The sequence below is a fragment of the Triturus cristatus genome, chromosome 11, assembly GCF_964204655.1.
Source record: "Triturus cristatus chromosome 11, aTriCri1.1, whole genome shotgun sequence".
NCBI lineage: Eukaryota > Metazoa > Chordata > Amphibia > Caudata > Salamandridae > Triturus > Triturus cristatus.
This window is the reverse complement of record NC_140594.1, coordinates 192,422,928-192,495,016: the sequence shown is the minus strand read 5'-3', so window position 1 is coordinate 192,495,016 and position 72,089 is coordinate 192,422,928.

Below are 72,089 nucleotides of genomic sequence, written 5' to 3'. Positions count from 1 at the left end.
AACCTTTAGTTTCAGGAAGATATTGATTTTCTATTTTTGACATGGAGAAAAAGAAGATCCTTTGTGCAATAGGTTTTATGCTCACAGTAGCTATTGTTGGGATAACCACATGGTTTGTGGAGAATGTGACTCCTGCCCGAGAGTTGCTTGTGTTGACCACTCCAGTGCCTGCGGAGCACTATTTCTATACCCTTCCATATCAAGAATTGAAGCATCGTCAGTCCTATTTGAATAACACTTTCATCCAGATGTTACATCATACCCATGTTGCCACCAATGCTACGAACTGTTGGATATGTGGTATGATGCCAGCTCATCAGAAGAAGGGAGGAACGCCATTCATACCTCTACCTTTCTCTCATAATGGCTCTTGTAGAGCATGGTACACTTTGCTTTTTGCCACTCGGAAACCCACAGTGGGACGATTACTCTTCAGACTCAATAAAGAATGTCATCAGGATAAAGATGGATATCCGCAAGCGAATGGGACAATTTGGGAATGGGAAGAGTATCGACCAGACAATGAATCGATTCCATATGTTTTCACGAACACCAGAGACACTGTGGGAAAAGACAGATTTGTGATTCAAGTGGCACAAGCTCAAGCGGATCTGTGTGTCCAAAGTGTGGGTTATATTCCTGTTGGTGTTAGCGATTGTATTACCATATTAAACATCGATGGATTGAATAACAGTACTTTCTTAGCATCCCATAATACGTATTTTGTGTGTGGAACTAAAGGTTATTACCGTTTGCCAGCCGGTTGCTCTGGAGTATGCTATGTATCATTTTTGTTACCTCCTGTATTTCTGGCACCTGCATCCTATCATAAGGATTTGAAGTTATTAAATAATGTGACTGTAAATAGGTATAAACGTACTTTATCAATTGATGATGTGGATCAGACTGACACCAGCTTACAGCAGTATATCGACTTCAATCTAGGATTGTTCTTCTTCGTTGGAGCTGCCCTAAATAGTGGGAAAGTTCGAAGATTAACACGAGTGGTAGAGGCTGTGACAAACCAAACCGCTGCTGCTCTTGGGAATCTTACGGAAGAATTACAGATTACCAGAATTGTTGCATTGCAGAATCGTATGGTGTTAGATGTTATGTTAGCTGATCGAGGTGGAGCTTGTAAAATTATCGGAAGTAGTTGCTGTGTGTTTATTCCTGATCACACACCTTCAGTCTATAATGCAATCAATAGGTTGCATAAAATTGCAGCTGAAATCCATACAGAAAACGGCACTTGGTCCTTTTCTGGATGGTTTTGGGCATTGATCACTGCTTGGGGTTGGAAGGTTTTGACTGGCCTCTGCATAATTATAGCAGTTCTGTTTTCTTGCTGTATCTGTGTTCAATGTGGTCCCTTGCTCTGTTCCGTATGTGTATCATTTTGTATCCCCGATAAGAAAGCTATTGCCAATGTCACTTATCAGAAACGTTTAGCTAAGGAAGTAGAAGAAATGATGATAATCGATATATATGATGATTATTCTAACAAGCCGGATGTCTTCAGTAAATGCTGAAAGGGTCGTCTGTTGTAACTTGCAACTTCGATGTGATTAAGCATTTACTAAAGACATGAATTCTCCTCCCTTACACATGTTCCTTTTGTTATGTTGACTGAAGTCTGGACTCCATTTTGTATTGTCATGTCTCCACGTGCTCAGCACGAGAAGAGTCTTATCTTTGTGTTAGTTGCTCTTGTAATCTGCCTAGTAACAGTCTATAAATAGTTTCTTTGTCCGTCTGGCGCATGCCCAGACTTGACCACATCTGTTATCAGTTAGTCCTTGCTTGACCATGTTTTTGCGGGCTTAAGGAGTATGTCAGCTCCGCCCACATATCGATCTTGTATTGCAAATGTCCATAAAAGGTAACATTCCTCGTCTCATGTTGTATCCTCCCACTTATGAGCCCCTCTGTTGTGTATAAAAAGGGACCATGTATGCAAGTTCTTTGTGCTACTCTATGCAATACTGAAGGGTATTGTATGGATTGTAGGACCACCCTTAAGGGTTAATAAACCGTGTCTTTGTACTTTGCAGTTTCCGTGCCAACTTCCTTATAGGCTTCTTTACAGGAGAGCGAACCCTTGTGTCCTGCGGGCCTAGCTGGGGCCTGTACTCATCAACCGGGGCTTGCACTGGTTTAACTGTGTATGGCAATGTTGGTACAAGGAGGCCGGATGTGGGGGGGATTGGGCCGGAATCGGATTGCATTAGAAATGGGTTCGGGGCGGGGGGCGGGCAAGGGAGGAGGAGGGCATACCTGACCATCGACTGCACAGGGAGTGGGCTCATCTGCGTTCCCTAGAGTTGTATATGGGGGGGCGACAGGCACTCTGCAGGTTGGGGGGGCGGGCAGTTTTAGGTCCGCAATGCAGGGAAGCAGGGAGGGGGGCTTGTTTTTATGGTTTGCATTACAGGGGAGTTTGTTTGGTTGGGGGGGAAGGGGTGTGGAGGTGGGTCGGAGGTGGGTCGGAGGAAAGTATTGACGGTAACATTCGACTTGATACAAGTTGTGGTTTTTGAAACCATTCAATGTCTACGAGTCACTAGGAGATGTCCGGTTGACATGCAGTTCACTTCACAGACAGAGATCAGCCACCAAATGCCCCCGGGACGGGCAGACCAGTCGCGACTAGACAAGTATGGCAGTAGGGAAAGGACTTAGATTAGTAACCTGGAACGTTAATGTGTTGTGGGATAGGAGAAAAAAAGGGGTGGTGTTGCAGTATGTCCATCGCCAGGGACTAGATATGGTGCTCCTACAGGAGACCCATTTGCATGGCAATTCATGTAGGGCCTTGGATAGGAGGGGGTACCGCATGTTGGCACACTCGGGCTTCACCTCTGGCTCTAGAGGGGTGGGCATACTCCTGAGAAAATCCTGTCCCTACATACACCACAGAACCTGGACGGATCACTTAGGGAGATTTGTAGCCTGCACAGGCAGTTGGGAGGGTAGAGTTCTTAACTTAGTATCGGTTTATGCTCCACCTGGACTGCAGTGCACGACATTGTCAGACATACCGAAGCTGCTTCTGGACCTCCCAAATGGGACACTAGTGGTAGGGGGCGACTTCAACTTGACTATGGACGGCTTAGTGGACAGAGATCCCCCCAGATCCGATCCGGCACGTGGTTCCCGGTTGCGTGGCTTTGCTGAGGCCCTGGAGTTGGTGGATATCTGGAGGTGGAAACATGTTAGGGACACACACTTCACATTTCAATCGGGGGTCCACGGGTGTCAATCAAGACTGGATTACCTATTTACACATGCACAACACGCCCAGGACTTTTCGGACACAAGGTGACTGGCGCGGGGCATCTCGGACCACTCCCCGGTGGGTGCGGTCCTGGGGTTGCGGCACCCGGCGCAGCCGGGCCCCATTCGGATACCACCTTGGGCATTTAAGGTCCCTGAGATTAGGGAGACTCTACGGGCAGATACGGAATACTATTTCGCAGAAAATACCGGTTCGGTTACATCAGCGGTTACATTATGGGGAGCATATGGAGCGGTAATCAAGGGAAGGGCGCTGTCGGCAATGGCTGGCCTCAGGGATGAGCGCCGTAGGAAAGCACGGGAGTTAGAGGCAGACATCCTACGGCTCGAAGGAGGGAACTCCCTAGAACCAGGGGAGGACACGCACCACCTACTGAACATAAAACGGCAGGAATACAAACAGCTGTTATTTGAGGACGCAAGCAGGAGGCTGTTGGCCAGCCGACACAGAATCTATGAGCAAGGGGAGCGCACTGGGAAGCTATTGGCCTGGCTGGAGCGGAGGGAACAGGCATCACGTTGGGTGCGTGCACTCCAAGGGGCTGGTGGTACCCAGATTACAGATCCGCGAGAGATCGTGGAAACATTTGCTCAACATTATACAACAGTCTATGCAGCGCCGGAGGCCTCCCAGGCAGCCTGGGCGGCTGACCTCCTGGCCACTATCGAAGTCAGGGGCCTGTCCGAACAGGACGGTAGGGCACTAGAGGCTGAGTTGTCCAAGGAGGAGGTCCATAAGGCCATATTAGATGTCCGGTCCGGGAAAGCGGCTAGCCCTAACGGCATCCCGGTGGAATGACTTAAGCCGATGGCCTCATTACTGGCGCCCCACCTGCTCGGCCTCTATAATGAAAGTTGCGAGCTTGCCCTGCTACCAGAAGATGTCAGAGAGGCCGCTATTGTGGTTATCCACAAACCCGGTAAGCCGGTGGACGAGTGCCAGTCATATAGGCCTATCTCTCTGATTGCCATTGAGGCAAAGATTTTGGCCAAGTTATTGGCGAACCGACTGCTCCCCTTTTTGCCGGACTTGATCCATCCGGACCAGTCTGGATTCATGCCTGGGCGGAATACTGCACGTAATCTGCGTCGGGTCAACGGAGTCATAGGGCGGGTACATACCCTTGAGGAAGAGGCCATACTGCTGGCACTTGATGCGAGTATGGCATTTGACACCGTGGCATGGGAATACCTTTTTGCTGTCCTTGACCGGATGGGATTCGGCACCAAATTTAAGGGATGGATTCGGCTGTTATATGCGCAACCTAGGGCACACGTCGTGGTGAACAACTATCGATCCTCCTCCTTCCCCCTCGGGCGTGGCACCAGGCAGGGCTGCCCACTGTCGCCCCTACTCTTCGCTATGGTTCTCGAGCCACTGGCGGTGTGGATAAGGAGGGACCCCGAGATCAGAGGCTTGAGGTGGACGGACGAGCACAAGGACCGTATATCACTGTATGCCGACGATATCTTGCTATATCTAGCTTCCCCCGCTCGGTCGCTCCGTCGGGTACTTCATATCTTCCACATTTTTGGGGCGCACTCAGGGTACCAAATAAACTGGTCTAAATCCCAAATGTATTCCCTCTGGGGTGAAGCTCCCCTAAGTCCTAGAGGCTACACCATCCCGATGGCCAGTCAGGGGTTCCTTTATCTAGGGATATTCATCACCACAGATGTTGGGTTGTTCTTGGAGAGGAATCTCCAGGGGGTATTACGGCGATTTTGCGCGGATGTGGCACACTGGAAAACCATTCCTCTCACATTGTTGGGGAGGGCATCCTTATATAAGATGCTCACTCTACCCCGCTTTTTGTACGCATTACAGAATACGCCCCATCCGGTTCCCAACTCCTATTTTTCACAGATCGAGGCCGTGGTGCGTGAATTGCTATGGGACAATAAGCCGCCACGTATTGCAATGGCTAAGCTAACTATGGGATGGTACGATGGGGGAATAGGACTGCCGGACCTACGCCGGTATTATCAGGCCACGCAACTGACGGCCATAAACAGTTGGGTGTTTGGGAGACACGATGATCTGAGCTTCCGCACGGACCACTGGCTGTTGGGAAAACGGGGTTACAACAGAGCCCTATACACCAATCACAGGAAGTTGGGACTGACAGGCCCAACGGCGCGCACAGTGGAAGTTTGGCATGCGGTACAGAATCAGATGGGATGGAGGGGTCGCCTGACGAAGGCAACCCCACTATGGGAGCCGGACATACTGGGGAGACTCAGTTCCTACGCAGGATTCGATAAGTGGGACTTGATCGGAATCTCTAGGGTGGGCGACGTGTGGGTGAAAGGGAGAAATGCATCTTTCCCGGAGCTTCGGGCCAAGTATCAGTTAGCCCCAACAGAGGGATTTCGCTACCTACAGATTAGCCATGCTATAGAATCGGCTCGGTCCAAATACGCACCCCTTCCGGACTCCTCTCCCCTGGAGGATAGACTCCTGTTGGACCCTATGACCCGCAAGTCCATATCGCTCACATAAAAGAAGCTGATCAATAATAGAGGAGACCCTATGACTAAGCTTAGAGCGGCCTGGGAGGCCGACCTCGGGGCCTTACCCGACGAAGACTGGAGGGAGGCATTGTCCTCGCCCAGAGAAGTGGCTATCCCTATGCGTCTTCGGCTGGTGCAACTCAAAGTCCTCCACAGGGTATATTTCGACGCCATATTGTTGCGCAGACTCAATAGGCGGCCAGACTCGCAATGCCTCCGGCAGTGTGCATTGACTGGCACATTCTTCCACATCCTATGGGAATGCCCCCGCATAGAGGAATACTGCGTCAACATCACCAGGCAAATGGCTAGGGCTTGCGATAAGACAATACACCCGACACCCACGCCATGCCTGCTAAGCATCTGGGTAGCGACGGACCTCACGCAAATTGAGCAAGAATGGGCCTCAGGGGGTTGGGGTGTAGCCAAGAGGAACATTGCACAGCGATGGGGAGCTGGCACCTCACCAACAACAGTGGATTGGGCCAAGGATATGGATCATGCCATGCTAGCGGAGAAAACGGTGTTCAAGGAGAGGGGGTGCCCGCGAAAATGGGATCACAAATGGGGAAAATGGAACAAGTATAGAGGTAATATCTGTATCTCTCCGACGATTGAACTCAGGAATGAGCGAAAAAGGATACAGGGAGGGGCAGCACCTGATCAGCATAATACTGAGTAAAGGGTCCCGAGAGGAAGCTAGACAGGAGGACTCCTGGTTAAATGGATGGTACAATAAAACTAGTCACGGGGGGCGACCTCTATACACGGATTTGCAATGATGTTGGTCGGCTGTGGGGTGAAGGGGGCGGAGGAATGGTGGTAATGGTAAAGGTAGACATCTTCGCTTTGTCAATGTATTTGTTATTTCCGCTGTCTTGGTTATCAATAAAAAGTGGTTTTTTTTTTTTTTAAAACTGTTTATGTATCTATCACCGTGTATTTAAACGTGTATTGAGGTGCTTGCCATGTTAACTTGACCAAAGTCCTTAGCATTTGAACTTTACATTTAATCTTCAATGTGAACTTTTCCTTGGGTTGCAATGGTTCTCTCTCCTCTGCAGGTGCATTTGTATGATCTCATGGATAGAGAAAGGCACTTTGTGTATGAGAGACAGTGAGGCTCGGGAGGAGCACTTTTGGTAAGGACGAGAGGTGCTAATGAACAAAAGGATGACTATTGTCCTTGCTGAAGTGGGAGACGGGAGGAATACAAGGACGTTCTTGGTGTGGACCAAAGAAAAGGAGTTTAAAGTGTAGTTGCCAAGTTTTACTGGGTGTAGGTAGAAAGTAATGAGACGTGCTATGGGATTCTTGAAGTTTCTTTTGTGGGTTTAATTGGTGATCACATTTCAGCTTTAGTCATATTTTCCTTTAAACTAGAGGGGTAAAGACCTCTTTGCTCTTTTTGTCTGTTATGTGGCTTTAAGATATTCAATACTACTGATTTTGGAGAACTTCTACAGAATTCTCTGCAATGCTGACACCTTCCTTCCTTACTGGATCTAATTAGGGTTTGCCCAATTAGTGCTACCTGGAGTAGGCTCAGCTCAGGTAACTTAGATGTACTCGTCCCTAAGCAAGAGGAACGAAAATCATATTCTGATCATCAAATCCTGGTCCTCATTTTCTGCATTGCAATTACTGAATTTCTTGTATGTTCCCTGTTTCGGAGACTTAACTTTGTTAGACGATTTATTCTGCCACTAGTAATTCTGTGTTATTACAATATAGTTTTGAGATTAATGTACATCAACTTGGTTTTGAATTTATATAAATCTACACTTAATCCCATTTACCGACTTTTGGGTCCTCACTATGTGGCCAAATTGATTACACTGTAATATGAATTTGTGGATGATGTTAACTCCCTTTTATTTCTTAGGCTCCTAAAAAGGTCTGATGCAAGGAAAATCTGAACAAAGGTCTCGATGCTCTAGCAGTGGCATTTGATTGCTTTCCTTTGTGTTTAAATTGTTAAGCACCAGTTGTATGAATTATCCTTCTTTCTTAATTCATCGACTTGAAAATGACAATCATGAGAATCCAGATATACTTCAATACATTTATAACTAATTTGTATTTGTATTTACAAACTGTACTTTATATTACTTATCTCCAAGACCCCAGAGAGAAGTTTTATAAGCAAGCACAGAATGAATCCTCCGATGTCCTGAAGCTAAAACGAGCATATAGCCCATCTTTGAATAGCAAAATATAATACTGGGGATCAAAGTGAGCCAGAACCGAACACTAACCAAAACAGACATGGCTTCAAGACATATGTAGACAAATCTAAGACATAAAACTCAGCAGACAATTTCTAGGGACTACTTACCAGTTAAGAGAAAACAAGGGTAAAAGGAGTGTTTTCTCGCGAGACATCTGATCGGACAGACTTCTGCTGAGCATGTATTGGTTTCACTGTGCTCAGCCATAGTTTGTAGGGGTTGGCATGTTCTCCATGCAGGCTGTAATGCATTGCATGCAGGCATGATAGTCATTGAACACAGGAGTGTTCTACCACTCCTCCCCTGCAGCTCAGACCCACCCCCTTATGCACTGCCGTAGCTGGAGGAAAAAATAAAATGATAATAACATTCCGTTATTATCATTTTATTTTTTCCTTTCTTTGCTGATCCTGGCATTGGGGCGACGTCCCTCCACCTTAGCGGAGGAGCCGCCACTACATAAACCTACAACGAAAACCGTAACCAGAGCACTGGCAGTTCCCTAATCAACCAATACCCAGCAGCATGAGCTAGCAATAAAGACTGTTCTGATTGACATTACATTAAGTGCTGTTTCATCAAATGGCATCAACAATGTTCCCACTGCTGTACACTAAAGTAACACAGGTGGTTTTACTAAATCGTGCAGGGGAAGTGTTAATGAGTAAATTAAACTTTGCAACGGATTCACGATGGAATGACAACAGTTCCTCTTTGAGGTCTAGGGGGCATATTAACAAGGCAGTGATAAAAAATTATCACAGTTTTTGCGGCCGTTTTCGGACGAAAAGCGGCGATAATTTTTCAGCAAGGTCACGCTATCGCGTGAATCCTTGCCTTAGCGCCCTTTCCCGTAACCCCCACCTTTGAATCTCTAATGAGATGCAAAGTAGGCATTCCACCCCAAGATAACAAGAGAAATGTCGCTAACCGACATTTCTCCAATTATCAATGGGCACGCTAACAAGCATAGCGATAAGAAAAGTAGCACTAACCTTGGTTATCGCTACTTTCCTTACGCCTGCTTTTTGTTTGACTTAGCCATGATATCCAATGGAAGGTGGATATCATGGCTGAGTCTGCCCTGCCCTATCAGCAAGCTATCGCCAAATGTTGTGCGATAATCGCACAATTGGCAGCTTGCGCCTGGAATTTTAGCGCTTTTGAGATAAGCGTTGCTAATAGCACGCTATCTCGGCGATAATTATTCTAGTGGTAAGTGCGCTTAGCGATAATTATCACTGGTTGTTGCTGATATGCCCCTAGCTTGGTTTCCCCTTCACTGACAAACTTATAAATACGTTTTTAACGGTTTTCTCTATAAGCTTCCTTTTGATAATGAAATGTAATTTTTTAAATAGTCACTTCCCGACCTTCATGTACAATAGCGAATGAGGCACTGTTGGAAACTGCAGGTCCAGAAACACAGGACTACTCGGACCAGCACTCCCCCAAATCCCCACCGCCCCGGGTGTACTGCTCCAGGAAACTCATAATGGGGCCCACAAAGGCAATACCGCCACTATGTGAAGATTATCGTGACTATTACATGTTTTTATGTTTTCGTCCACAGAACTTTGTGCACCGAAATGAACGATATATATGTAAAATATTGACACCACAATCACATTTAGCTTGGGACATCCGAGGAGCAGCGTGTGTTCATTTTTGGTTTCTAAATCTTCAAAACAATGTATTTATTTAAGTTTCATTTGGCTAATAATAAACTAAAAAAGCTGAAAAAGTATTTAAAAAAAACAACTTTCACATCAAATCTTCTAAACATCTCAGCCTAATTATTCAAACAAAAATCTATCATTAAATTAAAAAAACAATTATCACATCAATTAACTGATGGATTCCAAGCAACGAACGACTGCACATGAAGTTATCTTATAACTCATAATTTCATCCCATCGGGTCATGTCATCTTTCACCTAATGATTGCTGTCTTCAGGCACTATTGATCAAGAATTCTCCCCAAGTGTCAAATTCAATAATGTGCTGATGGGGGTGATTTGTTTTCCAGCATCAGGAAATAAAATAATCATAATTCAAATATATTTAAAGCAAAACGAAAAGGATGATTGATTTTTTGTCATGACAATGTTTTGTTTTACAGTTGATGCTAATTAACCTTAGATTTAATCTTATCAGTCCCAAACATTTCACACCATTCTTTAAAGTCTGAAGCCTTGATTTTTAAAGTACTCTTACAGTGAGGCAAATATAATTTATATTTAATGTTCAGTGTTATTCTTCATGTCTGTTTGATGTTGAAAACGTGGCTTTCAGAAGGTTCATAGCTGTCAGAACAGAAATATTTATGGTGACAGTATGAATGCAACTGCTTTCCTATGCTTCCATGCAAGGCAGTATAATGGAGAATGACATTTTGAATCATATCAGCTAAATCTGCCTAGCTTTCTCTTTTGGGTTTTCTAAAGCATTAGAATCAATATTGTATTAAAATATTTGAATCAGAAAATGTCATATTTGCTAGACAATGATGCTTGAAAATGCACATAATTGTGCATAATTGAATACAATGTCAGTAACTTTGCTGTTAATCGACCTACATAGTGTGGCAACAATATTTCAGTGCTGCTAAATATGCCCACACTTTATTTAAAAGAATATGGCGTATTCCTGCCTTTGTTCCTGCACTGGAGCCGTTTTGGCTGCCTATCGTGACCGCAACAACCTTTGCACCATGGTGCAACAGGGCCTGCGTTTTAAGGTGGATTGTTTTGTGCAGGAAGGGGAATCTTCCTGCAAAAAAGCAATCCCCTGAAGCATTTTCTTTTTTGTATGTCTACTGCACAATGCCGGTCCTAGGAAGCTTGTTTCCGGTCCAGGGAAGACATGGCTTGGCAGTTTGGGCTGGACTGTTCCCATGAGGCACAGGGTCAGACTGATTTGCATATGGCCATGTCTGAACTGGGGTGGCAGAGTGGGCTAAAGAATGGTGATGGATTAAGCCCAGATCAGTTGACTGGGGGTGAGTGCTTACAATGTTCAACACTCCGTCCATCATTTCCTTTGGTTTTTGCTTTGTTCGCCATAAGTTGGCAGGGTATGCTCAGACGTGAGTCCCTTGCTCACTTTGCCACTGGATTCAAGCAAGCCTGGCTGAAGACGGCTGAAATGCCAGAAACCGGTCCTAGGAAGCTTGTTTCCGGTCCAGGGAAGACATGGCTTGGCAGTTTGGGCTGGACAGTTCCCATGAGGCACAGGGTCAGACTAATTTGCATATGGCCATGTCTGAACTGGGGTGGCAGAGTGGGCTAAAGAACGGTGATGGATTAAACCCAGATCAGTTGACTGGGGGTGAGTGCTTGCAATGTTCAACACTCCGTCCATCATTTCCTTTGGTTTTTACTGCACAATGCAGCACACATAGGAAGAGGAAGTAACAAGGAGAAATAAGGATATTTCTCCTTGTTATGCCTCACCTAGAAAGGTGTATCATTTTGGTACATTCCCAGGTCTACCAGCAATGGTAAATCTGTGAATACGTCAAACTTCATGGGAGATGCGTGGGAACACCCACGCAATGCTCATGGAATGCCTTCTAGGGCAGACTAATGCAAAGAGGAAATTTGCGCAGCGTTGCATTACTCTGAATTTATGAAGCCACTCAGGGCCACGCAAGGTGGCTTTGCGTGGCTACATAAATCACATTTTGGGCTTGATTCGCACATGTGATGCAGCGTGGCTCTTATAAAAACCTTTCCTTACGCCACCAACCCAGAAAAACCCTTACACCATTTGTTCATCGGTGAAGCCCATAACACCGAAACACACATTCATTCAGTTTTTCTGGATCAGTGATAAGTAGCTGCAAGACATACGGGGTACCTTGTTAATATTTTTACCTAAATAATAACTATATACATCATATACATTTGATTCTGGAATTGTCGGTTCTAAACATCAAGGTACTCTGCTATGTTGGTCGATGGACCAACTAGTAGGAATCAGTTGATGGCGATTAAGTCCAGCTCAATCATAATTTAAACCTTTTAACAATTATTGATCATACATTTAATTTTAATAACCACAGACTCAGTTTGAGTTAGCATGAAATTTTATCTAGATTCATTGAATAAATTGAATAAGAAAAATGTTATTAGACAAATATTCTAGACATTACTTTCATAAGCATTTAAGTAAAGATTGAAATAGAAACGGAAAATATTCATTACCCTTGGTGTTAGGGCGATGACGAGAATGGTTCACCAGAACATGTACCAAAGATCACAGGATAGGTTCCCAATACTGACTGACTGTTCCTCTAACCTCCTTGGACGTATTCCCTCCCAGGATAGAATCCCGCGATGGTCTTGTTCCTTTTCCCCATCAATGTTTGAAGTCCAAAATTGACAAAGTCTTTTTCAGCATCAGAAGGAAAAATCGTCTCAACAGACAGCATGTCGTGTTAAATAGATCGATGTAGAATAAGCGCTCCGAACCGACCAACATATCATTGTAAGCACAAGCTCTTTTCTACCGTTTACACTAACTTGCTACACTCAAAATTGAAACCTTTTAGGGGCTACATTCGGGCTACATTCATTCTGATTGGTCCATTGGAGGGGTGATGATGGTCACCTCTCTGTCCTCCTTGCTCGAACCGATTCTGCAAACAATTAATAAATTCAATAGTTCTTTTGATTCATCAAGTCCAAATGTATTTTAACTTTGTTAATATATTTGCAACATTATACGACAGTCATGAATTAGTTCATCTTCTGGAGTTCGAGTCTCCCATCTGTTCCCATGCATTCATGCTGAACTCTTGGCACAAATCTTGTGTTAGGTCAGACTGGCCTTGACATCTCTCACTCCGGGGATAGGCCACACACTTGTGACTGGAACTTCCACTCTGCTCATGCGCGGGGGCCATCTTTATTCAGTGCACGCAATCACGTCTCTCTGCAGCAGCCATTTTCAGGCGAGGCCTAGCAGGCCCGAACGGAACTAATATGAAAACAACATAGCAGAAATTAGACATAGAAAATAAGCCCTTCTGTTTACCACCCACCATTTTAATGACCTGTGTTAGGTGTTACCTAGCATAAGCAACATTTAAAGCCATTACCATCTGCATTCTTTGCCACAATATAATTTTACTACAAACGAAATACATGCAATTTACGTCTACTTTCTACACGAATCACAAACATATGTTAATTTAATTTCACATTTGTAAATAAATTAGAATTTTTCAATGCCAGTTAGTTTCCCGCGTGTACCGTCTAATTAAAGGTGCATTTGTTGATTAATACACGCATTCAAACAGTTATTATTTTTAAAGTTATGAGGTCATTAACTTCGAAGGGGTACAAAGAATTTTGTATTTCCCCTGCTCCATCAATTGCTCCACATTGTGTAGTGCAAGCGTGACACAACCCCACTCATAAATATGCCCCAAAGTTTCAACTATAAATGTATCTGCGGGGCAAGTCCGTCTGAACTGTGAACTACATCCAGTACAATCTCTAAGCAACATTGTTTGAGCATGACTGTCTCAACAAATTTCTATGACATAGAAATGTCAGATGAAAGGTATCATGATAAAACTGTGGCCCTAATATTGGTTGCTTGGAGCATGGCCCTCAAAAGGCATCCTACCACAATAGATTCTCACTGGCTGTATGTGGAATTATTGCATACAGAAATTATAGGGGTGGGTTTATGGGATGCACTTTTACAACCAGTAAAACCACATTTAGGTCCGCAGAAATTTTTCATCTGCTCACAGTAAGTGGAAATGATTAGTAGAAAAGGCCCTAGAGCCACATGTTAGTTTTGATCTGGGTGGTTTTAAATCATAATGCTGAGATTCAGGGGTTGAGTTACTGGCAGGGATCATTAATTCTGGCCCCAATATCTCCCCCTTTGATTTCTGAGAAACGTGTACTGGGGCATCAAATATGCTCTATTTCAAAAGCATTGGCGAAGCGAGTGGGTGTGTCCTTTCACATAGCTGCAGTACCTCAAGTCATTATTAGATGTCTCTCTGCAGTCCGCCAAGACTTTACTAGATGTCCCTCTCATGTCAGAAGGCTTAATGAGCCATCACAGAGTTGCAGTAGCTAAAGTCACGGGCGCAGGGGCAATATGAGCAACTAAAATATCAGTGGCTGCTTTTATGACAATTGTGTTTTTTTCTTTTTTTTTGCATGAAATGCATCCTCGCATCAAAAATTGACATGAGGATGTATGTTGAGCTAAACTATAGTGCTAACTGATAACATAATTACATATAATTTCATGTTCATTTCCCTGAAATGCGGTAAAAGTAAATTTGACAAATTTAACAAATTTCGCAAACCCCTAAATATAAGTGCTTTCAAATGTTTACATTTAGTGGGTTATTTTATAGGTGGATCTATACATGTGCATAGGAAAAAAAGCAGTCACAGAAAGTGAAGCTAAATACACAAAACCATGGACAGTGGACCAAACACAAACACTTGCGGCACCAATCACAAAAAATCACCAAAGAAATCAAAAAGTTGAAATATCGTGTGTGCAGACTTCCAAATGTGCTCCCTGTCCAAAAGCACCCCCCAACGAAAGGGGAATTTAAACCAACACAAAATCAGAACTGCACCACTATAAAACACGTATGTCCATATGAGTAATCACAGCTCAATAAGGCGTAGAATGAGAAATTTGTCTTCTTTATGTTTTCTTTTCAAAACAAGCAACAGCCAACGCTTTTCGTCCTATAACATAGGACTTCTTCACTGACTGAAAGTAACGCTATCCAATGGCTGGAGGTGAGCTGACCCATATTTCTATACTTTGTGCTGTGGTGGGAGGAAACATAATTTGACTAACATTTGTACAGCCCAATAGATAAAGAGATAGATCCCCTGTATATTTTGTATTTTTACATTTCAATAAGATTTTATTGAGATTTTATCATACACAACAAAACAGAAAAACACAAAAGCTAAACATATAGACATAGAGAAACATAGAACATGCACATTGTCTCGCGTGCAGCTATCTGGCAAAGCCTGTAAGGTATAAAGTCTGAGGTACATTTCGATTCCTTCTGTTACTCTATAGGCTGCCCTGCCCCCTATATTCTAGTAATGGGTCACGTATGAGAGGGGAGAAAGGACCTGAGCGGAGGCAAGGGGTCAGAGCGGAGAGAGAGAGAGAGAGAAAAAACTTGCTCGCGATTGTTCAGAGAGGTAGGAGCCAAGTGTTTTAAAAAAAAACATAAAGCTGGCAAAAAAACTAAAGCACTCTAGGCTGGGCTTAAAAATGTAAGTGGTTGGATCTGTTTTGACAATTACGAATAATATGGGACGCTGTGGTAACAAAGCAAAAATAAAGTTTATCTTATGTTTACAGAAGAGATCAAACACCATGCAATCTCTCAAAGGTCATGCTTTTCTTACACTGACTTATGTTTAGCTTTCAAACTTACACTAATATCGTCCTTGCACAGTTACAGTGCAATGAAATGCAATAGCAGAAATATGAGAAAGTTAAAGCTTTCTATTAAAGCTTATGTTATTATTTAATGTAGTGCACATCAGACCCTCACAGGTCACCAGTCAAAATCCCTTTAGAACCAATCTCCAGTCATTAAAGCACTATGATGACACCACATCAGTTTGCGAGTGGTATAATTAGAAAGTATATAAATAAATCTAAGGTAGTAAACGATTTATACAATTAACAGACCAGAAGTGGATGGTAAATGGAAGATGTAAATGGCCCAATATTTGGCCCAACAAGAGAAATTTATGCAGAAAATTATCTGTATTCTGCTTTTTATTTCCCATTCTGAGTGAAAAAACTTGCAATACCAAATATTTGGTGTGGAAAAAACCTACTCCAAATTTCAGTCTGCATGTAAGAGGCAATTATTGGGGATCACTTTAAGTAACATAAACCCATCAGGGTACACAATATCCCTTTAAGCAACTTGTTTTTTAAATTGGAATGCGTGTTGTGACACGTAGGTTGCTTCTAAAACAGTGTTATGGTATTCCTTTTTGTATGTTTCAAAGAACAGACTAGTAAGAATTTGCTAACACATTGCTCCCCATTATGAGATTTATATGAAATCCTATTCAGTTGCAAAGAATAGTTTGTGCCCAATTCAGAATTCCGAGTTTTGGTAGTTACTAGCAAATCTTCTTTTTTCCCTGGACACATTTTGCCAGGATAGCTTGCTTCAACTCAACATCAGACCATATGCAGTTGGGAAATCAGGAGTGGAAGAGACAGGGTATGGAAGGCAGTCCAAAGATCCAGAAGTATCACAACAGCCTCACTAATGCTGTATCAGCCTTAGCTCATCCAAAACAAATACCGGTGGCACCTCAGTGTCATGGTGAGCCTGAAAAATTATCTTGTCAGGATCAAGCACAGAAACAGAAGCAATAAATGTGGAAATCACATTGTTAATTTCAATTCTTCATCATTAGCAACAAGAAGAAGCAGAGAAATTGGTCAAGAAAGGGCTTTTTTTTATAGGATGGACTACCCAACGTTTTATTCCCAAATAGAAGAAACTGAGTCTGTGCCAAAAGGGCTGTTAAGAAGGGTGCATAACTGGAGTGCTATAACATCAATCACAAGATGTAGAATGCATGCAGGGCAAGGGTCAAAATAGAAAATTACTTCACTGTCACAATGGTAGTCTGAGGTCTGAGGGCCTGAATTAGAGTTTGGTGGACTGAGTATGAGGTATCACATTGTAAAACCCTCATTCCACCTGCCTCATTTAGAGATGGATGGAGATTACGTTTTCAGTGGAGAAAGCCCAAGTTGGCTCCATTGACGGCCCGATGGAGTAGGAGCTTTTGGTGAAAGGACATTACACCACCTGCCATATTTAAGGTGGACGGTGTAATGTCTTTTAATTTCCTGTCTGTCACTACCAAGAACAACCTGGCGGTGAGGGACAGGAAAAAGAATGATGAACCCACTAAGCCCTTGGAAAAAACTCCCAGGGTATGGGGGGTCTTTCGTGTTTTGCTTTTCAGAAGCAAGCTCAGGCTTTTGAAATTTGCTACTTTAAAAATGTTTGGTGAATGTTCATCAAAACTAACAGAAGTTGTCCACCAACCTTTTTATACATTGAAAGGAACCACCACGATGGCATTTTGTTTCAATGGGCAGAGATGACTGCTGGGCATGTGGTCATCACTATATTTGATGGACGGTAGTCTGTCAGGGGGGCAGAAGTAATGTCCTTCGCCACTCTGATGGACAAAAATTATAAATCAGGCCCATAGTCTTTTCAATAGATATAAAAAAAAGTATGCCAAAATGTCTGCACACATGGTAGAGATAGAAGTGTAAATTTTGTCAGATGTTTTTCCCATGCTCCTGGAGAAAGATTCCTGAATTATTTAATTTGTAGTGATGAGTGCAAATACAGCAAACAGGCTGTGAGAATTATTTTATTATCATAAAGATTTTCCTAGCCCACCATCTTACGGATCTTGCACAGGAACCTGCTGGAGTGCGACCCGCCCAAGTAAGTTACTGAGTAGTGACTGTAAGGGATGAAATAACTGTGCTGTAAGGGGGTATGGGTAGTTTAGAGTACAATAAGAAGGGTAGAGTGACCATTTTAAAAAGTACTCCTCTCCCCTTTGTGGTCATTGGCAGAGTCGACAACCCCTCAAGTTCTTGCTTTATTAGTAGGGATCAATGTTCAGGTTCCAGCACCCCATCATCCCTAGGTATTTAGAGTGGTCGTCCACTATGTTTAGACAGGCACCTTCCAATCCTGCCAGTGGTCCTCCACTAGCATATAAACTGACTTTTTACAGTTCATTCTGAAACCTGAGGCATTTCCATAGACCGTTAGTCTTTCATTTTATGCGGCACTCAGTGACATCCTGTCTTAAAACCGGCTGCTCCACTGGAAACTCAGCACACCCGCTCGGGATCTTTCAAAAGGAGAATAAATGGAGGGACAGGACTGGTCATGAAGCACTAGATGCGTTTGCCTTTAAATTGAAACATTTTCTTACATTAGTCGATATAACTGATCAGAGTATTCTTTTTTTATGATACCCAGAAACGAACTGGTCTAAGACAACGTTGAGCAGCACCACATCCGGCACCTCCACCACAGTCGAGTCATGTTTGCTTCTGGCAAGTCTTATTTATTTCTTTATATTTGATTTAACAATAACTGATCTCACTTTTTTCGTATACAGAATGGCCTTTTATATTTTATGTTTTGCCTTTTCTGATCTTCTCCTTTTAGCTATTTTGGTGTCTGTCAACCCCTCATACTTCATTTTGCTTCCTTTGACATTTCTTTCGTTATCCACCTCCTATTTCCTCCTGTCTCCTTTCACTTTTTCCTTTGGCAGCAAGCAAACTCTCCCTTCTCTTGTTTTAGTTTTCTGCTATCATTTTCCTTCTTCTCTTTCTCTATTCATTGTTTTTCTGTTCTTATCCTACCAATTTTCTAACAATTTCCACCATGTTTATAGCATTAAATGTTAAATGTTTGACTTTTGAGTTTTTTAAATGTAGAAGTAAACCTTTCAAATTAGTTTTGGCTGGCAATACTTTGAAATTCTTTCTTTCTTTTTAGGTCGAGCCTATAGCAGCAGCTTGCATGCACTGCTCGCTTTGCGAGGCATGCACTAATGGAGTATGGAGTGGAAGCTCTGTGGATGCGCCGCCCATGTTTTTAATTGGCTCCTGTCATTGTCTTTTGTAAATGCTGCCATCTGATTGATTATGAGGCTTGTTAGTCCCTCCTTATTATGGCCATGTCGTCATTTGTACCCTCCCATGGCTACTGGCCCCTTTACTTCGAGTGTTACACAGTACGGTACGTGTTAAATGTATTTAAACGAACGATATTTGCATTGGGGGGATTGACTTTCAACAACGATGCTTCTTTTCGGAGGAGATGTGGTCATGGGGAAAGGGGCACATGTGACGTTTTGGATTTTGTTACTGCCATTAACCAACAGCGCGGAGACATGGCAATGTTGAACCATTAACGAGAACAAATTAAAACTGGAGAAAAAACACTCACTTCAAAAGCAATTAATTATTTCGTACAAAACATTGTTACAATGAATTCTTCCAAAACAATTATTTCAAATATAATGTGTTTTTTGACAGAATGAAGTGTTTAAACATTTCGGTTGACTTTCCCGAACTCCTTGCAGCATTATGGAGGCTTGACAGCGATGCGTTTACCTCTAAAAGATGGCCGTCAGAGCTGCAAGTGAACCAGAAGCGCGATGCCTGACAACATGGCTGCCTCCGTAGCGTGAGGTCAGGGCGGAAAAGGCTCGTACACGGTGCCCTCGGCATCAGGCTGATTGCGGACTCGGAGCCAGGGATGGCTTTACTGCGAGCTACAAAGAAGTTCCTGACAACACCCAGGGGTAACGAACGTTTAGGCTATTTTGTGGTGGGAACACTGGAATACAATTGAGACGGGGAGGGGTGGCGGGAGGTTTAGGTATGAGTTGGAGGACTAGGTTACTAAATGTGTTAACTATGCAGTCTGTATATGTTTGTTTGAGGTGATGTGACAAAACAGGAGGAATGTGTGGATAAAAAGTACCGAAGGGAAGTGCAGAGGTAGTAGAAGCGTGTGTCGCTGCTGGCATGTGGCCTGCCAGTTTGCCACCTGGAATTTTAATGTTTATACAAACAAATGTGTATATGAAGCTCGTGCTATAGTGAAGCATTAAAGACAGGTAAATGCTGGTCAATTTTGAGGAGCCGCCACTAGGGATTAAGGTAAACCCGCTGCAGCCTGGCCCAGCTGGCTGTGTCAGTGTCCACCTGTCACTCCTCTGTTACCTCCACCAGGGATGTTGGGGAGAGAGAGCAGCTAGTCCTGCATGGAAACATAACCAACATCTTGCTTTGCCCTGCTGTGTAGCAATGTACTGTGGGGGATATTTATTCAACTTAAAGCTGATAGTCCCACTTTATGTTTAAAGGGGAAAGGGATCGGGGAGGGGCAGGGGGTTATCAGTAGTGCTTTCGACTCCGCACACCATAAAAGTGCGGAGTGGGGGGCTACTGCCCATGCATGCAGCAGGTGAGCGGAACCCTGTGCCCTTCTGCAGCTGGGGGTCCAAATGGTATGCGTTGCTCATGAGGTGAACAGATCGGGATACTGTGAGTGCATGAACTGCCGACGTCAGTGGGCGTGGGGGAGCCACAGGGGTGGACAGCGGCTGGCGAAACAACATTCTACCCCTGGGTGTTAAGTATTTTTGCAGATGGACCAGCAGGGCGGGTTGGAGCCCCCCGTGTTAACATGCTGGGGCTGAATTCTAATCAATGTGTGTGTTCGGACCCTTAAGTGGTAGCAGGTGAATGGAACCTTCTTAAAAGTGGAATTAATTCTAATCTTTCTTTGAATATACTTGTTTTTGGGATTCTGTCAGTGTCGCCACTGGTTTGGACAAAATATTGTCCCATCTTTGAAAGAAAAACGTGTTTTGAAGTTCACTGTTGAGTTTAATCCATTGCTGCCTTGGTATCGGTTTGCACTACTGCCGCAGTACCACAAACTAAACACCCTCTGCTACTGGTGAACTGGAACTTCCATGCGGAAAACTGCAAGTCCCAGAATGCAGTGGACGTGAGCTATTCACACCTGATGGGGGGCATCTTGGTATCTCTGGCAATGTAATTCCAGCTTTATAAAGCAACAAAGAAGTATCCCGCGGAGCTTGTGAAGGAAACAACTTTCAAATTAGCCTAATTAAAACTCTCTTCAATATGTATATATTTGTATTTTTTCCACAGAGACTCACATTTTTGGGTACAAATAAGCTCTAGTTAATGACGCTGCAGCACCGCTAGTGCTGCCCTCTCGAGACCTGAGATTCGTGTTGTTAAAGTTGTCAGTTTATTTCCACATTTTTAGCATCATTGCTGTTAAAGGTTTCCAGCAAAATTGGCATTATCCCCTTGCCTTAAAAAAAATTCAGAACCATGTTCGATTCTATGCATGTGTTTTTGTGGTGGGCGTGCTTTTGCACTGTGACACTTGCACAAAGCGATGAGTTATTTATGTACACTATAAATGGAATTGTCTGCGAGCACACGCTAGGGTGTAGAGGACAAGTTTCAGCATGGTGGCGGGTGGCAGAGTAAAAGACGGTGTAGGCATTCTTGCTTAGGAGTCCCTGGAGAGGCACGGCCCTAGGAGTTGAGGAGATGCCATGGGGCCGAGTAGGTACTTGATAGCATTTTGCAGAGAAACACTGTGTTTGTTTCATGCAACATGCATAAAAAAATGTATCTTTTACATCAAAACAGGACCTTACATGAGAAATCGGAGGGTGTAAAAGATTATATCCAGTAATATTAGTGACCTGCTGCTGTTATTGAAAACACAGCACTATCCCTGAATCCACAACATGCCACATGATTCCACTGTTCAAAATTATACACCACACCATGCCAAATAATTCTACGTGGCACACAATTCAGCCCCACACAATTCACCACACAGCAGAATTTCACTCCACATAATACCACACAATTCCACATAATTCACCTCCACATAATTGCACTGTACTCCATACCACATAAATACACTGTATGCCACGTAGCAACAGTCCACATAAATGCACTCTACACCATGCTACATAATACCACTCAACACCACACACTTCCACGCCACACAATTCAACTCTAAATATTTCCATTCCATACCACATAATTCAACAAACCACATAATTCAACTCAACACATTTACACAACACACCACATACATCCAATCCACACCACAACATTCCTCATCATGCCACAAAATTCAACAGCACACCACATAAGTAAACTCCAAAGCATACCACTCACTACACAAAATACCATTCCAAATAATCACATTCCATGACACACAATCCCACTTCATATAATTCCAGTACACTTAATTCCACATAATTACTATCCCCATAATTCCACTACACAAATCCACTCCATACCACACAATTCCACTATACACAATTCCACAACTAATGATTCCAATCCAACCCACATATTAACACTCCACATCACATACATTCACTCCAAAAATAAAACGTATAGGATAAAAACATTGTAATTTACAACATCAATAGCTCTAACTCACAAATGCAAGACTTATTTGCATTGCAAATGCTTGGTTTTTTTTTTACTTCATGAGGCCGTTAATACTGACATTATTAAATTAGAGCCTCTTCTCTAGAACCAAATCACTAGGAGGAGAATGACGGCCAGGATTGGGGGCACCGGAGAATGAGGCTGTTGATGCTAGCCAGGATATATGCTTAACTACAACTGCTGCATTTTTTTAACTGCATACGGTATTATTTTCTTTCCCCGAAGACCAGTTCCCAACTCTTTTAAGATAACTACCTTGCGGTGTTAAATCTGCCTCTCAGTTATTCAAATTCATCGGTAGAAGTGGTGGATTGCCCAACCTTTCCTATCACCTCCCATCCCATGCCCAGCCTATCACGCCCATTCTGGGAACATGCCATATTTCGCCCACACACAGCGGCGGCCGGCAAAGGTAAATGTGGTGAGGTGGGGCGGTGCGCAGTCAACAGACGAAGGAATAGGTATAATAAAAAAATAAAAAACACCTATTCCATCGTCTGCCAGCTTCCCCCACCACACCCTGCCCGATCCACCGCGCTTACCTGTGCCGGCCACTGCTGCCCCACACATTATACCTAAGTTATTTCTCTTATGCAATACCTTTCCCCAATCTGTGCATAACAATAGCAAAACTTAAACCTAGGCTACACCCTGGCCTAAGGTCAACTTTCCCTAACACACACTCACTCCTTAACCCAGGAACTTTGTAACTCTTTCCATTTATTTGAGGAAATATTTTTGGGGGATAATTATACTGGTGTGTGTGTGTGCCTTTATTGATGGTAAGCATAAAAAGCAATGTCTCAACCGGTAGTCATTCACAAGGCAAATTAGATAAGGTGAATTAATCAAGAGTAAGGGAGACAGGAAGACCCAAAGAAATTTGCAGGAAAATGTTCTTATTTACAAGTAGTTATAACAGCACTACAGTACATTAATGCATAAGTAACCTTAAGTGGGTTGTGCACTAGACGTACCTATGACAGTGAACAGCGCAGTGACACAATGAGGTGGAAAAACAGCGTGAACGGCACAAAAATACATACAGAAATGGTGGTCAATAACATAAAAGAAATTATATACAGAATAGGTATTCCACTCAAAATTATTTGGATTGACCACATTGAGGCCACATTGCCTTGTGAATGATTACCGGTTGAGACATTGTTTTATATGCATACTTTACCCGGGTCTCGACTGGGTTAACAGATGTACTTCTATTTTTTTGTCTATAATTTATTGATGGTAAGTCCTGCAAACTGTATTAATGCCCAAGGGCACAGAATCACATAATGTGAAAGTACAGTGGCCCTAGAGAACCTGCATCGCTTTGTGACAACCATGTGCTTGCAGTGGCAATTATTACTGTATTTTTCTTCTTTCTTTGGACCACCATGCTGCCCCATCAGTCCTAGGAGGAATACCTTTGGCGAAAGGCATGGTACGAGTTAGCCATTGGGCTATGACAGGCCAAAATGGACCTGTTGCAAGAGGAGGCAGGTGGCTCATCAACTGAACATCATGAGCAGTCTAGCCATGCCACCCTTCTAAGACCCTGACCTGCAGTCATCACTCTTACTCTGCACCCACGCAGGCCCTGCGCCACAAATTCCTAAACGTCCTAGAACCTCTGAGGGGACGACAGGAGGACATCAGAAGGGCACAAGTTGCAATAAATAATGTTCATACCATACATACATCTATTTACATTAGGAAGGGGCTGGGAATATTGCTGAAGGTTTGGGTGTGATAGTTTGGTGAAGGGGTAAAATAGTGTAGTATTAAGGGCTTAGGGAGGGGTGAGCCTGTCATGAATGGGGAGTTGTGATGAGTTGTGCTAGGGAAAGGTTAGTCCTGAGTTATTTAGGGTTTACAGAGGGAATGGTTCTATTGCAGTTGGTGTAAATTGTATGAATTAAGGGGTAGGATAGTATACTGTTTTTTAAGAGTGTTGCATGTCATGTGGGTTGCAGAATTTCTCATTTTTGAAAATAAATAATGTTATTTTATAGTACCAAATGTTTTCTTCCTTTGTTAATTATGAGGTTTAATGTACTAGTTGTAAATTAGTAGTACCCTGTGTACTAAGAAGTTCCATTGTCCTTTCTCGTACTCTTTACATGAGCGCCATTGCCAGGGTACCATTAATGAGGCCTCCTCCCTCCTGCCGAAAGTTTTACAAATCTCACCATTTCCCCTTCCACACTTTGCAAATTGCTATACTTTGAGCATATTTCCATTAATAATGGTTGTTGTCTTTCCATCTCAAAGAATAGAATAGTAAATAAAACTATATTAAAACCACTTACCCCGAATCCAAACCTCTCCCCATCCTCTGATGGCATGGCAGTCAACTCAACACCACTGTGAGGAGCAGTGTTTTTTTTTCACAGAGGATGAACTGCTGACAGTACTAACAGGGTCAAATGGGGAAGCCAAAGGAAACGAGGTTTCATATTTCAAGAGGTTCAGAGAAAAAGCAAAAATGATTCTGAAAACTAGAAGGAAGAGAGAGTCAGCCTAAATCAAAGGCCAGAAACACAGTAGACAGCCCTTTTTACTAAATAAAGTGTTCAATATTTTTTAACATAAAAATGGTCTAATAGAGTAGATTAAAAACAGCAAACAATACTAGACTTAGTCCAACTTTGAATATTACATTCAACACCAGTGGCGTGGGTAGCTTAGGTGAATAGCGTGGGAGACTTTGTAATTTTTATAGCATGAGATCTGTTGCTGAGGGGTGGGTGGAAACTCGGGGAGTTTTACTCTTTGGAATTTCACATATTTACCTAAAATCTCTGTGAGATTCAGAAGAGTTCCACAAGTGGGGGAATTACAGTTCATTGCGCTGCTTATGCTGAGTTTTTGCACTGGTAGCTTGTCCCACGCTGTAAAATCAGCATGAACAGCACCGCACGGTGTGCCAGAGGGCATAGCTTCTTTCTGCCACTTTAGCAGATTTTCTACTCGAGCAGCAACTTTCTCAACGTCAGAAGCAACTTTCTCAACACAACCAATAGCGACCTGCCATGACTGCCTGCATTCAGAAATCTCGCTGGGAGCCGGTTTAGCGCTCCTTTGTTTTCGCTCGCAATCACCAACTTAACATTGGCGAGCCACGCGCGAGAAAAACTCCACCACGCTGCGGTTGTCAAAGGTTTGGCGGAACTCCATTCTCCAAGTGTAGCTTGGAGTGGGCAAAACTCCACGACCACTGCCACCCGAGTGGAGTTCACCACCCACCCCTACTTTTGATGATGGAATTACGATACAACTGATCTCACAACAGGGGAAAGACAGTTTGGAGATGAATAAATGGATGAGTGTGGTATTACAAAAATCTTGAGAGAAAACCAAAAGAATAGTTTTATATTCTTTTCGTACAGGTACCAAGTAAGGATTGACTTAATTCATCCTGCTGGTGTTTCCGTGCCCGCCAAATTACCTTTTTACATTTTTCCCTAATTACTGTGATTCTTTGTTGAATACCAGAATACCAGATATTTTTCTTTCAAACATATTTTTATTGCCATTTGAGTACAGCAATACAAAAATGTATACAAGAGCTAAATTCAATATATACTACACTTGTTTGGATATATCAGACTTTGTTCTTTTGCCTCACAATTCAGCCCATAACATGAAACATAGGATGACATATCTTCACATATCATCAACATTTTCACCAAAGTGCTCAGGCCCATTAGGCCCCTATGTGTTACATAGTCTTTAGATAGCATGGCAGGTAATCAATGTTTGTGCCTATTTCTCTGTCTATAGAAGTTCAGGGCTCTACACTTGTTATTGAACGGGCATTGTAGTGCTGGGTTCGCTAATGCTAGATACGGATAAGTTAAGTCTAAAAGTACTTACAATACCAGTACTTGAAAGAAAAAACAGCTAATGAAACAATAACATAACAGTAGGGGATGTTCGGAACACAAGAGAAACTTATAGGGGCCCCTCCTAGCACGCATTACTCCTGGGATCCCAGGGTACTTGTGCCGGTATGCTGGGGGCAAGGTAGGGGAGGAGAAGACCCCTCAAAGGCAACTCACTTACCTAATCAAGTAAGCAAATATCCAGTGTGTACCACAGGGACCACCCCCCACCCCAGTGCCGTGTTGTGCATGTCAGATACTCGCCTTGTGCGGGCTACATGGGAACCCATATACATAAATCACATTCAAATAGGCTTCCGATGATCATTTGGACCACTTCAGGGTAGTCCATAGCATCCCCATCTCGCGAGGGGCCATCCGAGTCTGAAATGTCTTTACTCAGTAACGTTCCCCACTTCTCCTGGATCTTTACTAACGGTTTTATAAGCATCTCTAGTTCTGCCCTATCAATCCATTTTATCAGAGGGCATGCAGAGCCTAAGGTTACCAGCACCTGAAGGACAGCATGGGTCTCAGGCCCTTGCTTGCCCATGGACCACAGGTCTCCAAATGTCCATGTTAAAGCTTTGTAGGTCAAGAATTGGCCAGGTGGCAGTGCACACTGTGTTATCGAGTCATCAATGAATTCCCCAAGCTGGTAACAATCACTCACCATGATCAGCCTTACTGCCATCCATTCCAATAATTGTTGTCTCATAAAGGGAGGGGGGGTCCCTGTGGGGTAATCCCACCAGTGGCAAATCTGGGCATATACAGAGGTTCCAGCCGTCCTCCTCAGGCATCTCTGCAAAGCACTGTAATGCCACTCTCAACAATTCTCCTTGCTGGAAAATGGCCACTTTTGGATCAAGGAATTTTGCCACCAGGATCCACTGGTTGCCAACCAACCCAGTTGAACCCAGCATCTCAAGGCCTCGCCACTGGGCCAACCACTGGAGTTGAGCAGCCAAATAATATTATTCAAAATCGGGGTCACCCAGAAGGCCGACTCTCAGGGCTCTCTGGAGAACTGACAGGGAGACTCTGTTGCGCCCTCCATCCCATATCAGTTCTCAGATTAAAGTATCCAAGTGATTAAAACATGAACCCGTTATTATGACGGGGAGGTTGGCAAAAAAGTATAACAGTCCAGGCAGCATAATCATCTTGAATAAAGAGATGCAAGCCATCGCAGTCAATTTCCAAGAACGCCAAAAATAAAGGCTGGATTTAAGAGAACAAACCACTGCCTTAAATTACCTTCTTAAAGATCATCTAAGGCATGGAATATTTGAATCCCCAAGTATCGAATGGACTGAGGGGACCAGGAAAGACTCTGGGGAATGTCAGGCGGCTATGCTGCCCCCGCCTCATGGGAAAGAGGTGTGTTTTAGTCTTATTAACCCGTAGGCCTCCAAGTACTGAGAAATCAAACAGGAGCGTCACCACTTTTGAAACCCTTTGTTGACCATCTGCGGGGTATAGTAATAGGTCATCAGCATATAAGGAGATAATGTGCTCCCTGCCCTCTATGACCACCCCACACTCAGTACCCCTCTGCTGAAAGAGCTCAATGGCCAAGGCAAACAAAAGGGGAGACAGCAGAGCCCCTGTCTGGTACCCCGATGTACTCCATATTGGGCAGAAACAACTCCACCTATCCTGGCTCTCGCCATAGGATTGGGGTATAACAGACAAATCCATTTAATCCAACCATTACCCACCCCCATTTTAATTATAACTGTATGAAGGAAATCCCACTGCATTGAGACAAAGGCCTTTTCCAGGTCTACCAACATGATAAGGGCATCTGGAAAGAGGCGAATATCCTGATGATATAGGATATGATATAACTGGCGGAGGTTTTTGGTGTTGGACCTGTGCAGGATAAACCCATTTGGTCATCATGGATGAGACGAGGCAGGTGGGTTAGTAACCGCATGGCCAGTACTTTACTGAGGATCTTGAAGTCCATGCTTAACATGGACAGGCGGCGAAAGTACAACATACGCACACCTATTATCTTTGTCTTGGGAAGAGGGACAACTATCGAGTCTTGAGTCAAATCTGGTTGTGAGCCCCAGCGTAGTGACTCAGCATATAGGGCCTCTAATGTAGGGGCAAACGAATGAGAAAAGGCAGCATAGACCTCAGCCTATCATCAATCTGGGCCAGGGGTTTTCCCAGCAGCCATACTTTTGATGGCCGGGCGGATCTCCTGTACTGTCACAGGACCTCCCAAATCCTCCAGCAGAGCAGGATCAAGTGAGCTCAACAGTGCCAGGAACTCAACTCAACTAAAGTTTCCGGTAAAATCACCCTTGGGTGCTGGTAAAGAATTTCGTAATATTCACAAAAAGCCGCATTGATTGCCCTGAGAGAATAAAACACTATTCCCGTTGAATACTAGAAGGTTGTTTGTTCAATATTCTTAGTTCTCTATTCAGCGCTTATTTTCTGTTTCAGAGCTTTTGTAAACAACTTCCACTGACATTTTAATATTCCTAAGGTGGCTCCCTCTCTTGGTTGAATACAGATAAAACGTAATAATTATTTGTTATATCTTTCAGTTGAATTACTTTCCTATCTATGACAGCTTGGTGTAGAGTGAGCTATGTTTGGAAATATTTAGCACAGTGAGAAAGGATCTTGTGTCCTCTAGTACAAACCAACTTAAGTCTCCTTAGATGTGATGCTTAGGGTTGCCCCAAGGTACCCCTTCCTGCACAAACATAATTCTGCTTGAATGCAGGCATGGTGCAAGGGCGCATGCATTGCAGCTAGGCTGCCTGAAGTGCACCAGCGCGATGAGGGAGCAGAAGTAGATGCAGTGCATTTCTGCTCTCTGCCTTCCACGCAACGCAGCACAGTAAGTTGCCTTGCTGTACTGGTTGCATGAAAGGTTAGTAAATCTGGCCCTAGGTGTGTGTGAATGCAGCTGGCTGCTCTGTTGGATATCCGCATTGACTACTGGTGTTCCTGTGAAGTGACATGCTGACATGAAAGCTTCAGCTAACATGTCTCTTTTCTGATTAAACTTCAATGTCTGATGCGGTATGCTCTAGTGGTAGTTCTGCAAATTTGTTATTTCTTCGTCTAGATTGCCTGTTATTACATTCAAACTAAATTCACCATGTGTCAGCCATTCAAGCTCATTTTGTAAATCCTTAATTAAGTGTTGTAAGTGTCTCATTGACTTTCTATTTTCAGATTATGAAGGATTGATGTAGATGCTAATTATAAACAGGGATGTCTTATAGGGTAGTAAAAAAAAATTATTAGCAGCAGTAGTTCCCAAGGTTCATGTATTTGTGATCTGACAATTTTAAAGGTCACTTGCCCTGCGATTTTTAATGCCAAACCCCCTTGTGGACAGCCTTTCTTTCATGCTCTAAATCCAGAAATATGATGTTTGGTGAACCCTATTAAGGGAACGCGTCCTGATCATATCAGGTCTCCTGTAGTATATTTATATCAAACTGATTCCAGAATTGTATTATTTCCTCTGTTGGTTCTGGGTTCAGCTCAGGGACACATTGTTCGGTGTAACCAGGCCCTTTATCAATTACTAATTATTATTATTATTATTGTGTCTGAATCCTATGCTATCTGAGGGAGACCACTTATGTTCCAAGAGCAGAAAAGTAGTTTCCAAAGAAGATTTATATCTTATCTCATATTTGACTTGTGGATCATATATTCACATATTTGGCGAGGTGAATAATGCAAGTGGCAGCCAACTACAGGCTTTCTTTAATTGAGAGTGCTTTTCCTGCATAGTGCGATGTCTCCCAGAAATGTTAATATAGAGGATCCGAGATTCCCAACATTGCCAATGCTTCGATCATTTGCACCAATGGCTTTTCTAATGGATGAATCTAGAAAGTTTTACTTGATCGAATGATGAAGAGCCAAGTGAGCAGAGTAGTTACATTTTTCTGCAGAACCTGATTAGCAAGAACTTGAATGAGACAATTTAGGATGAGTGCAGATAGGATAATTCTGCATGTGCCATTATTTGATGATATTTCCAAGATTGCAGTTTAGAGAATGTCACGGTTAAGGTAGCCTATTCAAACAGTGTTTAGCTGCTCAAAGACTACCAAGTTGGCTGTATAGGATGGAATGTAAAATACGACTCACAGAGTTAAAAATAAGTATAATAATTTAAACAGATGCTGCATAAAAATGGTGCAGTTGCCTTGGGAACAGGAATGAATGACAGAGAGCGAGTGACACGGAGGTTCTTTGCAGAAGAAAAGACATGTTGAATGCAAAAGAAAAGTTCAATATTTGAGAGTCAAGGTAATCATGATGCACTAATGGAAGACCTATTTAAAAAGAGTTGAACTTTCAGATTATACAAAAGAAGTCCCATTCCAGAGTCTTTTTCTGACAATTTATATGCATGTATTTGTATATCCAATTCATTAGTGCATTGAAAGACAGCAAAATGATGTGATAACAGGAAACTGCCAACACGTGTTTCAAAGCTCAGGATATTAGGGTGTTAGTAAATACAGGTCCTATTCTCTGCGTCAAATCCATATTCCTCTATCCAAATCCAAAGGCAACCAATCATATTCAGTGTACATGAACTATATTGTGATTCTCAGTAGCCAGTTTTTATCTCTCCCCTATAATAGGTATCAGGAGATTGAACACCAGCCCCTACAAGGTAATTCCCAGGTTGTGGTTATAGGTTGCAGAAAGCATCAGCATTGGTGGCACCCGCAACTAGCCTTTGATTAACACCCTTGAAGGAGGCCACTGTGCAGGGTTGCACATTTAGCCTTGAAGTCTGATCCACATGTCTATATTGAGATGGATGGACAGCACGGTGCTCTTCTTTATTGCATCAACAACCAATTTCTCACTTGATGGTGTAGCTGTCGTACAGAAACAGTTGAAAAAGAGGTCTGAATTAGAACCTTCCATTTTGGACAAAGTGCGCCCACAAATTCCAAAAGCCCCTCTCCTTTAACCAAAGAAAAAGGGAGACTGTCAAGTTTTTGACATTTTGGCTATTTTTACATTGTATAAATGGGATAGCTGATGGTTTCAATGGCACTGTCACTCCTTGGTGAGCACAGTCTTGAATATAGGTTGTTTTTATTTATGACCTTCTCGGAGGTAGGCTATTCAAATTTTGGGGTGAACGTGCCATGCAACTTTTCCCATGAGGTCCGCTGAGTTTGCTGCTGGTAAAGACTACACACTGTGAGCGACAAAGCTGCCTCTCTTGACATCCACATCTTGATCCTCAGCACCTTCACTATCTTTTCAGGTTCCTATCTCTCAGCAAAAGCCATCTTTTTTACTTGTTGTTCCCATAGTGTAATGTAATGTAATGTAATGTAAAAAGAATTTATAAAGCGCAGCTAACACCAGACGGTTTCTTGGCGCTGGGGGCAAAGAGAAAGAAAACAAAACAGTCCAGGGGGCTAAGGAGATACTAGTTGTAAGCTATACAGAACAGATGGGTTTTCAAGAGAGACCTGAAATGGATTAAAGGGGAAGCCAGTCTCAGACTTAATGGAAGGGCGTTCCAGAAGGAGGGGGCAAGGAATGAGAACCTTAGTCCTCCATGTTTTTTACGTTTGAAAGTGGGGATTTGAAGTAGAGCCAGGTAAGAAAAACGAAGGTTGCGGGAAGGGACATATGGGTGCAGAAGTGAAGAAATAAACAAGGGTCCTGTACCAACAAGGGACTTAAAAATAATACAGCCCAGTTTAAATTTGCACTGCTCAGTGATAGGGAGCCAGTGGAGAGATTTCAGAAGAGGGCGTACATGCTGATTTTTGGGTTGGTGGTAAATAAGCCGTGCTGCCTGGTTCTGGACCAGTTGGAGCCTCTTTAGTTGGTATACAGGTAGACCAACATAGAGAGAGTTGGCGTAATCCAACCTGGAGATAACAAGTGCCAGCAGAACCAGGGTGAGGGCCTCGGTGGTCAGGAAGCGGGCAATCTTACGGATTTTTCTCAGTTGAAAAAAGCTAGAGGACACCACCGCACTGATCTGTGATTTCATTGAGAGATCATCGTGGATGATAATCCCCAGGCTCTTCACTGAGCTGACGGGGTTAGGGGGGGTGCCCAGCCTGGAGGGCCAAAAGGTGGAATTCCAAGGGTTAGCTATACCCCCGACAAGCAGGAGTTCAGTCTTGTCGGGGTTGAGCTTCAAATGGTTCACCCCCATTCAGTCGCTGATGTGACAAAGAGTGGATTGAAAGTTATCGATAGACTGGGTCGTAGAGTTGATGTTGAAAACCAGCTGGATGTCATCTGCGTAATTAAACGCGGTGACGCCACTGCCTTGTAGCGAGCGGATAAGGGGGGTGAGATATAAATTAAAAAGGAGAGGGGATAAGGAAGATCCCTGCGGAACGCCACAGGTTAGCTTAACCTCATCCGCAGAAAACTGAGAGAGCCGGACCGCCTGATGGCGATTGCTCATAAAGGAGCGGATCCAGGCCAACGCAGGACCCCGGATGCCGGCCTCCCCAGCACGGCCGACCAGAATATCATGGTCGACCGTGTGGAAGGCGGCCGACAAATCCAGGAGCACCAGGACCTGACTGATGTTAGAGTCCGCCCCTCTCCGTAGTTCCTCCATCACTGAAAGTATGACAGATTCTGTGGAATGGTTGGGTCTAAATCCAGCCTGTTGGTGGTCGAGGAACTGAGAGTCCTCGATGAAAGTGCTCAAAATGTTGGTCACATGGGCCTCAATAACTTTGCTAAGATAAGGGAGAAGGGAGATGGGTCGAAAGTTGCTCATAATTGTGGGGTCTGCCGTAGGTTTTTTAAGGATAGGCGTGACCTCAGCTCGTTTGAATGATCCGGGAACAGTGCCAGAGGAAAGAGAATTATTCAGCAGTGCCAGAGGAGGAGAGGGGCAAGCTGTAAAAGCCTCACGGAGGACTGAGGGGGGGCAGCAGTCAGTAGGGGATCCTGACGCGACCTTCTTAAGAAGGGCTAAGAATTCTATCTCAGAGATTAGAGGGATCTGGGTCAGCTGCCTAGGATTAAGAAAAGGCAAAGAGGGCTCAGGGCCATGATGGTAGGAGAAGGCTGAAGATAGAATACTGTTCTTAATGCTAGCTATCTTTTCAACAAAAAAGAGATTTAAAGAGTCACAGAGTGCCTGGGATGGGAGGGGTTTAGGGGTGATCCTGTCTGGGTTTGACAGCTCCTCAACAATAGAGAAGATGTCCTTGGTTTTAGTGGCGGGGCTGGCAATCTTATTTAAGAAATACATAGATTTAGTTCACAAGACTGCTAGTTTATAGTCTTTGAGCAGAGTGGCAAAATGTAGTTTCTTGTCAAGGGCGTCGCCTCGTCGCCACTGGCGCTCAGCCTGCCTAAGGCCCAACTTCAGGGCTTTGAGATCGTCCGTATCCCATTTTTGGGCGTCGTGGGGGCGTCTAAGTTTTAGTTGTCTGTGAGGGGCCACGGTGTCACTAGCTGACTCCAACCATTGTGTAAGGGCGGAGGCTTGGGTGTCAATGGATCCCGAACTGGAGGGGGTAGAGGTTTTAAGTAAGGTGACGAAATCGTTAAAATTAGCCCTGTTCCAGTTACGAGCCAAGAGGTTTCCTTGTATTCGATGTTGTTTTTTTATATGAGCCAACTGCCCATCTTGGTATCATAATATACAACTGGCTTCCAACAAAACTGCAGCAAACTGTCTGCAGCAAACTGTATGTGGAAACATTCCGCAATGTGGTCCTCATTCGGCCTACATGCAAATAAGTCCTAAACCATGGAGGAGACCTTCCCCATAGAGCCAAATACAGAAATTGTGGGATAACTAGGCTGGGTTTGCTTTTCCTCAGGGCAAGCTTTAACTGTGGTAGAGTTTATTAGTGATGGTTTTCAGATTTTAGAGCAGATGGAAGCAGGTGTTGGTGCTACAGTAGCATTCTAAATAAAAGTGAGCTGCACTTCCTTAGTGCCTATCTCAACAAGGACAATCACTGGTCCATCGTTGTGACTGCCAACTAAGCTTTCTGGAACTTTCCTTTTGCCTTTTTCACTGTGGCAGGACTCCGGAGTCTACTCGATGTCATAATTAATTCGAAGGGGAGTTTGGAGAGGTTGAGGAAATGGTATTTGTGCCTCTCATCTGAGACAAATCACATCACGCTGTGCAGCACACTTACCTTCCTGCTCTGCTCGAACTGCAGGAAGATCAGGTGTACCAAATCTCTTGTTCCTGTTGATTTTCATGGAAAGTTTTGGTTTGCTGGAACACTTATGGACTCACTAGTCTAAGCCATGACTGCAGTTATACTATGTTATGTGTATTTTGATAGCACACTATTACTCGTGAGGGTATCTGGTGCTTAGCAGGTGTGCGAGGCTAGTCTCAGGGACTTAGTTGTAGAGCTGAGTCTTCAACTTCTTGAGGAATTCAAGAAGTGAGGAGGAGGTTCTGATGTGAAGTGGAAGGTCGCTTCATGCTTAGGAGCAATGTATGAGAAGGCTCGATCTCCAGCTTTCGTGTATGTGTGGGATGTGTGTGAGTGTGATTCTGGTTGGGTGGAGGTGCCTGGAGGATTTGTGTAAATGCACGCCAATGTTCAGGTAGACTAAGCCTGTGTTGTGAAGGCCTGTGAAGTGCTTTGTATGTGTAGGTGAGAAGGTTGAAATGTGGGCACCTATATATCAGAACCCAGTTCCCTCAAGTATGCTGTGATGCAGAATCAGCATGGGAGGTTAACGACGAGTCGGGCCAATTGTTCTCAATCGGCTGTAGTCTTTTTCTGAGTTGGTTGGTGATTGTTGCATAGAGGTAGTCTAGTCTACAAGTTATAAGGGCTTGTGTGATGGTCTTCTTGGTGTTGTCTGGTTGCCATTTAAAGATCTTTCTTAACATCTTCAGGGTGTGGAAGTAGGATGAGGCTAGAGCACTGACCTTGGTGGACATGGCCGATTTGCTGTTGATAATGAACCCAAGGTTTCTTGCTTGTGGGCTGCGGGTAGGAGTGGGTCTGAGGTTTGTAGGCCACCAGGCAGAGCCCTGCGGTGAGGCAGCCTTCCCAAAGATCACCTCTTCCGTCTTGTACATGTTAAGCTTGAGACAGCTAGCCTTCATCCAGGTGGCCACTTCAATAATGCCACTGTTGAAGTTGTTCCTTGTGCTGGGTGTTTTGTCTGAGAATGACAGTATCAGTTGTGTGTTGTCAGCATAAGTGAATATGATGTTGTTGTATACTTGAATGACCCCTGAGAGCTGAGTCATGTTGATTTTGAAGAGGATCGGGCTGAATGATGTGGCCTGCAGACCTCTGCAAATATGTTTCAGGGCTTCTGAGGAATGGGGCTGTAAGGCAGGCGTCTCGTGAGGTTGTCTGAACAGGAGGAGATGGGACACTGTGTTGAATGCCGAAGAGAGGTAAAGTAGGATGAAGGCCAGGGTTTCTCCTCTGTCAGGGATCATCTGGATGTCATCTGTTGCTGCAATGAGAATTGTCTCTGTACTGTGGTTTGATCTGAATCCTGATTGAATGGTCAGAGTGCTGGTGCTTGGCGAGCTGGTAGGTGCGACGTCTGTTGATGTCTTTTTCAAGGAACCTAACTTGAAATGGTAGAAGGGAGATCGGTAAGAAGTTCTTCAGGCTGGTTCTGGTGAGTGCTTCTTCAAAAGGACTTTGATGGCTGCATGCTTCCCTGGGAAGTTTGCTGTGTAGATGAAAGTGTTGAGGATTAGTATAAATGTTTTGATGATTCGGGTGTAGCCCATGTTGAAGTTGTGGTGGGCAAAGGTCTGGAAGGTCCCCAGAGTGTATGGTCTTTATGATAGTTGTGGTTTCCTATGTGGTGATGGTTGGTCATGTGATCAGGATATTTCCTTAATTCAGTATTGTAGTTAGATTGCTAGGGTCCAGTTGACGGTCAAATTGTCATATATGGCTGTGAATTTGCTAGAGAAAAAGTCTAGGAGTTTGTCGCACAGTTCTTGGGTTGGGGTGATGTTGCTGGCAGTTGCTGCGGGTGTGGGGGAGTCCTTGAAGATTTTGAAAATGTCTTTGCTGCGATAGGAGCTGGAGTCAATGCGTTCGGCTAGGGCCTTCCTCTTGGTTTACTGGATTTTCTGGTGGTCACTCTACACCTCCATTCTAGTTGCTTGTGGTACCGTTTGAGAGTTATCTGCCTTTGTTTTGGTGGTGGACGTCGTTGTTCATCGCTACATCTTCCTGCCCAAAAGAGGGTGCAGCAGGTACACCTCATTGCACACCTTGTCAAAAAAGGAAGAGGGCTGGATGCCCGTGTTGGCAACAGACCTTTTCTCCTCATTGGTCAATTTCCTGATAGGAGCATGTTTCTTAGGCACCAGATTGTTTACTACTTATTATTCAGCGCAAGCAGCAGCACTCAACAGAGATGTCTCTTAACTTGTCAGCTTATTCACAAACCTCTCTCCATCTCAAACTCAGGTTCAACCATCTGCAGACAATATAAGATTAGAAGGAAGACAGACTTTGTCATTCTTGTCAATTTAATGCAAGTCATGGTAATAATATTATACCCATATTAAACTAACTGGTTTGTTAGAATGGGCACTTGTTAGATAAATAAAATCAATAAAAAACAACATAAATTATAGAAAGATGATTTTCTTTCCAGGGCCACGATTCCCTATGCCTGATGGGGAGGCTTACAAAAATCAATTAACTTAATTAAAAATATTAATAACCAAGGCCATGTGTAGGGAAATAAATCATACAAGAAGTCATACAAAATGAGCAATACATAAAAGGTGACCATCCAGGGCACCACTGTAACCCCTAGCATACCCAGGAGGAGGCTAACAACACATTATAACAGTGATTACAAATATTAATAACTGTAACACAGAAGGACCTATTCATAAGGCAGAACATGTGGAAACTAAGTGTAAAAAATTGAAAATGAATACTAGGTGACCCTCCAGGGCCAATGGTACTGCTATGCATGACTTAATAGTCATGGACTATGTACTATTACAACCAGCCAAAAAGCACAATATAAAATACAACATAAAACAATATTTTAAAACGCACAATATAAAATTATATGAGCAAGGCAGGAAGTGCTGAAACGCGTAGCAGCTGTAAAACTCAATAAACGAGAAACTTGCCGTGTATCCAGCTCCTGTGTCGGTGCCCATTGCTTGATCGAAGGAACTGGAGTTAGAGTTTTGGTGATATAAGATATATGTATATATATATATTATATATATATATATATATATATATATATATATATATATATATATATTACCTGCTGGCGGTCGAGAGTAGGTAGTTATAGTTAGGACCTAGTTACTATAGGAAAATGGCAACATTCTATTCGCAATAACTTTGGCGCCGATTGACGAATCTTCGCGAAATTTTCAAAACTAATTCTTTGTTGAGATCAGCTCCTATGTTGAAAGTCTGGGGGTGATTCGTGAAGGGGGGCCGAGAAAAAAGGGGGATCTCAAAACGTGCTTTTTCAATGTTAATTTCCATAGAAAACTTTAGACAAGGCTACAGGTCGTACGGGTGAATGGAATTACCCCAAATTTGGAAGGGAGAAGGGTCTTGGTCTAGAAAGCACGCTTTTGTTTATTTGGTGTAAATCCGTTCAGTAGTTTTTGTGAAATATCAAAATTTACAGATATTGATATATGGGAATTCTGCCATCTGATTGGCTGAGGCGTTACGAGCACAAGCTTGCTGGTGATTGGCTGCGAGCGGTGCAAGCGGTTGCAACTAGGAAGTGTTGGCCGCCATTTTGTGATTCCGTTGTAACAAGTAAGGGGAAAAAAGTGAGAAAAAAGTGGGAAAGGGGAGTGTAGGAGCTCTGTGAGGTTTGTAGGGTGGGTAGGGTGTGCTATCGAGGGAGTGTGAAGCGAATTATTTATCGCTACTGGTGTGAAAGCGCTGTTTTGCCCACTGTGAGATGGTGCTGAGGTGAGGTGCCGGTACAGTCTGGGATGAAACCGTGCGTCTAAACTGTGAGCTGAGTGCTGTAAAGTGATGTGCTCTGGGCGCTGTGGCATAGTGGGCACTGTAGCATATCTGTGCAGGTGGTGTTAGTATGCATTTAGAGTATAGCGGGAGTGGGAAGCAAAGTACTTAGTGGTATCGGTATGAAGACTCGGGGATGAAACTGTGAGTGTAAGTTGTGAGTTTATTGCTGTGAAGTGATGTGCTGTGGGCGCTGTAGGATACTGGCCGCTGTAGCATACCTGTGTAAGTAGTGTTAGTATGCGTTTATTCTATACAGGGAGTGTGAAACAAACTACTCCTCCCTATTGGTCTGAAGAGTGGAATGTAGTGTTTTAGGAATTAGGAATAAAGGAATAATCGTGAAGAATATAATGCAGAATGTTGCAATGCCAGAGAAGGAAAATGGTAAAAATGAGTTGTGTCTAAGAAAGTGGTTGTGTGTAATAAAGGGATGGAGTTTGAAAATTATATAGAAAGTGTCTTTATTTCAGTGCCATAATTGGACCCACTAGTGGAAGAGCTAGGGTATCCAGCTGATGCAAAGTTGAACCACTTCTGCTGTTTTCAAGCGTAAGCTCCGGCATCGGTGAATTGTATATTACATGTTACAGTTGCATGTGAAATAAACAATAGCTATTACACTCGAATGACTCTACATTCTATAAAGAAAATAAAGGTAGGATACGATTAGTACATGTATCATTTAAGAAAAGGAAGAAATAAAAAAGAAATTGTAAAATGTAACAGAAAATTAAAAACAGTAGAATAGTTAGCAATCTGTTGTACAGTAGATTCATTGTGGTGCGTGTCAGAATTGGTACTAGTTCTAATCACATTGGAACTTTGAGGATGAATACAAACATTTTGCTTCTGAGAAGCACATTCAGTACCTTTGTAGTCAAACCGTACATTATTGTCTTCAGCTGTTTCAAAAAAACATTCTTGTGTAGAGAGCTAAGGCATCAAGCTTACACAAACTCCAATTGCTTCTGCTGTAGTCAAATCGAAGCTCCTGCATCAGTGAATTGCACATTATATGTTACAGTTCTATGTGACCTACAGAATAGCTATTAGACATGAATAAATACATTGTATAATAAAAATAAAGGTAGTTTACCATTACCACATTGTGCCAACCAGTTCCTAAACAAAGTCGTCTTTTTACATTTTTATCATGAGGTTCTGAGCAGAGGTTGACTTTGAGTAAAATTGTGTGAAAGGGCTTTGTGAATAACAGGCAGGCAGAGAGGTGCGTGCATAAAGAATAGACGTGGTTTCTAAATGGGTGTCGGGTTTAGGTTAATTTTGGAAGTAAATAGCGTATTTGCATAGGCCATACATCACCGATTCCTGATTAGACTGGAGCTGTAAGGGGAAATAATGAGGATAGAGTTCAAATGTCTGAGTATACTCAGAAAGATATTATATCAAAGTAGTAGGATTGTAGTGTATTATAAAAAATGTAAAGGAAAAAGTAAAAAAAGATGGGAAGAAATCCATTGAAGAATAATGGGAGTTTCTTACAAGTCTTGGAGATTCCAGTCCAGAAGTTCTTCAGCTGCTTGAGATGCGTAATGTTCCAAGAGGCTATTGTTGCCATCGTGTGAGAAAAACAAAGCAATCCAATTCATATCCTCGAAGTGACAGTAATGTTCCTCGAATGTTGGAGCGGTAATTTGAATGGGCAGGCAATCTGCGATGTTGTGAAAGGTCGCACATTACAGGAGATCTTTCGTGGCTGCGCAGAAATCCCATTGCGCTGCGATTCCTTTTTGCATTGCATTCGCCATTGCTCCGCTGCCAGAACAATCACGTTCATGGTTTTGAAGATACTCCATTACCTGCTGGATATCTGGAGCGATTGCTGAGATGTTGGCAAGGCATACATCCATTCGCCAGTCGAATGGGCAAGTTTTGCAATCAAACGATGGTTGTACGCATATTGCATAAGTATAGATAAATGTTATGTTGTAGCTAGCTCGGATAATAGATAGAGGAAGGCAGCCAAAAAGTTTTTCCGTTTGTTTACAGTATTGATGTAGCTTGGCGTAGAGGCGTATTATGTCGGACATAGTTGTTACCATAGAGAGCGTAGCCATTTCTAGAAATAGAATTAGTAGTAGGATGGCCGCAAAGAGGGTGAATATTATGGGCACTGTTCCTGTTATTCCAGAGATGATCGAAAGAATGTCTGAATGTAGTCTGGTATTAAAAGAAGAACAGTTTGAAAGCGTGTTAGAAGGCTGTAGGAGACCGTGTTAAAAAAGTGTGCCAGACCTTGAGTGTGACATGTGTTGAAAATTATGTAACAATTCACAAAGTGTAATGGGAGGTTCGTATTTAAAACGGAGTGTATTTTACTTGAAGTTTGTGGTATCTGCAGTCGATACATTTCTTTTGCAGAAGTGAGGGACACTTCTGTTGTGAACAAAAGCGCTTTCAGTTTGGTTTGCTTAATGAAATCTGTTTTCAAAGTAGGGATTGAAGGCCAAGTTGAAGTTTGTGAGTTAGTTTGTGTGGGTGGGAATAGACATTGCCACAGGAAGTTACTCGGTTTGAAACAGTAAGGACATACGGTATGCCAGCTCACATTCCGTAGGAGTGCATGTTATTGAGAAGCATATAAATGCAGTTAGAAAGCTGTGTGAATGTTTGTCTGATTGTGGAAGTTGGCATCCTTTTAAGAAAGGACACAAGATTGGGGGCTGTAAGCTTAGAAGCTTCGTGTAGTTGGACATTCTTGGATAGTAATGAATGACTGCTATTGTGGTCGCACTTTTCACCTGTGAGAAAAACTTCTGTATGCTCTTTAAAACAGCGATATGTCAATGGGAGAAACCACTGCTCGTGAATAAACGCGCTACTTCATATAATCACATATAACATGACAAACAACATGTACACCTAGCAGACACAACAACACTACATACTTTGGGAACCGTGGCTAGCCATGTACACAAAGCAAACATGGCATGGCACCTCTGCTACACAATGCAGAATGCGGGGAAAGATGGGAGCAAAGTATGTGTGAAGGTGGCAAGTAATTCTCGATTATAAAAGTATACAATGCAAACTCTTGAGGGGATGTGCCGGACAGACTTGAGTATGCAGAGCACAGACATGTACATGTCAACAAACACTGATGGTCTATTGAGTGAAGTGGACAGTGGGCGCAACCATGATAGTATAGTCAGTAGGGAAGATTATGGAATGGTAGTGCGTACGTGCCTCCCCCCCCCCAAATGTTTTGGGAAGTGGGCTGGCTCGCCGTACGCAAGGCTAGCGTAGGGGTATGAATAAAAGGCACATTTCTTTGGGTGTGGTTCTCTTCTGGATTGGTGAACGTGTCTGCCAGGTCTGCGCAGCTTACACCGCCACGAGGCTGACGCTGTGAGCGAAGGTAGGTGCGTGAATGCTGCTGTCAGCCTGCTGGTACTCAGAAACTGTCATTGCCGCTGTGACGCATATATGCCCAACAGTTCACCTTTCGACACCGTTGTATGTGAAAGAGGGCCAACCACGTGCCGGCAGAAGGTCCTGGGTCGAGGTCTGCGAGCTCGGAAGGCTCCTCAGATTAACGCTGGCTAGCACGACACAGGCACACAGAGCCCAGCCTGAGACCCAGGAGTGTGGATTGCTCTGTATAATAGTAACACAGTAGTCCGACAGGTACCGACAGTGGAACGGTGTTTTGATACCATAGTGGACGATGTTAAAACTGTATCTGAGAGTGGAGATGAAGGTACTCCCTTCAATCAGCTGCAACCAACTGTAGGTCCCAACAGTGGAACGGTGTCTTGATCCCATAGTGGACAATGTACGATATTACCTGCTGCTGAGTTTTCAGAGAACTCCCTCCGTTGAGGTGGATCACACTCTGTGCTTCCGTAGCTAACTGCTGTACAGGATTATAGGGCTTTGTTGACTGCAGTCGGTGGAGTACACTGCGGTACAGCAGGTCCAAACAATGAAACAGGGTCTTCATTCTATGATTGAGGATGTCAGAAGTTAAAGTCTGTGATGATTTCGGTGTACCCCCTCCGATCAGGTGCAATCAACTCTGTGTCCCAACAGTGGAACGGTGTCTTGATCCCAGAATGGATGATGTCCGATATTACCTGCTACTGAGTTTTCAGGGAACTCCCTCCGTTGAGGTGCATCAGACTCTGTGCTTCCGTATCTAACTGCTGCACATGATTATAGGGGTTGGCTGACTGCAGTCGGTGGAGTACACCGCGGTACAGCAGGTCCGAACAGTGGAATGGTGTCTTGATATCACAATGGACGATGTTAGAACTGCATCTGAGAGTGGAGATGAAGGTACCCCCTCCAATCAGGTGCAACCAACTCTAGGTCCGAACAGTGGAACGGTGTCTTGATGCCATAATGGATTATGTTAGAACTGCATCTGAGAGTGGAGATGAAGGTACTCCCTTTGACCAGGTGGAACCAACTCTAGGTTGCAACAGTGGAATGTTGTTTTTATTCCACAATGGAAGATGTCCGATATTACATTCTGCTTAATTTTTACAGAACTCCTTCCGTTGAGGTGAATTAGACTCTGTGCTTCTGTAGTTAACTGCTGCACATGATTATTAGGCATGGTTTATTGCAGTTGCTTTAGTACACAGCGGTACAGCATGTTCGAACAGTGAAACAAGGTCTTAATTCTATGATTGAGGATGTCAGAAGTTAAAGTGTGTGATGATTTTTGTGTTTAGCTTCTGATGAGGCGCAACCAACTCTAGGTACCAACAGTGGAATGGTGTCTTGATCACACAATGGACGATGTCCGATATTACCTGTTGCTGGTTTTTCACACAACTCTGTCTATTGAGGTGAATCAGATTCTGTGCTTCTGTAGTTAAGTGCTGCACATGGTTATTGGGCTTAGTTGACTGGTATTGCTGGAATACACCGCGGTAGAGCAGGTCCAAACAGTGAAATGGGGTCTTGAGTCTATGATTGAGGATGTCATAAGTTAAAGTCTGTGATGATTTTTGAGTACTCCCTCTGATCAGGTGCAACCAACTCCGTGCTTCCGAATCCAACGGTATGTGGCTGTGAGTTGTGAATGGCCACTGGATTTGGTGTAGACTGCAGTTCGCAGGGTTCACAATTTAGATTGCATGGTGATTGTTTAATTACAGAATCCAGTAGTTAAGTAATTAGAAGGTCTATTGAAAAATACACAATATTGTTTTAGAATACTTGCTTCAAGAAGTTTTTTTATATCAGTTATAGGTTTAGTGAAATGACCAAATTTATCTTGGAAGTCCAAAGGAACAGTGAATTGTGTAGAGTGTGGAGAGATGAAATCCCAATTCGAATTATTTTGATTTATTCATTGTAGAGTTCTCTGTAATTTATGTTGTTTTATTTTGTAAAGAGGGAGTGAGAAAAAGTATTGATGGTTGTGTGTGTGAGTACTGCTTTTAATTAACAATGCAGACAGTAGTGTTCACAATTCAGATCGAGTTGCTATTGTACATGATGCAGTCCTGTAAGAGAAGAGATTGCTGTAGTGTGCTCTGTCTGCACCACTCATACACATCATTGCAGCCTCCGCACACGTTTTCTTTGCTTCGTGTATTGCAAACTGTAGAGCTCAAGTCAATGCTACGTGACTGTGGGCCCTTGCTGAATGCTCTCTCTGGCCTATACTGCAGCCTTCAGTGTTCACATTTGACATTGAGTCGGTATTGTAGATGATGCAGTCCTGTAGGAAAAGACATTGCTCCAGTGTGCTCTGTCTGCACTACTCATACGCATCATTGTGGGCTCTGCACACGTTTTTTTTGCTTCGTGTATTGCAAACCGTAGAGCTCAAGTCAATACCACGTGGCTGTGGGCCCTTGCAGACTGCTCTCTCTGGCCTATACTGCAGACTTCAGTGTTCACATTTGACATTGAGTCGGTATTATAGATGATGCAGTCCTGTAGGAAAAGACATTGCTCCAGTGCGCTCTGTCTGCGCCACTGATATGCATCATTGCAGGATCTGCACACGTTTTTATTCTTTTTGTATTGCAAACTGTAGAGCTCAAGTGAATGCCAGGTGACTGTGGGCTCTTGCTGACTGCTCTCTCTGGCCTACACTGCAGACACCAGTGTTCAGAATTCAGATGGAGTCGCTATTGTAGATTAGGTAGTTCTGTAGGAAAAGACATTGCTCCAGTGTGTCTGTCTGCAGCACTCATACGCATCATTGTAGGCTCTGTACACGTTTTTTTTGCTTCGTGTATTGCAAACTGTAGAGGTCAAGTCAATGCCAAGTGGCTGTGGGCCCTTGCTGAACGCTCTCTCTGGCCTATACTGCAGACTTCTGTGTCCACATTTGACATTCAGTCGGTATTGTAGATGATGCAGTCCTGTAGGAAAAGATATTGCTCCAGTGTGCTCTGTCTGCACCACTCATATGCATCATTGCAGGCTCTGCACACGTTTATTTTTAGTTTGTGTATTGCAAACTGTAGAGCTCAAGTGAATGCCATGTGGCTGTGGGCCCTTGTGACCGCTCACTCTGGCCTACACTGCAGACAGCAGTGTTCACAATTGAGATTGAGTCGCTATTGTAGATGAGGTAGTCCTGTAGAAAAAGACATTGCTCCACTGTGTACTGTCTGCACCATGCATATGTATCATTGCAGGCTTTGCACACTCTTTTTTGTTGCTTTGCTTACGACAAACTGGGTAGGTGAAGTCACTTTACGTATCTGTGGGTCCTTTGTGACCACTCTCTATGACCTACACTGCAGACAGCAGTGTTCATAATTCAGATTGAGTCGGTATTGCAGATGATGCAGTGTTGATGGCAACAGATATTGCTCCTAGTACGGGCTGTCTACAGCACACATTATCGGTGGCTGTGCACATGCTGAATGCTTTTGATGTGGTTATGTGAGTGCACTAGAACTGATGGAGCGTTTATGATATAATCTTTTTGTGTATTATTTCAGATCTATTGATTGTGTGTCAGTATACCATAAGTTGTTGTTCTTTTACGATGGAATTATTTCTGTATTATTTCACATCTACTGTCCCTCCCTTACTGCAGCATAAATTATTGATTCTTTTAATATTGAATCTCTGTGTGTGATCCAATGATAACTGCTGTAGTTGATGCTAGCAGCAACCATTTTCTGAAGGCTGGTTTAGAGTTACCGCACACACATCCAGCACAGACGTCACTGGATATGTCACCATGGTAATAAAAAGAGTCAAGCATACGTGCCCGTATCCACTTTCACTATTTATCTGTGTCCGTGTGTTCATTATCTATGCATGATACTGTCTCTGGGCCGTACTATATGACGTTGTGTTGTAGACAGCGTATTGAACCATGTTACCTGTGGTATTGGAGAAAAGTTTGGTAATGTAACTTTTAGGTGTATGGGTATCATAGGTGGAAGGCTACTTTACAGAGCATGAATATTGATGAAAATGATGGTTGCATGTGTGTGTAGTGTAAGATATGTGTATATTGCAAAAAGTTTTGAACAAAGCTCTCTAAGCAGAAGAGGTGTGTCTCATGAAATGCAGTACAGATATTGACTAAAATGGGTGGCGTTTTCGAACTGTTACAATGGGAAATGTTATGAACTAATGAAATGCTTTTTTTTTATGGTTACATGGCAATCGCGCAGCCAGTGTGCAATGAGACGCCATCCGATGTGATTTTGAGAAAATATATTTATTATAACATAAGTTTATTAGAGTTAGAAATATATAACTGTTTAAAATATTTTTAATTATCGCTTGTTCTCATATACACTTTAAAGTTTTTTAGACAAAAAAAATGAGGGAATGGCGTATGCGGCGCGACATCGTACATCTATGACGTAACACAGGGCGTGGCAGCGTTCATTCTTCAACAGGCCTTTCCCTATATATATTACACATATTAAAATTGTTCAGAAACACATACTCAATGGATGATGTCATCAGTGATGTCATCAGTGATGTCATTTGAGATGTCATCAGTGATGTCATGAGTGATGTCACTGACCATGTCATGATTGATGTAATATGTGACGTCATCAGCAGTGGATTGCGGGAACGCGAGTTATAGTTAGCTGAACTAACGATCCCGTGGGAATTTCATTGGTTTTTTACGAGTGAAATGTCCAGCTAACTATAACATGTGTGAAACCTCTGTTTTTTTTTTGTGAATTTGCAAGGTTTTTTAAATGCTAATTCCTAACTATAACGTGTGTGAAACCTATGGTTTTTTAAGTGAATTTGCAAGGTTTTTTAAATGCTAATTTATGAATGTATTATTATATTTTTTAAATATTCATTTTACAATAAGCTACCTATATATATATAGTTATAGATTAACTTTATCCTGTAATGTGGAATGGCTCCGTTTTTTTTATTTTTTTTATTTGGATAGAGTTGAACAGCATAGTTAATATCTTCTATAAACTTATAAACACTTTTAATTATTTTATTTTTTTTAAGTGTTTTTGACCGTGCGCGCACGGTGCACGCATGCGTACGTGCTCCGTGTGCGCATGCGTACGTGTTCCACGTGCGCATGTGTACGTCGTGCGTGCTCCGTACACGCATGCGCGCGTGCTCCGTACGTGCATGCGTGCGTGCTCCATGCACATGCGTGTGCTCCGTACGCGCATGCGTGCGTGCTCCGTGCGCGCATGCGTGCATGCTCCGTGCGCGCACGGTGCGCGCACGGTGCACGCACGGCAAGTCATGTGATTAAGAAACAACACTTTTCATTGGTTTGTAGTAGTTTCAGTTCCAGAAACTTCCAACCCAACACCCACTTCCCTCATTATTACTTCTGATTCTCTGGGAGAAGGAGCTGAGCAGCTTTTCCAGTACTCCAGTAATTGAGAATGGCAGAGCAGCAGTCATCTTCTGGGAGTGAGCAGGAGACACTTGTGCCACAGAGACAGAGGAAACAGAAAAACTCTTTTATATGGCAATTTTTCACTTTTCCAGAGGGGCAGAAGAAGGTGAATGCTCCAAAAGTCACCTGCACTTTTTGTGGTGGTGTCTTATCAAGAGGAGATCCTAAAAAGAAATACTCTTTTAGTATCTTCACTATGATCAGGCACGTTAGAGATGTACATCCTGTGGCTTATGCTCGAGCTGCTAGAGAAAACCCTCCAGCAGCTCAGCCGAGCACATCCGCAGCAGCTCAGCCGAGCACATCATCGGCAGCTCAGCCGAGCACTTCATCTGCGGCGGCAGCTTCACCTGCTTCTGTTCCTCTGGATATACACCCTCTGTTTAAGAGGGTGCATATACGGTGCAATGCGTGCAATGCTCTTCTCTCTTATGGGGACACCAGCATTCCCCTAATAAGTATAAAAGTATAAAAAAGGCTTATAAAGCGCTTGAATACCATAAGGTGTCTTGGCGCTGTGGTGTATGTGATTTGCAGGAGAATAAAATTACAGCTGGACCTGGAATAGGTGATGCTTGAGCAGTTTTCTAAAGAGAACATAGCTAGGTTGGAGTCGCAACTCGACAGGCAGTTGGTTCCATAATCTCGCTGCACAGATGGCGAAGTAACGCCCACCCCATCTGGCAAGATTAAATCTGGCGATACACATAAGGCCAAGATTGGCCGATCACAGAGCACGGAGCGGAGTGTAGGGTATAAACCTGTCAGTCCCATCGTTCGCGCCCCCGCCAAAATGAGCCCGATGCACCAAACAAAGTGCCTTGAACTCGATTCTTTGTTGAACCGGGAGCCAGTGGAGGGAGTTCCTTCCCGCAGAGGTGGAGCAGCCCCTGGGTAAGTTAAGGATAACCCGGACTGCGGCGTTCTGCAGGGATTGGAGCTTTCTGACCTGAAATTTGTCAGTGCCCAAAAACAGGGCGTTGCAGTAGTCTAGTCTGGACATGAAAAGAGCAGCCATCACAGTCTTTTGTAATGCCAAAGGTATGTATGGAAGAACCTTCCGCAAGGTTTTGAGCAGAAAAAAACAGGAGGACGTGAGGCTGTTGACCTGAGCTGACATGTTTAGCTTTTGATCGAAAACCACCCCCAGGTTCCTCACCTTGGTGACTGGGAGGGGACATTGCCCGGCTGCCAAAGGCCACCACAAGGAATTCCAGACTGATGGCCCCTTCCCAAATTCCATCACTTCTGTCTTTTCGGTATTGATTTTCAAAAAACTCCGATGCATCCATTTCATCACATCGGAGAGACAGGCGTGGAATTTGGCCGTTATTTGATCAGAATGCTCAGCAGCTGATATCACTAGCTGTGAGTCATCGGCATAGGACACCAACGTGAAGCCATGCTTCCTAACCAAGCTCGCCAAGGGTTCGGACCACATGGCACCAGCTGACCATTTCTGGGGATGTCAGCCAATAGTCGAGGCTCGTCCACATGTTGCAGTAGGTAGTTATAGTTAGGATCTATTTTCCATAGGAAAAGCGTATTTTGTTTTTCCAATAACATTAGCGCCGGTTAACGAATCTTCGCGAAATTTTCACAACTTGTGATCAGCTCAGGTCAGCTCCTGTCTTGAAAGCTTTGGGGTGATTCGCCAAGCGGGGACTGAGAAAAAAGGGGGGTCCCAAAACGTGTTTTCCCCATGTTATTTTCCATAGGAAACTTTAGACACGGCTACAGCCCGAACTGCTGAACGGAATTACACCAAATTTGACAAAAAGGTAGCCCTTGGTTCAGAAAGAGTCCTTTTTGTTAAATGGCGTAAATCCGTTCAGTAGTTTCTGAGAAATGCAAAAAATAAAAGATGAATCATCAATTTTCCAGTAGAACCAAATCACAGGAAAACAGTGAAACAAAGGTGAAGAACAAGAAAAGGGGGCAGGGTAAAAACACCCTGACCCCCTAGGTATGCTCAGGGGGTCCCAAAAGGACCCCCAGAGCTAAAAAAAGAATTAAAAAAAACAAAATTTGGCAGCAATCGCGGTGGGGTCGTGAATTCGGCCGAAATTATTTTTAAAAAACGAAGCGCGGGCTCTCGCGCTTCGATTTCTATAAGCCCCCGGGTGGGCCAGGTCCTGGGGGCATTTCCCAATTCTTAATTTGTAATTGTGGGGGCCCGCGGGGGCCCCCGCAGTCTCAGGGACCGCTACCCCCCGGGGCTTGTTTTTTAATTTTTGGGGGACCTCCAAGGCCCCCCAAGCCCCGGGGACCGCCACCCCCGGGGCTTTTCTCAAATATTCACGGGTGCACACGGCCCCCCAACATGCCCCGGGGACAACCACCTCCCCGGGGCACTAATCATGTAATTGCGGGGGTCCGTTATAGACCCTTAAGCCCTGGGGACCCCGGGGATGAGCACACGTTGGAATGGGGGGCCGCGCCGCCCCACTCCTGGAGCCCTTGATGGCTCTGGTGACTGCCACCCCCCTGGGCCGGCTCCTACAGTGTCCCGGGGTGCCCACCCCTGGGACACTGCTGTTTGCAATGACAGGGCAGGAGCCGTGTGGCTCCCGCCCTGTGGTTGCTAACTCTGCTTTGGATTTTAGAAGCAAGAGCAGGTTTCCCCAATTAACAACGCACCAGGGGGAGCGTTTGCACAGTGGTGCAGGAAGAGGGCATGGCCTGGTTTGACAAGTTGGAGGATTAAGTCCCCTTCAATCCTAAGGGTCCCTGGGGGCCAACTAGCCCACCAAGTACCTCCAGTAAGCGCCAGGGAGCTGTGTTGCAGAGTGGTGGTCCAAGGCCACGCCCCCTTTTTACATCACTCTGCAACACAGCTCTGTGGTGCTTACGTGAGGTAGCTGGTGGGATAGTTGCCCCTCAGGGACCCTCAGGATTCAAGGGGACTTAATTCCTGAACTTAAAACGCACCACAGGGCGCGTTTGCACACTTGTTACATCAGGCCCCGCCCCCTCACTGCACCACAGTGCAAACCCACCCTGTGGCACGTTTTAAATTGGGGGATTAATTCCTCTTCAATCCTGAGGGTCCCTGTGGGCTAACTAGTCCACAGGTACCTCCTGTAAACACCACAGGGCTGCATTGCAGAGAGGTGCTCCGAGGCCATGCCCCTTTTTACACCACTCTGCAAATGTGGCTTCTGGTGCACTGCTGGTGGGGCAATGAGGTCCTCTTGTGTCCTGGGGACCTGAAGACACAAGTGGACTTCATCCTCTGAGCAGCAGTGTGCCAGATGCCGTGTTTGCAGCGTGGTGTAAAAAGGGGCATGGCCTCAGAACACCTCTCTGCAACGCAGCTCTGTGGCGCTTACTGGATATACCTGGTGGGCTACTTGGCCACCAGGGACCTTCAGGATTCAAGGGGACTTAATAGGGATGTTATAGTTAGAAATTAGCATATAAAAACACCATTGAAATTCAATGAGAAAACCATAGGTTTCAGGTACGTTATAGTTAGCTGGACATTTCACTCTTACAAAACCATAGAAATTCCACTGTTATAGTTAGTTCAGCTAACTATAACTCGTGCACCCACAATGCATTCATGATGTCACATATTACATCATTCATGACATGGTCAGTGATATCACTGATGACATCACCTCAGTTGTTGTCCAGAATGGATGCCTCTGTACTGTCTCCTTAATTCATGTTTTACCACAGTGGGTGAACTGGAAACATGCCAGGTTCTGCCATGCATTCTCAGTGTCCTGACAACTTGACACGTTGCTCCGCAAGCGCCTCTTTCGTCATCGGCGCTGCGAACCCGCCCTGTCGGCGGCGGGGAGCTTCCGCGGTTAGAGCCAACTGCAACATATTCATATGAAAACTGCTCACAGTAGGAAGCCCCACACACAACGTGATATTTGTCCTCTTTATTGGTGGACTGCACGGCATCAACACTGCTGTCCCAGCACATAAAATTCGCAAATTTGTCACCGTGCGTGTTTCAGGATTCTTCTCCTTGCTCACTGGCTTGGCAGTTGGAGAACCAACAGGTAAGCAGTAACGCCGCACTTGCAGCTAATTAATAGTCCCGCCTCAGTGGGTGTATGCATATAGTGCATTCTGGTTTAGGAAGTCTTTACCTCAGTTGTTGTCCATAATGGATGCCTCTGTGCTGTCTCCTTAATTCACGTTTTACCACAGTGGGTGAACTGGAAACATGCCAGGTTCTGCCATGCATTCTCAGTGTCCTGCCAACTGCACATGTTGCTCCGCAAATGCCTCTTTTGTCATCGGTGCTGCGAACCCGCCCTGTCAGCGGCAGGGAGGTTCCACGGTCAGAGCCAACCACAACATATCCATATGAAAACTGCTCACAGTAGGAAGCCCCACACACAACGTGATATTTGTCCTCTTTATTGGTGGACTGCATGACATCTACACTGCTGTCCCAGCACATAAAATTCACCAATTTGTCACCATACGGGGCGGTACTGAGAACTCTCATCACTTTAAAAGCTAAGTGCAACGATGTTATTTTCCCCTCAGCCAAGCCGTAGATCAAGGGGAATTGTCCCTGAAATGCGTAGGCAAGATTGGCGAAAGACTGCACTGTGAAGGCTTGATTTTGATCTACTGTTGCCGGCCGAAATTAAAGGGCAAAAGCATACATTGGTTTGGTGTCTTCATTGGTGAGCAAACTCGATTGGATGTATAGTGGCCTGCTCAGGCCACGAAGACACCCCACTGCTGGCAAAGTGGGTCCGTGTACCTCTGACCGTGAGACACACAGAAGGAGCAACGTGCCTGTTTCGGTGAGGCACAAGGAAAACAGCAGGTTGGCCAAGCTTTGAACAGTGACCTGATGGAAAATGTAATTTGGGAAGTTAAGGTACAGCGGCATCCACTGTGGGAATTATTAAAACTACTGCAACAACAATGCACAGCGCAGACATGCCCAGAAGGGCGGTACTGAGAACTCTCATCACTTTAAAAGCTAAATGCAACGCCGCTATTTTCCCCTCAGCCAAGCCGTAGATAAAGAGGAATTGTTCCCGAAACGCGTAGGCAAGATTGGCGAAAGACTGCACTGTGAAGGCTTGATTTTAATCTACTGTTGCCGGCCGAAATTAAAGGGCAAAAGCATACGTTGGTGTGGTGTCTTCATTAGTGAGCAAACTCGATTGGATGTATAGTGGTCTGCTCAGGCCACGAAGACACCCCACTGCTGGCAAATCGGGTCCGTGTGCCTCTGACCGTGAGACACACAGAAGGAGCAACGTGCCTGTTTCAGTGAGGCACAAGGAAAACAGCAGGCTGACCAAGCTTTGAACAGTGACCTGATGGAAAATGTAATTTGGGAAGTTAGGGTACAGCGGCATCCACTGTGGGAATTATTAAAACTACTGCAACCACAATGCACAGCGCAGACATGCCCAGAAGGGCGGTACTGAGAACTCTCATCACTTTAAAAGCTAAGTGCAACGCCGTTATTTTCCCCTCAGACAAGCCGTAGATCAAGGGGAATTGTCCCCGAAACGCGTAGGCAAGATTGGCGAAAGACTGCACTGTGAAGGCTTTATATTGATCTACTGTTGCCGGCCAAAATTAAAGGGCAAAAGCATACGTTGGGTGTGGTGTCTTCATTGGTGAGCAAACTCGATTAGATATGTATATATATTCACTGAAAAAACCATAGGTTTCACACACGTTATAGTTAGGAATTAGCATTTAAAAAACCTTGCAAATTCACTGAAAAAACCATAGGTTTCACACATGTTATAGTTAGCTGGACATTTCACTCGTAAAAAACCAATGAAATTCCCCCGTTATAGTTAGTTCAGCTAACTATAACTCGCGCGCCCGCAATCCACTGCTGATGACGTCACATATTACATCACTCATGACATGGTCAGTGACATCACTCATGACATCACTGATGACATCTCAAATGACATCACTGATGACATCACTGATGACGTCATCCATGTGATAAATTACCACATCTTCTCACACCCTAATATAACCTTTGATACACCGGCTAAAAATTTCAGAGTTCCATTCTCAAAACCATACATACTCCAATACCAATAACTACATACCCATTTATTAACTCTTAGGTCTACATACACCTCCACTCACTCACCTGTACAGTCACTCATACTTACTATAACATGTGTGAAACCTATGGTTTTTTCAGTGAATTTGCAAGGTTTTTTAAATGCTAATTCCTAACTTTAACGTGTGTGAAACCTATGTTTTTTTAGTGAATTTGTAAGGTTTTTTAAATGCTAATTTATCTATGTATTTTTATATTTTTTATATATTTATTTTACAATAAACTACCTATGTATATAGTTATAGATTGACTGTATCCTGTAATATTGAATGGCTCAGCTCTTTTTTTTTTATTTGGATAAAGTTGAACAGCATAGTTAATATCTTCTATAAACTTATAAACACTTTAAAAAAAAAAAAGAAATTTTTAAGGGTTTTTGACCGTGCGCGCACGGTGTGCGCTCCACGTGCGCATGCGTATGTCGTGCGTGCTCCGTGAACGCGTGCTCCGTGCATGCGTGCTCCGTATGCGCATGCGCGCGTGTTCCCTACGCGCATGCTCCGTACGCGCATGCGCGCGTGTTCCCTACGCGCATGCTCCCTACGCGCATGCGTGCGTGCACCGTGCGCATACGGTGCGCGCACCTGCGTGCTCTGAGCGCGTATGCATACGTTGTGCGTGCTCCGTGCACGCGTGCTCTGTACGCGCATGCGCGCATGCTCCCTACGCGCGTGCTCCATACGCGCATGCGTGCACCATGCGCATACGGTGCGCGCACCTGCGTGCTCCGAGTGCGCATGCGTGCGTGCTCCGTCCGTGCTCCGAGTGCGCATGCGTGCGTGCTCCGTGCGTGCTCCATGCGTGTACGGTACGCGTACGGTGTGCGCACCGTGCGCGCACGGCAAGTCATGTGATTACAAAACAACACTTTTCATTGGTTCATATTAGTTTCTGTTTCAGAATCTTCTAACACCACACCCACTCCCCTCACTTTTTCTACTAATCTCCTGGGAGAAGGTTGCTGAAGAGCTACTCCAGTGAAATGGCAGAACACCAATCATCTACAGACAGTGAGGAGACCTTTCAAGAACCACCAAGAAAGAGCAAACAGAAGCACTCTTTCATTTGGAATTATTTCACTTTTCCAGACGGGCAAAAAAAAGTGAATGCGCCAAAGGTCACTTGTACAATTTGCGGAAGTGTCCTGTCTAGAGGGGATCCGGCCCAAAAATACTCCTTCAGCATTTATTGCATGCTCAGGCATTTTAAATCAATGCATCCAATTCGGTTTGCTCGTGAAACCACAAGAGCCCTAAGGGAGAACCCTCCACCTGGACCTTCTCAGCCGAGCACATCATCTGCGGTTGCAGATTCACCATGCACCAGGCCTCTTGACATCCGGACCCTGTTCCAAAAAGTGCACATTCATTGCAATATGTGCAATGAGGTAATTTGCTACGGAGAGAGTAGCATAAATTTAATTGAAAACCGTATACAGCAGCACACATGCTCCAGGTCATGATTTTTTTTTTTTTTTTTTTTTGTTCCTGTTGAGCAGTTTTTTGATTCCCAGTTTTGTTTTGGTGCTGTAAAAAAATCAAAAAAAAAAGAAAAAATTGTTTGAAAACTAAAAAAAAAATATAAAACAAAAAAAAGACAAAAAAAACAGTTCTTTTAAGAACTCACTTCACTTCTCCAAAAAGAGCTATATTCCTAATATACTGTTTTTTATTTTGATTGAATGAATGTGTAGTGTATACAAGAATGATTGAAATGACTGAGTGAAGAGGAGGAAAGGACAGACAGAATGAGTGAGAAAAGGAAATTATGATCAGTCATTAAAGGGAAGTGAAAGACTGACTGCAACAAAAGGACTAAGGGTAGAAGATACAGGTAAGAAGAGTAAATGAGTAAGGGAATGGCAGTGAGTAATGGAGAGTGATGGAGGGGGAGTGAGAAAAGGGGAGTAAGGGACGGAGATAGGAATATGGGAGTAACAGATGAAGCGGATGAAGTACAGCAGGGTAAAGGGATGGAAAGTAAGAGAAGTGGAGTGATGGTGAGATAAGGGGTATGAGGATTAGAAAAGGGGGTAAGGGAAAGTGAGAGATGGGGAGTGAGGGGATGGAAGGATTTAGGAAACTGGAGTGAGAGAAAGGGAGTCAGGATTTCAATGGGCAAAGGAGAGTGAGGGAGAGAGAAGGAAAGAATGCGAAAAGATGAAGGGGTGTGAGATACAGACAGGAGTAAGTGAAGTAGGAGAATAGGAGTGACTATGAGTAAAGGATAGTGACAGTTTGGGAAGGTGAGGGAAGGAGAATGACGGAGAAGGTTAAAAAATTAACATAGATGGAAAATGAGTGATGGAGAGAGGAGAAGTGGTAGAAACAGAGATGTTAAGGAAATTAAGGGTAAGACAGACAAAGGGAGAGAGACAGAAACAGAGACAGAGAGCAAGGAACTGAGAAGGAGTAAGGCAGTTAGAATGACTGAGACATATGGAAACAGGGAGAGAAGCATGGTTGAAAAAATAGTGATGGAGGCAGTAAACCTAGGGGAGTAGTAGAGAAGGAGTGAGGGAGTTACGAAAGAGCAGTAGAGGAAGAAGAGAGAGGGAAGGTGAATGAGAAAAGCAGACTGAGGAGAAGTGAAGAAAAGGGAGCATGAAAGTGAAGGGGTGAGAAATACAGATATTTTAAACTTACCTGACCAACAAAATAACTTAATTCGAAATAAATGGGGTTTTTTAATAGCTAGAAAAAAGGATTACATTTCCTAAATTTTCTTTCTCGATCTGAAAAAAAAGAAAAAAAGTAGTAATATTTAACAATACATTTTAGAATACAGTACACATATTTTCATATTTAACAAAGTAATTTTTTGCCCTTTTATTGCTGTTTTCAGAATATATTGAATTTCACTGAAAATAGTGATATCAATTGTATTCATCACTTAACAGCGGGCAAAAAAATTAACAATCTGAAAGATTGTTTAAAAAAAGCCCTGAATCTATCCTCAGTAAAACATACCTTGATAGAAATTTAACATATATATTAAAAATATCTTCTAAGAACAATAACTATCTGCAATAAATAACGTCTGTAAATCTTGTTGCTTAAGCACATACACCAAAATAATATCTGTCAAAGAAGTCCACAATAGAAACAGTTACCTTTCCATGAGGCCAAATGGTAATTTTTAAATTCTTTTTTGGTGAAATATCCAATGGTAATCCAATAAAATCGAAATAATGGTTTCTTCAGATGCTGCAATTTGTATCTAAAATTTTGGTTTTAGAAAAATTAAGTAGGAATTTGGTAATTCTGCAGGCAAACGTTGCTTGAAAATCAATTGTGAATCATTACACAGTGTCCAGCCTTATTCACATTTTAGATAAACTGTGTAATGACCAGAAGTTATACAAGGTCCATCATGGAAAATTATTGCAACTGCAACAAAAGTCTTTCCTGATATTGATAATTGATTTCCTGTAAACTTCTTTATTAAAGTGTCCAATTTTGTTCCATCAGCTCTACAACGTTGCATCATTAAAATTACATACTGTCCATATTTCTTTAAAAATAACGTTGCTAACATTTCTGATTTACATTGAGAACATTCCATGTTGTGATTTGCATCTTTAACTAATTTACTAAAAGTCACTGATTTACTCTCTGGTAATAATAAATATATGAACCTTTCAGAATCAATATTAGAGCTGCATGTGTTCAAACAGTTTTCACAACAATGTTCCCATTTATAAGAAAGACCAAACATATTTTCTATTTCTACCCCTTCATCTTCCAGTACCATAAGCATATACATTAAGAATTCCTGTGCATCTTGCTGGACATTTTCTGTAAACTGTATACATCCAGAACATACATCTAAAAGATTTCTAACATCAGAAGCACTTTCTATTTTAGTTTTATCATTACTCAGCTTCTCATAAAGGAAACTCAGCAGAGAACAGAATCTTTTTTCATGATTTAGTATTATCTGCTCTTTCAAACTTTCACGGTAAAATACAACATTCAGCACTACATTTGCGTAGCAGTTGACACCAGAGCTATTTTCAAAATGACAACCAACAACCTCTTCAGCATTGTCCTTTTTCTTTTTGCTTGCAATCACATCAGTCTCTATTTGTTTACTCTTCTGTACATCCTCATTACAGATATTCTCAATTCTCCTTTTCCAACAAACAACACGTTTTTCAAACACAGGATACTGACCTAAATGAGGAGCATAGCTTCTTCTTAATCTATTATACTCCTTTACACAGTTTGCATCAGCACTAACTTTTGACTCATCAAAGTCTATCATGAATAAACCAGATATTTTTTTCACGCGTGACAAAGCAACATATGCCATACCTTCTTTAAACACACTAGATCCAATGTTTACAAAAGAACTATCTACAGTTAATCCTTGAGATTTGTGAATAGTTACAGCATATGCTAGAGAAAACGGAAACTGCTTCCTACGTACATATAAGTCTTTCACAAGCAAGAAACGAACTGAACAACGACTAATGTCTTTAACCTCTTCAATCTGATCAAATTTTATTTTTAAAAATTCAATTCCATCTTTTTTCTGGTAATTAACAAAACCCACAACTTTACCCATAGCTCCATTCACTAAACCTTTTTCTACATCCAAATTACGTCTTAAAATTACTCGACAGTCCATACATACATAAAGATTCTTTTCTAAACCATCTTTTTTCTGGTAATTAACAAAACCCACAACTTTACCCATAGCTCCATTCACTAAACCTTTTTCTACATCCAAATTACGTCTTAAAATTACTCGACAGTTCATACATACATAAAGATTCTTTTCTAAACCAGCTGTTTGATATGTTTTTCTCTAGAGAATCCAATTTAGTTGTCAATTTGCTTGTCAATATAATAGTTATTCCTTCATGCTGTATTTTATCCACAGCTTCCAGTTTTATAATCTCTTCATTTTCCAATTTCAAAAGTTCTTGATTGAATATAGAGCATTCATGTAGTGTTGGCATTAAGCAGATTACAGTATTTTTTCCTGCAATTTTCTTGTATATTTTCTCTGGAACTATTTGTTCTGTTGAAAACAAATTACATAGCAATGGACTCTGTAAAGCTTTTCTGCCATGTTCTGTGAGTAGTCCAATTCTGATATCTTTGAGAATACTTGCATAATCATCATCATTTGCTTGCCGCATATTGGTAATGAGTTCTTTGTACTCAAAGTATGTCCAAATATTCACATTACCTATACTTCCTAACGACTTTTTCGTGTCTTCATGTGTAAGAGTATGAAATACTGGTTGTCCTTTAACTGGAGTGAGCTGCAGTAGATCCCCAAAAACTATAACATGTTTTCCTCCAAATAACACGTCATAGTCTGTCTTTAGAATTTGCTGCATTCTTAAATGCACAAAGGCAAGCATTAAGTTTGATACCATGCTTACCTCATCAATAATGAGAACTTTCATTTTCTTCAATACTCTTGAAACTTCAAAACATGCTTCTCCTGTTAGCTTGTGGTATTGTATTTTGTTCTCATGCTCTACTGGTAACATTAGCAAACGATGGAGGGTAATTCCTTTTATGTTATATGCTGCTAACCCAGTTGGAGCAGTAACAACACAAGACAAAGTTGAATCAATTTTTTTCTGTAGGTAGCTTCTAATTACTTTAATTAAAAATTTTTTCCAGTTCCAGCTTGTCCACTCACATACATTCTGATTGGTTCAAATGATGTGCATGAGCACTCTTTATTTTCATGTAGTAATCCATGATCAATTTGTTTTGTGACTTCCTCATAAATTTGTTGTTGTTCATCATTCAGTTGTTGTTCCAAATTTGGTAAGTCTATTAAATCTTCCTGAGCTTGATTCATAGCTGTTTCCACTTCAGTAATGGCTATTGAAGCTTCATTTTCTACGATTGGTTGTCCTAGAGGATCTTGACTGAGCGTCCCAGAACTTTGACTGTCTTGAGAACTGTCTCTAGCTACTTCAGCTGCAATTGTTGCTTCTTGTTCAATTTCTTCATTTAACATATGTACATAAGTTGTGAAAGTACTGCATTCTATGCTATCTTTGCATGCATTAAAGGAATCTTCATAGCTTTGAAAATGTCCAAGTAATTCATCCTCTGAACGCCATGGTTTAAACAACTGTAAAAGTGCTAAGTAGTAAAATTCCTTCTTGTCAGTAGTGTCGCAACTCAGCTTTCTGTGATTAATCAGACTTCCTTTTGTTTGTTTTACCAAACATCCTTCCTCACCAATGACTTTATATTTTCCATTGTTGATGTCTTCTGTGGTATTCCGTTTAAAAATGTAGTTCTGCAGCACTTCATAGAGACACATGTTCTCAAGATGATGACTTCTCTTTGGGTAATATGTGTCCAACATGTTTGTTCTTAAAATGTCTGTACTTTCTGGTTCGTACTCTGCTAAATATTCAATTTCTCGAATAGATTTCAATACCCGATCTCGCATTCCTGCAAGGCCAAACTTACCCAAATTATTCTTCTGGATTTGGAGTACAGACTTGCAGATGATAACCTATCTGAGCATTCGTATGACCCAATTTCTCGATGCGATAACATCTTTAAACTGAAACTGTATAGCTTTTTACTGACAGTCTTCTCGTGAGAAATCTCTTCCCACATTTCTTTCAATTCCGTTTTCTCAGATTTAGTGATGTAAGATGTGACATACCGAGCAACAGCAATAGAATTGTCAGCTACATACTGAATATCCATGTTAGCATTCCACATGGATAAAATGACTGGGTTGTAGTCATTTATATATTTTGACTCTTCTATTCTTCTTAGGTTGTAGGTATTTTTAGGCGATTTTCTTGTAATGGTATGTCGCACAGCTGACATAAAACTGTTTACTCTTCCTTTTGAAAAACCAGGTCGTGGAAATCCAAATCGACATTTTGTGTAGAATTTATCTTTACTCTTGTACTTTCGTCGACAGTATTTTCCACACCGATGACTTTGGAAACGTAAAACTTGCTCTTTTAAGTGTTTTTCTTCTGTGCTTTTAGGTATAGCACATGTTGCATATTCTTCAATGAAAGATAAAACTGCATCATCAGAATCTGTTCCAAATTTTGGGGCATCCTTGATCCACAACAGCATATGAATATGAGGAGCACCTCTTGCTTGGTACTCTTTTCTCCAAAAGAGGTGGATTTTTTTTATTGCAGATGAAGGACATCATAGCCTCAAATCTATGATTGAAATATCTGCAAACATTAACCGGATCCAATGAGCACAATTCTCCTGCTGTCTTGTATTGGATGTTTTCAATATTTGAATTTGCCTTTCGAAGAAAATCCAGTAAATCATCCCAAGCGTACTCAGCACAGCTTAGGGTAAGGAACCATGTAGGAGTTCCTAAATTCCGTAACATACATTTCAATTCTCCATGGCGTCGGTACCAATATTCATTAGTCCCACGCTGACAAGCCATTAGATTAATCAATTGAGATTCCAAATGATCATCTCGCTGTTGCACTTTGTTCAGAAAATCCTTTGCAGACACATTATGTAGATGTACTCCAGTTTTTAAAATGTGATTTACTGCATAAGATAGTGCAGACAAGTCACTTTCAAATAAAAGATGGAACAAATAAGGAATACTTTGACGAAATCTTGGATCTTCTGCATATAATCTTGTAGTCCGATACTCAGAAGCAGAAATCTGTACTGGACGTTAATCATATCATCCACCTGTTCCTGTGGGAAACAGCTGGGGAAAACAACGAGCTTCCAAGCTCTCCTCCCATACACTCACGGGAGTTCCTTTTGCTTTTTTCATCTGAAACAGATCAATAGTGTTTCCCATAACTTCTTTAGAATGAAGAGGATGTATGCTGAAATGTTCATAAATTTCTTCTTCTTTTGACTTATGCACTTTTTCAATTTGCCCAGTTGGTATTCCTGTGTCTGCTAGTAAAACTTCTTCATCTTCATCCATATAAATTGATTCATACCATTTATTATTTCTTTTCAAATATAAATTTGCTCTTTGGACTTTTCGTACATCTACCAGTTCCTGCCAAATTTTCTTATTCTTTGTAGGTACACCATTAACCAGAATAACTAATGGTTCAGTTTCCAAACTATCTGCAGCAATTGTTTCAATATTTTTTTTCAAATCTAATGGCAAATAGACAACTCTTCCTTTTAAACCTCTTTGTAAATCTGAAGGAGGTAATTTACCTGTTTTGGGCTGCATACGAACTATAGTCTGAAACGGATGGACACATTGAATGAGCATAGACTCATACGTATTTAAATCAGAAAGTTCTGCAGGAATATCAACCAATTCTAAATTATTATGTACAGCTCTAGCTGGCATTTTATTTTCTTCTAACTTGTTATAACAGTATTTACAAATACGCTGATCTTCACCCAAATCAAAACAATTTTCCAGAAATAAATATGTAGCAAAATCCTTCCACTTAGAATTATTTTCTCTTTCACTTTTTTTTATAGAGATCAACATTCCTTGTTTGAGTTTTATAATGGCTTCTCCGGCAACAAATACAAGTAATATTTGGTCTTTCATTAGAGATGATAGTACATTTTGTCATTTGATCTTCAAAATTTTTACAGTGAGTTCTACATTCACTTCCACATTTTCTTCAATAACTGTGTCATTTCCTGCACTTTCTTGCTCTGGACCAAAGTAACAAAACTCAATATCCTCACAAACCTTCTTCACATCTGATACAGATCCACGGAACAGAGCACTATTCAACTCATTTAACTTTACTGCTGGACTTTTAGAAAAATACAATCTTCTCACAAATTTTCTCATTTCAGTATGATGAACTGCCAGCATCCTAAAATGGTGAAAAACACTTTGACAAACTTCCCTAGAAAGACAAGCCAGAGAATGTCCTTGCAAACCAGTATTCTCTCTCACTCTGCATGGATCTAGTCTTTGAAGCACCTTAATCTTCTGTTTAACACTTATTTTACTATATTCTCTTAGAAAGTCACGTAATTTATCAATAGATTCCTGTCGTACAGTACAAATACTACTACAATTCCAAGTGTACACTGGGGCTTTAGGACGTCTCCCCATAACCTCATCAGCTAACACTTCTTCCTCATTTCTTGGAACTATTTTCTCCTTTTCCATTACACAACCATCTTTAACTTCATATGCTCGACCACTGGTGTCAACTGCATGCAGCAAACTATTACTTTGAAGATAACTCTCTTCATTAAAAAATGGTTCAGTACTTGAACTATGCTTCCATTCTCCTAAGAACACTTTACAAAAGTTTTTTTTTTTCACTTCTCTTTTTCTTTTTCTTTTTGACTTCATGACATTCACTAATTTATCTAATGCACGGATCCTGTTCAAAATTAAAATGAATAGTTTTCTTTTTAATTCTAAAGCCTTTGCAACAATTGATTCAATATGTTTCTTTTTCTTATAAAATTTGGCATTCTTCCTATATTTTTTCACATCGTTTAGCAAATTGAACATCACTCTTCTCTGAAACATTTTTCTACGAATGTTTTTAAAATCTATTTTTCTTTTTAAGTCATTCTTTCTTACTTCTGATTGTACATTAGCATTTCGTATATTCTGTCGATTGTCTTGTTGTTTTCTACTTGTAACACTATTTGCAGTGGATATATTTTCTACATTTTTTCTTTGCTTGAGGATATTTTTTATAAAATCTTTAGTCTGCTTACCAGAAGACTTTTTCTTTTTTCCAACATGAGGTTCTTCAACTAATTTTTGTTGTCCAGTTGTCTTCAAATATAGATGTTGTTGCTGTTCTTTTCTCTTTCTTGATTTTATAGGCATCTTTAATTTATTTGTGTTGTTCAGCAATACCTGAAAGAAACTAAAAAAAAAATACCCTTATGTAATTTAAATATATTACCGTTTTTTATGAGCTTTTCAAATCCTATCATATGAGCTGTCCCTTTCCTACGACTGCAAGTCTTACACAATAAAAGCTACACAAATTAAATCTCTGACAACAATTCCTGTGTGCAGACAGACTAATGGTGTGATTCTAGGCAGAAAACGATATTTAATTGGCAATTTCAAACCACATTTACTACTGTGGTAGAGTACGTGATAATTACTGTAACAGCCTGACACATTTTCCTTATAGTTTAGAGAGGCAGAAAAGAGCACATGTCCTAACAGCTACTTGAGACCATGAGCATGTTGAACCTCGGTGAGTGATTAGACTAGAGCAAAGGAAATGAGCCTTGGTGATGTTGAATGTGTTAGCGTTACACACTGCTATCTGAAATACCACACAGTGCTGAATAGTAAGCATGAGAGTGCAGGAGAAGCAGCTGGCTGTGTGCTAAGAGCGTACTTCTGGAGACTGTGTATTGTCAGGTGCAAGAGAGATCTGCATGGACGCTTGCACAACTGCATGAAGACTGCAGAGATGTATGTAAGAGTACATGTGTGGTAAGGGTCAATTGGAGTTTTGAACATGTAGGATCTACCACACCCATTGCAGGAGTGTAAGGAAAATCTACCATGTTGATTTCAAATGTGTTAGCATTTGCCTCTCATTTGTGAGATATTGATTTGTGCTGAATGCTAGCCATCACAGTTCAAGAAAACAAGCTGCCCCTTTCCTACGAATGCATGTCTTACAGAACCAGACCAACACAAATTAAATCTCTGACAACAATTCCTTTGTGCACACAGACTCATGGTGCGATTCTAGGCAGAAAACAACATTTGATTGGCAATTTGAAAGCACATTTACTACTGTGGTAGAGCAAATGATAATTACTGTAACAGCCTGACACATTTTCCTTTTAGTTTAGAGAGGCAGAAAAGAGCACATGTCCTAACAGATACTTGAGACTATGAGCATGTGTAACCTGGGTGAGTGATTAGACTAGATCAAAGGAAAAGAGCCTTGGTGCTGTTGATTGTGTTAGCGTTACTCACTGCTATCTGAAATACCACACAGTGCTGAATAGTAAGCATGAGAGTGCAGGAGAAGCAGCTGGCTGTGTGCTAAGAGCATACTTCTGGAGACTGTGTATTGTCAGGTGCAAGAGAGATCTGCATGGACGCTTGCACAACTGCATGAAGACTGCAGAGATGTATGTAAGAGTACATGTGTGGTAAGGGTTAATTGGAGTTTTGAACATGTAGGATCTACCTCACCCATTGCAGGAGTGGAAGGAAAATCTACCCTGTTGATTTCAAATGTGTTAGCATTTGCCTCTCATTTGTGAGATAGTGATTTGTGCTGAATGCTAGCCATCACAGTTCAAGAAAACAAGCTGCCCCTTTCCTACGACTGCAAGTCTTACAGAACCAGACCAACACGAATTAAATCTCTGACAACAATTCCTTTGTGCACACAGACTCAAGGTGTGATTCTAGGCAGAAAACGATATTTGATTGGCAATTTCAAAGCACATTTACTACTGTGGTTTTGCAAGTGATAATTACTGTAACAGCCTGACACATTTTCCTTATAGTTTAGAGAGGCAGAAAAGAGCACATGTCCTACCAGCTACTTGAGACCATGAGCATGTGGAACCTGGGTGAGTGATTAGACTAGAGCAAAGGAAATGAGCCTTGGTGATGTTGAATGTGTTAGCGTTACACACTGCTATCTGAAATACCACACAGTGCTGAATAGTAAGCATGGGAGTGCAGGAGAAACAGCTGCCTGTGTGCTAAGGGTGTGTTTCTGGAGACTGTGTATTGTCAGGTACAAGAGAGATCTGCATGGACGCTTGCACAACTGCATGAAGACTGCAGAGATGTATGTAAGATCACCTGTGGTAAGTGTTAATTGGAGTTTTGAACATGTAGGAACTACCTCACCCATTGCAGGAGTGGAAGGAAAATCTACCCTGTTGTTTTCAAATGTGTTAGCATTTGCCTCTCATCTGTGAGATAGTGATTTGTGCTGAATGCTAACCATCACAGTTCAAGAAAACAAGCTGCCCCTTTCCTACGAATGCAAGTCTTACAGAACCGGCCCAACACAAATTAAATCTCTGACAATAATTCCTTTGTGCACACAGACTCATGGTGTGATTCTAGGCAGAAAACGATATTTGATTGGCAATTTGAAAGCACATTTACTACTGTGGTAGAGCAAATGATAATTACTGTAACAGCCTGACACATTTTCCTTATAGTTTAGAGAGGCAGAAAAGAGCACATGTCCTAACAGCTACTTGAGGCCATGAGCATGTGGAACCTGGGTGAGTGATTAGACTACAGCAAAGGAAATGAGCCTTAGTGATGTTGATTGTGTTAGCGTTACTCACTGCTATCTGAAATACCACACAGTGCTGAATAGTAAGCATGAGAGTGCAGGAGAAGCAGCTGGCGGTGTGCTAAGAGCGTACTTCTGGAGACTGTGTATTGTCAGGTGCAAGAGAGATCTGCATGGACGCTTGCACAACTGCATGAAGACTGCACAGATGTATGTAAGAGTACATGTGTGGTAAGTTTTAATTGGAGTTTGTAACATGTAGGAACTACCTCACCCATTGCAGGAGAGGAAGGAAAATCTACCATGTTGATTTCAAATGTCTTAGCATTTGCCTCTCATTTGTGAGATATTGATTTGTGCTGAATGCTAGCCATCACACTTCAAGAAAACAAGCTGCCCCTTTCCTATGAATGCAAGTCTTACAGAACCAGACCAACACTAATTAAATCTCTGACAACAATTCCTTTATGCACACAGACTCATTGTGTGATTCTAGGCAGAAAACAGTATTCCTGGGCGATACCAGTACACCTTAACTTATGGTGAAGACATACTACATAATATCTTACAAGTTCAAGGCAGTTAAATATCCTCCAAAACATAAAATGTAAAACACAACTTTAAAACAAGAATCACATTTCTAATATTTATATCAAAATGCACCACATACATCCCCTCTCAAATTCATAACTCACCTTTAAAAGTAGTTAGTTGAGAAAGAAATGTGGCACTCACACAGCAGATTATCAGAGCTAGAATCTCTGAGCTGTACACCTCTCACCAGAACCAGTAAATGGCAAACTTTCCCTCTCTTTTTTCACACATATACATGTTAACTTCAAATCACAGTGCTTCCCACATTTTTTCAAATGGAAACACACATTTCTATTGGTTGCAAATGTCAACCCTTTCCAAATGATCACTACCCCCAACATGACTTCTGCCTGCTACCATAGCAACAGGTCATGGAACACTGGTGTGAGCAGAGAGGTCAGAAGTTCAGCACACAATGTTTCTAATCCAAAGAGCAAGAGTGCTTGATTTTTCAAACCTAACAGCAAATCCATAGTAATGTTCTGTGGGAACACATTTTTCTGAACCAATACAAAACATGCTTTTAAAAATTTAAACATACAGCCTAGTTTTTAGTGTTGAATGGTCTGAAACAGCCAATGATTTCTTTTTATTAAAAAAAAGTATGTAAGCCTCCATTTTACAACTATCTTTCTTTTCATATTGCCATTCTACTGAAAGACACCTTCTGAGTGCATCCAGATCTCCTTGAAAGATGTTCACAGTGTGGATTGTAGGTCATAGCTATGTCTTCTGGAGTGAAAAGTATGCAGAAAAAAGAGGTATTGTGAAAGACCTTGCTTTGCCAAATGTAGACATTAAATGGATTGGTCAGAGAGGGTTACAGTGGCACCAATTATTGCCTTTGGTGAAATTCTTTCTACATCTCCCACAGTCTGACCTTATAATTGTGCACTGTGGTGGAAATTACCTAGGCACTTTAACTGGGGTAGGTCTGGAAATGCTTGTTAAGGACACCTTTGTGCAATTGATGTCACTGTTTCCACAAACTACCTTTGTATATTCTAATAGATGCCAAAGGCAAAAGTGGAACTGGTCCAACCAATATTGTCCGCAGATTGACAAAGCAAGAAAGCACGTCAATAAGTCTGTTTCTGCTTTCCTCAGAGACTATGGTATGGGTTCTATATACCACAACAACTTGCGTTACAACATGCAAGGCATTTATAGAGGAGACGGTGTACATTTCACAGATGAAGGCAACAGAGTCTTCCTCTTGAACTTTAGACTCTGCATCGGTACTTACTTGTAGGTACAAAAAAACACTCAATGAACACAACGGCTCTTTTTAGAGCCAACCAACATCTAAACACTTAGATTTTTATTTCTATTTTTTTTATAAATGTATTGCCGCCGTGCGTGCACCGTGCGTGCGCCGTGCGCGCACCGTGCGTGCGCCGTGTGCGCACCCCGCGATTTTTTTTTTGGGACCTAAGGGGTCTTTCATGGTCCCCCCAGGAACTCTCTACCCTGCCCCCTTTTAATGTTCTCCGCTTGTGTTTTTAACTCTCGTCTGCTTCTAAAACTCAAAATGGCGGCTAGGGGTGCGCTCACCGTGCACGCACCCCGCGATTTTTTGAAAAAAAATAAAATGTTTTTTTCACCCTTCGGGGTCCTTCAGGGACCCCCTGACAAAGGGTAGGGGGTCAGGGACTCTCTACCCTGCCCCCTTTTCACGTTCTCCACCTTTCTTTTTCCCTGTCACACACACAACACACAAAATGGCGGCCGACACTTCCTGATTTCTACCGATTCGAATGTTGACTGACATGTAACCACCAATCAGAATTACACTCGCGCACGGCACCGTGCCCGCACGGTGCGCGCCTATAGATATTTATGTACTTTTAACTGTAATTTTCTCAGGAACTACTGAACAGATTGACACCATATATGCAAAAGGCACATGCCTGACCTGAGGACTACCTCTTTGCCAAATTTCAAGTAATTCTGTTCAGCCGTTCGGGCTGTACCTTCGACTAAAGGTCCTATGGGAAAATGCATGGGGAAAACACGTTTTTGGACCCTCCTTTTTTCTCAGCCCCCGCTTGACGAATCACCCCGAGACTTTCAGGGCAGGAGATGAGCGGAGCGCCCCATTAGTTTTGAAAATTTCGCGAGGATTCGTCAACCGGCGCCAAAGTTATTCAAAATAGAATTTTGAGATTTCCTATGGAAACTCGGTCCTAACTATAACTATCTACTGGCAACCGCCAGTAGATAATATATATATATATATATATATATATGTATATATATATATATATATATATATATATATATATATGTATATATATATATATATATATATATATATATATATATATATATATATATATATATAAATGCGTCTTACCAAGTTTTGAAATAAATCGTTCTCTGTGCCAGAATTAATCACGGAGTTGGTGCCTGTTTGTTGAAGAGATGCTCAGGTTGTTAATATATTTAAGAGGTTCGCCGGGACGTGGACACCAACCCTCCTCGTTCTGGAGCACTGAGCATACGGACCCTATTGTCACAGTTCCTAGTAAAAGGAAAACTCAGCGCCCCCCAGCAGGAAAAGCGCACAATCACTTTCACAAACTGAGACACCCGAGACACAGCGGAATAGGAGAGTGACTGATCGTTGTGGGAGCCGGAGGGCATTCGCATTATCAGGTAAGCTCCTCTAAGCGGGAGTTTTCGGAGTGCAGAGTGTTACTAGAGTGGTGCCTGCTGGGAGAGGTAGTCCCGTACAGCTAAGAAAACGGGCAGTGAATGACACAGAAGATAATTGTATTTTTCAAACAATGGCCAAGGAATGGGTGAAAGAACGTGAGGAGGCAGCACTTGATGTTTTCAATGATATGGATGATGGCATAGAACAAGCGCGGTCTGCTAACAAAGGAACAGAACCGATGGAAATAAACAACAGTGCGAAAATGCTTAATGAGCTAGAGAAACTCCGCAAAAATGAAATAGCCAAATGGTGGGAATGCAAATCCTTACAGAGATATATGGACGTGGGCAGAATCCCTAGAGGGCTCCAGATTCTTGTAGCACCGACATACGAAAGCCCTGATCCCGAAATGCTCAAGGATTGGGCTGAAAATAGAGCTGCGTCCTCACGAAGGATGCTCCAGACTCTGATCAAATACGCCGAGAGTTATCGCAAAATAATGCTAACAAAAATAGAGACATTAATAAAAGAGCTGGAGCAATGTGAAAATCAAGAAGAAATTAAAAAGAAACTAGGAGAAATGACTGCCAGACTAACAAAACATGAAGACTCGATCAAAGAGAGAAAGGCGACGAAATTCCAACGAGATAGGAATGATTACATGCAAGGGAGAGTGTACACGTTTTCTAAAAAAATTTGACAATATACGAAGATAGCAACTATCGAATACTGCTGGAATGTTACAAAAAGGCACAGATCCTAGTGCTTCAGAACTGAGCTCGGAAGTGGAATCGGAAACGGAACAACTAAGCGATATGGCTCAAAGACGAAAACCGCCGACAGTAAACCAAGAATTGGGTTTTTTACGCTTAGAGAGACTCACAACCCTGCGCCCACGGCCCCCACGCCAGGATCAACAAAAAGACACATCCCGGGTACATCAAAGGGAAGAAAGAGAAAAAATAGACGCTGGGGGAAGCATTGCACAAACACAACAACAACAGAAAATAAACAAACAGCAATACAGAAGAAACAAGCGCAGATAAAAGAAAAAGACAAAGAAAACGGAGATATAGAAAACACAGTCATAAATCTTACCAAAATGGATCTTACTAAAAACAAACAGAAAATTCTCGCATTAGGACTCTCTTTTTGTGAAAGAACCAATTTTGACTATTCGCAACGCGGATAGACCTTTTCCAGTATGTAAGGAAACTAAAGCTACAAAAATACTTTGCGAACAGTGTTAACAAAGACCCTCTCCAACCCACTTGTGATGAAATACACAATGGATTGTCAAAGGCAGATGAGAACCTATTACAGGATCTACTATCCATGCAACACGAAAATCAAGAAACAACGAATGTTGGGATAAACAATGATATACAAGAAACTCGAGGCCCCATACACACACCATTCAAACCCAAGTCCATAATTACACCGATGATGCCCAGAGATGGTTAGGATATTTTTGCAGAGAATGTGGTCAAAGACCTTAAGAATTTGGCACTCAAAAGTGATAAAGAATTTACCAAGTCACGCAACACGAACAGGACGAATTACAACAAAGTAATTAGCAAAATCAAAGAATATCAGGATGTTGTAGTTAGATGGTCAGACAAAGGGGGCAATGTGGTCCTGTGGCCCCTGGAGGACTATAACATGGAGGCAATGAAACAACTCAACGACAAGGATTGCTACTGCAGGATTGCCCCTACTGTTATAGTAGGTATAAAGGAAAAATACCACAAATCACTGTATGAATGGAAAAGTGCCAATTTGATCACTAAATCAGAATTTGACTATTTAAAAATTGATTATCCAGTAACACCTCAATTGTATCTAATCCCAAAAATTCACAAAAATGCCAGAAACCCACCTGGAAGGCCAATCATTGCAGCTATTGGGAGTCTATTTGAAAATACCTCTCGGTTTATTGACTTCTTCCTACAACCACTGGTCTGTGAACTTCCATCTCACATCAAGGACACTGGTGATTTTCTCACTAAGGTATACGATGTCAACTGGAATGAGGACTATGTTTTGATGACCCTAGACGTCAACTCGTTATACATGAGTATAAGACACAAGGATGGCCTTAATGCTCTGAAACATTACTTAAACACAAGACCAGTTAATATGGAAGAACATTCTCTGATGCTGCTGTGTATGGCAGAATGGTGCCTTGAAAATAATGTGTTTATTTTTGACAACTGTCCTATAAACAGCTACAGGGCACTGCCATGGGTACTTGCTTCGCCCCCAGCTATGCTAATTTGCATATGGGCTGGTGGGAGGAGAAAGTACTCATGAGGATCCAAAAAACAGTAATGACTGAAAATGTGGATATTTATGTACGTTACATAGATGACATATTCATTTTGTGGCACAGCACTTTGGATAGTGCCAAAACCTTTGCAGAGGAATTGAATAACAACAGTCTCAATCTGTCATTCACCAGTCACACCAAAAAACCAGCATTCAGTTTTTAGACATTGAAATATATATTGAGAATAACTATATACAGACCAGAACATACAGGAAAGACACCGCAGGAAATGCAATACTGCACGCAGATAGTTTTCACCACAACAGTGTCAAGGAAGGCATCCCATATGCGGAGTGTCTAAGAATGAGACGCAACTGCAGTACAGAAGAAGGTCTCAGGAAATCTACTAATGAACTTTTTGGTAGATTACAGAGAAGAGGGTACAAACCGAAACCCTTGATAAAGCAAAAAACAGAAGTGAGCTACTAACAAGGGAAGACCTTTTGTTCAAGAATAAAGAACAAACTGCAAGTAGGGTAGCTGGTACACCCAGTTTGATTACAGGATTTAATGTATACCACACCACACTCAGAAAAATACTACACAGACACTGGCACACAGTCCGCAATGATCCGGTTGTGGGACATACTTGTCCTAAAACCCCAGCTATCAGCTTTAGAAGAGCTAAATCAATGCGTCAAGAATTGGTACGCAACTCACCAACGGTAGTGAAAACTCAGAATTGGCTCCAATCACCAAAAGGCTTCATCAAGTGTAGTAGATGTAAGGCGTGCAGACATGGTACTAACACGAAGTCTGTCACCATGCCTTTCAGACATTCACCATACCTTATCTGAGGTAGCTTCAACTGTAAAACAGACTATGCTGTTTATGTGTTGCACTGCACATGTCCAAAACTCTATGTAGGCAGCACTATCCATCAGGTTCATGTTCGCATCCTGCAACATCTGAGGGCCATTGCGAATGAGGACCAAACATACCCTGTGGCACGTCATATTAATGCGTGCCATGGTGGTAAGTCCCAGGATCTCTCCTATTTTGTCATTGACAGTGTTCCTAAAAACCCTAGGGGAGGGAACCGTCAACTGGCATTACGGAGATTGGAATCAAGATATATTATCCTTCTAAACTCCAAAATCCCACAAGGGATGAATGCCGACGAAGCGCTTAATGTCCATCTCTGATCTCTGAATTAGGGACATGTGCCCCTCCGTTAACAAACATTCCTCGCAGCATGTATGTTCTATTACCGATACTACAGAATCGGACTGCACTTTTACCTGGAATACCGCTCTTTACCCAGTCCCCTTACTACCAATATGTACGACATACATATCACCTTTGTATCCT